General features: G+C 40.2%; 1 protein-coding gene across 4 annotated transcripts; it reads right to left on the reverse strand.

Moving 5' to 3' along the window:
- Positions 1–22,877: 22,877 nt before the first annotated feature.
- Positions 22,878–41,626, reverse strand: LOC140521597 (uncharacterized). Of its 4 annotated transcripts, none has more exons than XM_072636807.1 (6): positions 41,477–41,626; positions 38,435–38,593; positions 35,627–35,718; positions 29,145–29,271; positions 28,472–28,567; positions 22,878–24,691 (listed from the first exon to the last, which is right to left on the reverse strand). In XM_072636807.1, exons 2-6 carry the CDS (start codon positions 38,463–38,465, stop codon positions 23,019–23,021), a joined length of 2,019 nt encoding a protein of 672 aa, XP_072492908.1. In that variant the 5' UTR covers positions 38,466–38,593; positions 41,477–41,626; the 3' UTR covers positions 22,878–23,018. The 4 variants fall into 4 exon arrangements, with proteins under 4 accessions (XP_072492908.1, XP_072492909.1, XP_072492910.1 ...); XM_072636808.1 differs by having other exon boundaries at positions 35,627–36,076; positions 41,477–41,621; XM_072636809.1 differs by lacking the exon at positions 35,627–35,718 and having other exon boundaries at positions 41,477–41,619.
- Positions 41,627–52,371: the final 10,745 nt, after the last annotated feature.

Below are 52,371 nucleotides of genomic sequence, written 5' to 3' on the forward strand. Positions count from 1 at the left end.
CAACGTCCTTTCAAACTGGTAATAGACTGCATAGTTATCATTCAAGGACTGGTCTAGCTAACCTCAGAAATCAGATTGGCCACAGGGTAATCTTTTTGGTGAAAGGCTCTCTGAGACTTTATACCAAGTCACAGAGAGAGTGTGATCTGCATCTGTAGGGGGATTACCCCCAACCAATAAAATGATGGTTCTTTGAAGTTTGAAAAATGTATACCTATGTATGTGGATACATACATTTATCACTTATAAATGATCATAGACTTAATTTTTATATCTAGAAATCATTTGTTGTTGTTGTTGAATTATTTTTGTGAGCCTATTTGAAATTTTCTTGGCAAAGATACTGGAGTGATTTGTATTTCCTTCTTCAGCTCATTTTACAGATGAAGAAACTGAGGCGGACAGGGGTAAGTGACTTCCAGGGTCACATATCTAGTAACTGTTTAAGGCTGGATTTTGAAGTCAGATTTAACTGATGCGAGGCCCTGTGCTATATCTACTGCACCACCTAGCTGCCCTGGAAAAGGAGTTCTTCAAGTCCAGCCCTGTCATTTTATAGAAGAAACTAAGGCCAAGAAAATTAATGTGACTTGCCCAGGGTCATACAGCTAGTGAATGACAGATCCTATGTGGGATTTGAACCCAGGTCTTCCAGACTTTTACTTTTTTATCTCTCTTTTTTTCTTTTTTCTATCTCTCTTTTTTAACTATTTTATTTCTCAAAGCATATATCTATGTATAGGTGTATATGTGTGAGTGTATATATATATATAATTAAAGATGTAAATATAACTAGCTTTTGTTTGCTGATCCCTGTCTTAGATAATCAGCTCTTTTAGGCAACAAAGGATTTGTAGTCACTATTTGCTATTGTTATATTGTATTTAATATCTGAACAAGTGAAGATATGTCCATCAAGGCCCTCAGATTGAAATGTGACGTTCTCAGAGTGATATTGCATCTCCCAGAACCCTGTGGTATAGTCTATGGCACTATCTGAAGCATTCGAATCGTTGCTCAGTTGATACTAGTAGCTGGTCAGCCCTGAGAGGTGACAATCCACTCTAAGGTAACGTTCCCTTCTGTCTAGGGAGACAAGAGTGGGGAAAAGTCAGAATATCAATGAAAACATTGAAGAGGGGATGACTTTAGATGGCCATGACCTTCAAAAGAAAGGTAAGAAGTACAGATGTGTCCAAGTGGGAAGAGGGAGGGAGGTGGCCTGACTTGTTTTACATCACCCTCGGCCTGCTGGACATCTCCACCTGGCTGTCCCAAATGAAACATGTCCAAGTGGAACTCATCTTCCCCCTAGACCTTTGGACTTCCTATTTTTTGGAGGGTGCCATCATATCTTACAGTTGCTATGTTCACAATTTTGGTGGACTCATTCCCTCCCTCAACCCCACTTCCATTTCCATAGTGTCCATTCACTGGCCAAGTCTTATTGGTGCTACCTCCAAGGTATTTCTTTTTTTTTTTTTTTTAACAATATTTTTTTTTTACCCAATTACATATAAAAACAATTTTTAACACTCATTGGGTTTTTTTTTTAAGTTTTGATTTCCAAATTCTATCCATCCATCCATCGCTGAGACAGTAAACAATCTGATTTTATATATATGTGTGTGTATATCTATCTCTATCTATATGTACAGAGGTTATATGTCTGCAGTCATGTAAAACATTATCAAATTAGTCATTTTATGAGAGAAAACTCAAAGAAAGGGACAGAGAGTGAGAGAGACAAAATAAGTAAAAAACAGTATGCTTCAGTCTGTATTCAGATGCCATCAGTTCTTTTTCTGGATGTGGATAGCATTTTTCATCATAATTCCTTTGGAATTCTCTTGGATCATTGTATTGTTGAGAATAGCTAAGTCATTCACAGTTGGTCATCATACAATATTGTTGTTACTGTGTACAAGGCTCACCTGATTTTGCTCACTTCACTTTGCATCAGTTCATGTAAGTCTTTCCAGATTTTTCTGAAATCATCTTGCTCATCATTTCTTATAGGACAGTAATATTCCATTACAATTATATACCTCAGTTCATTCAGTCATTCCCCAGTTGATGAGCACCCCTCAATTTCCAAATTGTTTTCCAGAATGGTTGGACCAATTTGCTACTCCATCAGCAGTATATTAGTGAGCCTGCCTTCCCATAGATCCGTTACCATTTGCTGTTTTCATTTTATAAATCATCTTTGCCAATTTGTTGGATATGAAGCAAAACTTAAGTGTTATTTTAGTTTGAATTTCTATTATTGGAAGTGTGGGACATCCTTTCATATGGCTGTTGATCATTGATGTTTCATCATATGAAAAATGCTCATATGGAAGTTCAATATGGAAGTATGTTTTGCATGACTGCACCTGTATAACCTATATCAAATTGCTTGCTTTTTCATCGAGGGGGGAGGGAGAGAATTTGGAACTCAATTTTTTTTAATGGATATTAAAAATTGTTTTTATATATAATTGGAAAAAATGTTCATCTTTTTTTGATCACATATATTGGGGAATGACTCTTGGTCTTATATGCTTCTTCCAATTCTGTTTATGTTGTAGATACTAAGCTTTCATTAGAAATATTTGGTGCAATGACTTCTGCCTATTCAATAGCTTCAATATAATTATCAAAGTAACAAAAAAATAAGATCACATTAATAAACACCTTTTATAATATACAGTACTTATCCATGTTTACAAAGTCTGAAAAGGATAGGGCTAAAAGAACCCTTCTTTAATGTAGCCAAAAGTACTTATCTAAAGATATGAGTTTATTTTATCTGTAATAGCAAAACATTAGAAGCTTTTCCTATAAATACAGTCATAAAGCAAGAATTTTTGTGTTCTTTTCAAATTCCTATTTGACATAGTTCTATAAACACTAACTATAGCAATAAGGCAAGAAACAGAAAGGTATGTACATTGACAAAGAAGAAAAAAAATTATTTCTATTTGTAGGCAATGTGCAAATTTATGTAGAGAACCCTAGAGAATCAGCACAGAAATTTAAGACTATTAATAACTTCAGTAAAGGAGCAGGATATAAAATAAGTTCACAAAAATCATCGGTACTTCTTTGTAGCTTGTAGAAAAACAGTAGCAGGATCCAGCTCTAAGAAGAGAAAGTTCATGATTCAACTGTCTAGAGCAATTTGGAATTATGCCCAAAGCTCTTTAAAATCATGCGTATTCTCTGACCTAGCAATACCGCTGTATCCCAAAAGAGATCTAGAAGAAGAAAAAAAAAAGGAAAAAGACCTATACATACAAAAAATATTTAGAGGAGCTCTTCTGGGGCAAAGAATTGGAAATTGAGGGGATGCCTATCAATTGAATGGCTGAACAAATTGTGGTATCTAATTATGATGGAATACTATTGTGCTGTCTGTAAGAAATGATGAGCAGGATGCTCTCAGAAAAACATGGAAAGACTTGTATAGGCTGATGGAAAATGAAATATACTATGTAAAAAAGTGACAGCAATATTTTAAAATAATCAGCTGTGAATGACTTAATTATTTTCAGCAATACAATGATCCAAAACAACTCTGATAGGCTTATGATGAAAAATACTATTCATCCCCAGAGAAAAAACTGATAGTATCTGAATATGGATTGAAGCATGCTTTTTTTCTTTTATTTTTCTTGAAGTTTGTGTGTTTTCTTTCACAACATGACTAATGTTTTGCATGACTACATATGTATAACCTATAGTGAATTGCTTGCCTTCTTAATGGGGGTGGGGAAGAGAGAGAATTTGGAACTCAAAGTTTAAAAATCAATGTTAAAAATTGTTTTTGCATGTAATTGGGGAAAAATAAAATGCTAAATAAACAAAAAAAGAAGAGAAAGTTCATTCAAAATAACTAGTAAATGCCTAAAACATTTGGGAATTAACCAATGAAGACACTGAAGACTCATGTAACTACAAGTGCAAAATATGCTTTACAGAAATAAAGACTTAAATAACTAAATGAGCTGTTTATGGGTTAATAAAACAAATATGACTTTATACTTTAATTTATAAAATTAGTGCTATAATTGATCAAACTGCTGTAGGGTTACTTTATAGAATTAAACCAAATAACAAAATTCACTGGATAAAACTAAAACTCAAGGCTCTCAAGAAAAATAATGGGGGAAAAAAGCAAGAATGAGAAAAGGGTAGTATTATTATATTTCAAACTATATTATAAATCAGAATCCTTAAAAGTGTTTGATAGTGATTTTTTTAAGTCTGAGGAATGAATTAAATAAGGAAGATCCAAGAAAAATCAAATATAGCAGTCTGATGCTCAGTAAACACAATAATACAAACTGGTAGAGAAAGAACTTTGGGTTTGCCAAGAATTGCTGAAAGACCTAGAAGCCAAATTGGCAAAACTCAGGCTTAGACCAGCACCCTATACCATATAGCACAAATAAGCTGTAAATGAATACGCAACCTAAGTATAAAAGATCATATTTAAAAAATTAGAATACAGAAGATATCTTTCAGATCTATCTTTGAAGGAAAATAACCCATCAAGAGATAAAAAGGATCATAAAATATAGTTTATTAAGATTTTATATAATAAAAACTTTGCTTGAATATGGTACAGCTAGGATAAGAAGAGAGCAGCTAGGCTATACAATGAGTAGAGAGAGTGCCAGCCATGGAGTCAGGAGGACCTGAGTTTAAATCTCACCTTAGATACTTGCTGTGTGACCCTGGACAAGTCACTTAACTCTATTTGCTCAGTTTCCTCATCTGTAAAATGAGCTGGAGAAGGAAATAACAAGCCACTCCAATATCTTTGCTAAGAAAACCCCAATGGGATCATGGAGAGTCAGACATGACTGAAATGATTTAAGAACCAAAGGATCAGAGATGTTATCAATTAGATTTTTTTTTACTTTCTACTTATTTAATTGTCCTATTAGTCATTTTTATTTTATCTCATCCAGGCAAAGAATACAATAAACTGATTCTTTATCCTGTGAGCCATGAGGAAATGTTTTTTCTCTTTAAATGAATAAGGCACTTGAGTTGTCCACTCAACGTAACACCATACATAACAGCAAGTGTTGTGAACTTAGTCCTTGTGTCCTAATTCTCCTCTGACAGCTCTGATGCTTGGAACTTACTATAAGCAAAGGAATGGAGTTGAGTTCTCCAGTGCTAATATCCATGAACCTTTTCTCCATTTCCAGGAAAAGGTGCATCTACTCTTGGGTGTCCTTTGACTACTCCCTCTATAAGGATCATGGGACTCACATCTAGATGGTCTGTTGGAAACTCTATCTTTATGAGTTTGGGAGATATAAGTAGGACCATTTTTCCTCATCACTTCTTTTTCCTGTCTCAGGGCTGCCATCTCAAGACTCTGACCTTTACCAGAAAAAGGAGAATTGAGGAGGAAATGACTTCTGGACAGGTGAGTTTAGATTTCCTTTCTTTCTCGAGTGCAGTCTGATTTCTCAATCCATATTTCTTTCCTTTTTCCTTCATTTTCTGCATTCAGCCAAGATCCTGAATATGTTTTCCCCCTTCCAAAGACTTTTTCTCTTTTCACAAATAATAGTAGGATTCTTAGAGTTTATAGATCATTAGAGCTTAACCTAGCTGTCTATCCTATGCTCACAAGTAACTGGACTTGGACTAGAATTGGACTAGAACTCAGGCCCCCAACACATAAACCATTCTTCTTTTTATTATATCTTGCTACCCTCTAGGAAATTTTTCTAGTGCCTACTCTCTGTTTTTCTTCCTGTTGAGTGTTTATTCATACATTTGATTCAACCTACTGTGTGTTCAGTATTGAGCTAAATGTGAAGTAAACAACTATAAAGCTTAACTCCTGTCCTAAATGCAATGTTATTGAGATAGTGATAGTTATAATTATTATTGTTGCACCTGAAAATGTTTAGATAACAGCATGAAGAAGTAGATTTATTAGGTGCCCAAAGGAGAAGACAAATATTATGTGATAGAGAAAGGAGTGAACAAGGTAGACTTCCTGAAAGTAGTAAGATTGGAATTGAGATTAAAGGATGGATAGGGATTTGAGTAATTGGGGAGGTATGTAACATGAGCAAGTCACTCAGTGTCTAGGAGCCTCAGTTTCTTCATCTTTAAAATGAGGGCGTTAGAGGTAGCTGGATGGTACAATGGACATAGCACTGGCCCTGGAGTAAGGAGTAAGGAGGACCTGAATTCAAATCCAGCCTCAGACACTTGACACTTAAATATCTGTGTGACCCTGGGCAAGTCATTTAACCCCAATTGCCTTACAAAAAAAAACCCAACAAAATGAGGGAGTTAAATTAGATGGTCTGTGAGTTATCTTCCAGCTCTAAACATGATACTATAGGCAGCAAAAGACAAAGTTGGAAGCAACATGAATGTGACATCAATAGGAACCTGTAAGAAGCCTGGCTAGAGTGGAAGGTTCTTGGGCTGAGTGGTGGGAATTTTTTTTTTAATGGACTAGATCTAATTTTATCCACATGGGATGAAACGACACAAAGGATTGGATGAAACTGTCTAACGATTGCTCTATGATTTCTTGGGCACTGAGATGTTAATTGATGTACCCAGGATACATAGTCATTATGTCTGGAATGGGACTTGAACTCAATTCTTCCTAACTCATACTGGTTCTCTACCCACTATTCAATGTCTGCCTTTATCTGGGAATAAACTTACATAAATGAGGTGGTATTAGATTTCAGAAATCCTTAAATGCCCCAAGAGGACTTTGGATATCACTCTTGAGACAGTTGAGTGATTGAGTCCTATTCCCTGGCAGTACTGCACTTTCTCTACTATATCATTTAATTCAATAGCCATTCTTAAAGCACCTACTATGTGCCAGGCACTGTGCTAAGCACTGGGGATACAAAAAGAGGCCAAAGACAGTCCTTGCCCTCAAGGAACTTACAATCTAATGGGAGAGCAATATGCCACCAAATCTAAAATTATCTACATACAGAAAAAGTAGGAAATAATTAACAGAGATAAGGCCCTGGAATTAAGAGGGGTTGAGGAAGGCTTCCAGTAAAACAAGAGATTTTAGAAGGGGGAGGAGCCAAGATGGCGGAGTAGAAAGACACACATATGCTAGCTCTGAACCCACAGCCCATAAAATATCTGTAAAGAAGAACTCCCAACAAATTCTGGAGCAGCAGAAGCCACAGAACAAGGGAGCGGATGAGATTTCTGCCCCAGAGAGCCCTGAAAACAGACACCAAAGGTCCTTCGCACCCCGGACCCAGAGTGGAACCTAACCCTGCTTCAGCCACATGGCACCGAGAAGAGCAGATCCCAGCGGGCTTCAGGGGTGGAATCTCCAGGGGCCAGGCAGGTCCCTCCACCACAGGTGACAAGGGTTGGTGAGAGAGTCTTCTTGGGTGGCCAAGAGGGGAGTGAGGTGTCCCCTTAACGCAGGCCCCCTTGGGAGGCTGCAGCGGGGGTGGCGGTGGACAGGGGCTCCCAGAATAGGCAGGAGCTCAGATCCATTGTTGAAAGCCTCTGCATAAACCCCCTGAGGGAACTGAGCCCCATGAGGTGGCCCTGCCCCCACCTGAGCAGCTGAACTTGATCTCATACTGAATAGCAGCCCTGCCCATGCCCAAAGCCCTGAGGCTAGGAAGCAGCATTTGAATCTTAGACCCAAGCGCTGGCTGGGTGGATCTGGAGGCGTGGAGGGTGTGGAAAGAAATCTCAGAAGTCAAGTCACTGGCTGGGAAAATGCCCAGAAAAGGGGGAAAAAATAAGACTATAGAAGGTTACTTCCTTGGTGAACAGATAATTCCTCCCTTCCTTTCTGATGAGGAAGAACAATGTTTACCATCAGGGAAAGACACAGAAGTCAAGGCTTTTGTATCCCACACATCCAAAATAAATATACCATGGGCTCAGGCCATGGAAGAGCTCAAAAAGGATTTTGAAAATCAAGTAAGAGAGGTAGAGGAAAAACTGGGAAGAGAAATGAGAGAGATGAAAGAAAAGCATGAGAAGCAGGTCAAAACCTTACTAAAGGAGACCCAAAAAAATGCTGAAGAAAATAACACCTTGAAAAATAGGCTAACTCAATTGGCAAAAGAGGTTCAAAAAGCCAATGAGGAGAAGAATGCTTTCAAAAGCAGAATTAACCAAATGGAAAAGGAGGTTCAAAAGCTGACTGAAGAAAATAGTTCTTTCAAAATTAGAATGGAACAGATGGAGGCTAATAACTTTATGAGAAACCAAGAAATCACAAAACAAAACCAAAAGAATGAAAAAATGGAAGTTAATGTGAAATATATCATTGGAAAAACAACTGACCTGGAAAATAGATCCAGGAGAGACAATTTAAAAATTATGGGCCTACCTGAAAGCCATGATCAAAAAAAGAGCCTAGACATCATCTTTCATGAAATTATCAAGGAAAACTGCCCTGAGATTCTAGAACCAGAGGGCAAAATAAGTATTCAAGGAATCCACAGATCACTGCCTGAAAGAGATCCAAAAAGAGAAACTCCTAGGAACATTGTGGCCAAATTCCAGAGTTCCCTGGTCAAGGAGAAAATATTGCAAGCAGCTAGAAAGAGACGATTCAAGTACTGAGGAAATACAATAAGGATAACACAAGATCTAGCAGCTTCTACATTAAGGGATCGAAGGGCATGGAATAGGATATTCCAGAAGTCAAAGGAACTAGGACTAAAACCAAGAATCACCTACCCAGCAAAACTGAGTATAATACTTCAGGGGAAAAAATGGTCTTTCAATGAAATTGGGGACTTTCAAGCATTCTTGATGAAAAGACCAGAGCTGAAAAGAAAATTTGACTTTCAAACACAAGAATGAAGAGAAGTATGAAAAGGTAAACAGCAAAGAGAAGTCATAAGGGACTTACTAAAGTTGAACTGTTTACATTCCTACATGGAAAGACAATATTTGTAACTCTTGAAACTTTTCAGTATCTGGGTAGTGGGTGGGATTACACACACACACACACACACACACACACACACACACAGAGAGACAGAGAGCATAGAGTGAATTGAATAGGATGGGATCATATCTTTAAAAAATGAAATTAAGGGGTGAGAGAGAAATACATCAGAAGGAGAAAGGGAGAAATGGAATGGGGCAAATTATCTCTCATAAAAGAGGCAAGCAAAAGACTTTTTAGTGGAGGGAAAAAGAAGGGAGGTGAGAGAAAAACATGAAGTTTACTCTCATCACATTCCACTAAACGAAGGAATAAAATGCACACTCATTTTGGTATGAAAACCTATCTTACAATACAGGAAAGTGGGGGATAAGGGGATAAGCAGGGTCGGGGGGAGGATGGAAGGGAGGGCAATGGGAGGAGGGAGCAATTTGAAGTCAACACTCTTGGGGAGGGACAGGATCAAAAGAGAGAATAGAAGCAATGAGGGGCAGGATAGGATGGAGGGAAATATAGTTAGTCTTACACAACATGACTATTATGGAAGTCATTTGCAAAACTACACAGATATGGCCTATATTGAATTGCTTGCCTTCCAAAGGGAATGGGTGGGGAGGAAGGAATGAAGAGAAGTTGGAACTCAAAGTTTTAGGAACAACTGTTGAGTACTGTTCTTGCTACTAGGAAATAAGAAATACAGGTAAAGGGGTATAGAAAGTTATCTGGCCCTACGGGACAAAAGAGAAGATGGGGACAATAGGAAGGGAGGGATGATAGAAGAGAGGGCAGATTGGTGATAGGGGCAACTAGAATGTTCAGTGTTTTGGGGTGGGGGGAGGGGACAAATGGGGAGAAAATGTGGAACCCAAAATTTTGTGAAAATGAATGTTAAAAGTTAAATAAATTAATTTTAAAAAAAAAGAAGAGATTTTAGTTAGAACTTAAAGGAAGCCAGGGATCTTGGTAGAATGAAGGAGGGAGAGCATTTCAGGCATGGAGGACAGCACGAATTTCCCTTTCAAAAGTCTAATAAAATGGATGTCAACTATTTACCCTAGGGGCCCTGCAGATGATCCAGCCATGGACCCTAGGCCCATTTGAGGTGAGTCAGTTCCCTAGAGTAGCTTTGCCTCCACTCGGGACTAATCCATAAAACTTTTAATTTTGGACATTGGGCTTTCATCTTTCCCTCTTTCCTAAGCTATCCCTGAACCTTCAAATCAAGGTGCAAAGCCTTCTGACCTTTCATCCATGAATTCAGAGCTCAGAATCCTTCCTTTATTAGCTTTCTCTCTGAAACTGTCAAACTTGTTAATCTGTTCTCCTAAGGGACAATTCTTTAGGTCTTGCTGAGCCCATCTCAATAATTCTCTTTACTCTTAGAATCCTAGAACCATTGTTCTTTCTTGTGTTTGTTTTTGGTTTATCTTTCTCGTGTTTATTGTTGGTTTATTTTTTTTCTTGTATGTAAACCCTAGGAGAAAAAAAAAATCTCCTCTTCTGTTGTAGAAATGGGTGAAAAGAGAATGTGAGAAAGTCGCTGCTAGAACTAGATGTGTTATTGTGTCAGTTACATCAGCACAATGCTTAGATATGGGTTGAGTGCTACTTATATCTGAACTCCTGGGCCAAAAAAAGTCAGGAGATACGCTGTCAGATTTCTCTCAAAAACTTATATACCACCAGAAATATATGTGTGTATGTACCTATTTCCCCACAACCCCATCAACATTGTATTCCATCATTTTTATTCCTTTTTGGTACTTTAAGTAGTATGTGAAGATTCCTCTTACATTTTTCTTTTTTTTCATAATTAATAGCGCTAAACATTTTTGAAGTGTTTGCCTACTATTTGTATTTCCTCCCGTGTGAACTATGTCTATACCCTCTGACCATCTGGCCTTTGGCTATCTGTTTTTGACCTTATAGCCTTATATCAATTCCCTGTGAATCCTGCAACTAAAGCTTTTAGACATCCTGTTTCTCCCAAATCATTTTCTCAGTTCTTTGGCACTTGTCTATATCTAATTATTCCTTTTCATGTGATGCAATGAACATCTGATTTACTTACCAGAAAAAGATAATTTGCCAGAGGCAACACCAGATTATAATATAAACTCATTTATAAAATCTTACAAAGAAGGATGATAGATAGTTATGAGCAGTATCATTTCATAAATCAAAAAGTGTGGAGAGCAAAACCAGTTTAAAAAAAGCTTGGCAAGATATAAAACTAAGCAAAGTCATAATAGGAGCATTTTGGGGATGAAAATGGAAAAAGGACAACAAACAAGAAAAATGGAAAAGATTTGTAAAAATTTATATAAAAATTTCTTTTTCACCATCAGGGAGTTGCAACTGTCACACTTGAACCTTAAAATAGGGCACTAGAAATGGCACTAAAGATGATAAAGATGAGGAAAACAGATGTCTTGGAGGCAGCTTGCTCAGGAACATATCTATAAGAGTTTTGAAGGACTGATATATAGAGTATCAGAAATAAGTGGTGTTACCACAGGCATGGAAAAATTCTCATTCATTAATACAAAAAAAAAAGGTTTCTGAGAGAACATCAATGACTACTGACCAATATGCTTCCTCTTCTGTCTTTCCAAAATCTTTATTAGAATTATCTGTATATAAACTGAAGGAATCTTAAATATATGGGGCATTAAGGAACAAGTAGACTTTCATAATCAATATTCATCAAAAGGCCACATCTTTCCCATTTCACAGTTAACTGAAAGATAAACATAAGACCTCACTGTGCTTATCATTTATTGATTGCTCCATCTCCCAACTCCCCCCCAAAAAATTTGATTCAGTGAATCAAAATGGTATCTTACAGTCCCTTTTACAACAAGTTGTCCATATGTAATGTTAATTATGAGAGTTAAAGATCTTCCCCATCCATTAATGGGCCTACCCATTAAGGGAAGTTTGATTAGGAGAGATTTGTTTTGTAGGAAGACTCACACCTTTTGTTAATTTCTAATGAGGCACTGGTTCTCAAGAGTTGTGATGCCCTCTGGCTCTGAAAAGTGTATAAATACTCTGAGGTGAGGTTTTGTTTTGGGGGCTTAGTTTTTGGAAGAAGGTTTGTGTGCCAGATGAGACTCTGGGCAGCCACGAAAGGACCCTTGACTTTGAAAACCCAGATGATGGTGCTTCTCTTTCTGGTAACTATGTATGTACAGTCAGACAGTTGAGTCTGTCTGTTGATCTATGACATATATATTGCTTGTAGTCAGACAGTTGGAAGCCCTGTCTGTTGATCTTTATTTCTCTGTTGTATTTTCCCTGAAGTTCAGGTGCTGACTTTTCCCCCTGAACTCAGTGAATGATGTATGTGCTTGATTAAAGTAGATTGTTGACCCCTCAAAAGTTGCTCTCCTTTTAGAAAAGCAGATCTAAGAATCTCTATAGCAGGCCCTCCTGTGTATGTTGGGGTCCTTGCTGTTAACACCACACATCAAAATCATTCAAGATTCCTTAAAAGATATAACAATGGAAATAACCCTGTTCAGTGATGCTCTGATTATAAATAACCTATGGATACTTGCCAGAGGTGTTTGCCACTATGATGAAGGAGACTCAGAGGCCAAGTTAGTGGTTACCAAGGGTCTCCAAATTCTCCTGTTTGCATAGAAAATTGTGCTGATTTCCTTAAACCCCAGAAAATCTCTTAAAAGAGAACTATAATCACCCAAAGGAGTCTGACCTGAATGCTGACAGGAAATACCACAAGAGTAGTATTTCATCCACATAGGAAATACCAAGAGGATGAAGAATGTCTATTACCCAAATTAATACCTGTATTTGGAAAATCAGTCTACAGAGTTTGCCCATCAGTATGTATATCTGGGACACACAGATGGATAAGTTGTACAGGAGAAAGAGCATAAGCTGAATTACCATCAGTAAATTACAAAGCTCCTTTAATGACTCCCCCCCACAAGCTACCTGTGAAAGCACATTTTAGTACCATCATTCTACCAGTGTTGTTGTATGTCAGAGAAGTGTGGAATGCAACAATCTCCAAAGAATTAAAAATTAATTTCACACGGTGGACAATAGAGAGGCCCATGGTAGATGCAAGCAGGCTTCAATGTATACCCATTGATGAACATTTAAAACATGTCATCAGTAATTATGTGATGAGAAAGGGAAACAGAAAGATCATGTGGCAAACATCAGACATAATGAGTGGACAGTCAGAATGTTCTACCAGCATCCTGGACATAAAGGGAAAATGAGAGAGACCTCTATTACATTGGGTGGACATGGTCAGGAGGTGCACAGGATGCATGGGTATAACTGGATTGTGATAGGCATTGTTGATGGGAATTGAGTCAATGACATTACAAATCCATTGCAGATGCTTAGTTTTGTTTTTCCTTATGCAGGTATTCATATAATTAAATCCATCAACCTGGTCCTGATAATGGCTTAATTAATGAAGCAATAAAAGAAAATATGAGCTTTCTACATTTAGAATAACTATGGGTTTTTTTCAAGTTTTTTGTTTTTGCACACATATCTACATATATTCATTGATATGTATATGGATGTATGACTTCCTTGATGGGGATTCCCTGCCAATTGATGGAGATTATAATCTTTCTATACCTTTTCATTCTGTGCAATTCCTATACTTATCCACCCTAAGACAGTTCAAATGGAAGTAGTTCAGTTTCCTGGTGTGGGGCTGGGAGACTGTCCGGGCTTCACAACCATATAACAATGAGGTCAGCACAATGGCTCTGTAGACCTTCAGTCTGGTAGTCAGCCTAATACCTTCTCTCCCACACTTTACTTCAGAGCCTCTCAAACACTAAGCTAGCTCTGGCAATGCCTGTGTCAACCTCATTATCAATGTGTACATTCCTGGAAAGTATACTGCCAAGGTAAGTGAACTTATTCATAGTATCCAAACTCTCTCCATTTGGAGATATCTTAGTCAACATAAGAGAATTCATGCTGGAAAGAAGCCTTGTAAATGTACGAAGTGTGAGAGAGCTTTCATCAGTAATTGATGGTTAATTCGACATCAAACAATTCACACTGGAGAAAAACCCTTTGAATGTAAGGAATATAGGAAAACTTTTAACCAGACAAGTTATCTTAATAAGCATAGTAAAATTCATTCTGGAGAGAAACCCTATAAAAGTCAAGATTGTGTTAAGTATTTCAAAAGAAAGGAAACCATTAATGTACATAAGAGAACTCATACTGGAGAGAAACCTTCTCAGTGTAATGAATGTGGGAAAACCTTTCATCAGAAGGGAAATCTTAATATGCATATGAGAATTCATACTGGAGAGAAACCTTTTCAATGTAATGAATGTGGGAAAGGTTTCAGGCAGAAGGGAGGCCTCGATTCACATAAGAGAAGACATATTGGACAGAAATCCTATAAATGTAATGAATGTGGAAAAGCTTTTAAATGACAAATGAACTTTATAAGACATAAATATATTCATACCAGAGAGAAATCCTTTGAATGTAAAGAATGTGGGAAAACCTTCAGCCAGAAGGGAGACCTTACTTCACATAAGAGTATTCATACTTTAGAGAAAACTTTTCAATGTAATGAATGTGGGAAGGTCTTCAACCAGCAGAGAAACTTTAATTTAAGAAAATTCATACTGGAGAGAAACCCTATAAATGTAATAAATATGGAGAAGCTTTTAAATGGTATAGAAACTTTAAAGAGCATAAACATTCACACTGGAGAGAAAACCTCTGAATGATATTGGTACAACCTATAGTCAGAGTTCAATCTTCACATAATAATAAAAGAGAAACCTTTTGAATGTAATGAATGTGAAAAAAAAACCTTATTGTGATGGGATTGTTGGTTGTTGTTGTGTTCGTCCTTCATTTTCAAAGAAGACCATGACATCAGAGAAATGAAGACATGACTTGCACTTGACTTTGTTTTGAGTGAGGGAGGGCTGTGCAAGGTTACCAACCTCACTTTTTCCTCCTGGGCCATCTGGGTCCAGTGACCAGATATTCATCAGGATGACTGGAGATGGTCCAGGATGCAATGGGAGACCTTGGCCTTTTTAGGCTGGCCTTTTCAGTCAGGTGCTCACTCAGAGGAAGGTAATGCCCTTCGAGTGATTAGGCCTCTTGAAGAAGTAGTCAGGGAATGGCCCTTTTAATGAACAAAAGGAAAAAGTAGCTAAATCAAGCTGGGAGGGAAACAAAAACTGTTACTATTGATAATCACTCTGAGCCAGCCATTAAGTGGAGCTTGGGCAGGGACCTATTGTTTATTCTATTGGCTTTGGGAATGAGAAGGAAGAAAGGAAGGAGGGAGAGAGAGAGGGAGGAAAGGAGGGAAGGAGGGAAGGAGGGAAGGAAGGAAGGAAGGAAGGAAAGAAGGAAGGAAGGAAGGAAGGAAGGAAGGAAGGAAGGAAGGAAGGAAGGAAGGAAGGAAGGAAGGAAGGAAGGAAAGAAGGAAGGAAGAAAGGGTAGGGTAGGTATCTAGGCAGGAAACCCCAAAGGAAGTGGAGAGGGAGACAGAAGGAAAAGAATGAACTGCGTCGCCACTCAGGCAGCTCAGTCTACTCAGAGGATGTGTTCGTCCTTAGTTTTCAAAGAAGACCATGACATCAGAGAAATGATGACATGATTTGCACTTGTCTTTGTTAAGAGTGAGGAAGGGTTGTGCAAGGTCACCAATTTCACTTTTTCCTCCTCTTGTGATGGGGTATAGGCTCTATGAACCCCCTTGAACTCTCCTTCCCACTTGATCTGGCATTCCCCTGAGTCCATAAGCCCTTCATTACCCTTAATTGAGCCTAGCCCTCCATTGTCTGATTGCCTCTGGATGCTTCCTTGATCCCATCAAAATTCAACTCTCTTGCAAGATCCTCTTTAGACTCCTCCTCAAGACCCTCCCTAGATCCCTCCTCCCAGACTACTAGACCACCCCTAGATTCCTCCCATGGTTTTTGTCCTTGATTCTCAAAGAGGACCAAAATGAAATCACCATGATAAGGTCAGGTTTCAATGTGTATGGCTGGCTGATTAGACAAATACAAGCTCAGAATGCTCTACCACAGATAGTCCATGTGAATATTTGGGGTGGGTACTCCAAATTCACACATCCTACATTTACTTTGTGTTATCTCAATTCTGCTTCGCTAATAGAGCACAGCACCCTTTCTGGTGTGGGCATGCTATGCTGAGCAGTCTTATCTCCCATGTTGCACAATCAACTCCAACGTTCTTGAGAGAGACTTTGAGAGGGTCCTTGTATCACTTCTTCTTACCACCATGTGATCGTTTGCCCCATGTGAGTTTTCCATAAAATAGTCTTTTTGGCAAGCATACATTTTGCATTCAAACAACATGGTCAGCCCATTGGAGTTGCACTCTCTGAAGCATAGTTTGAATGCTTGGTAGTTCAGCTAGAGCAAGGACTTCAGTGTCTAGTACCTTATTTTGCCATGTGATCTTCAGAATCTTCCTAAGACAGTTCAGATGGAAGCAGTTAGTTTCCTGGCATGGCACTGGTAGATCCTTCCCACAGTCTTTCTGTATATAAGATCCTTCTTGTCTCCATGAAAGTGCACAGATTCAGTCTAGCTCAGATTCTTTCTGGTCTGCTTGTCAACACAAGGATCACAAATGGTGACCTCTTCTGAAGAGTCCCAGTATGGTAGATCTTTAATAAACTTTGTTTTCTCTTTGGCTAAAGGAAGGCTTGATTGACTTCATTTGGGCAGGACCTGAAGTGTTGGCATTTTGGGGTCCCAAGCACCCCTAACCTCAACAATTGCACAGCTCAAACCTTAAGACACATCAGATTATTCATACTAGAGAGAGATTCTTCATCTGGAAGTCTACAAACTTAAATGAGAAACATCTTTTCTTCCACTAACTTTTAACGGAAATGTAAGCATTTCCTTTATGAACATAGACAACAAACCACAGTATTAGGCTTTACCAAATTGCCAAAAGTGTCCAAGACACAAAAACAAGGTTAAAGACTCCTTAATTAGATGAAGCCTATGATCTTTCTCATCACTGTTTATGATAAAATTATCCTAAAAGTGAAATAAAGCCAAAAAGGCAGTGTAATGCCAGATTAGGGAGGACCCTAGAGTCTTAACTAAAGAGAAATCTGTGCCTTAGGAAGATTAATCCAACAGTCTTTGAAAAGAAGAATTGAAGCAATTGTGTAGAACAAGGACAAGTTAGCGAATTACTGTTGCTGTTCAGATTGGTGATGTTGAGGGCCATGTTAGGTTGTTTACAGTAGAAATAGACAGGAATCCTAGAACCAAACCACACATACTTCATTCAGTCTTCTGCTACCTCATTCCACTGTACTCTTTGGAATCTCCCATCCAGTAAATAACCTTTTATTTTGAACCTTTGTGTTGTCTCAACAAAGGAACAACTTTAGATTATACCAAACTCCCTGGTTTCCTCTACTTTGGGAGCCTTACCTCTCACTACTGTGAAATGGGTAATCAACATCAGTTCTGGACCACTAATCTACCATCTTTTTCCAGCTTCTTTGCTATAAAAACATGTCATCTGCCAAGCAGGTACCAGCCACATTCTCTACTCCTTTCTCCGACTCTTAGCCATCATCTTTTAGAAACAACTTCTCCTTTTCTAGGTGATGTAAGCATTTGTTTCATATTTTGCTTCTCTATTTTGGAAATACTATTTTCCTTGTTGACTTCAGCATCTGATCTGACACACTAAACTTTACAGTTAGTTCCTTGACTTCCCTGAGTGGACCCACATGACACCACTTCCCTCCAAAGTCTCACAACTGATAGTTCCAATTTCCAACCACAAACTATCATCTCAAAAACCTCTCAGTGCTAGGCATAGATGGCCCTAGAAGTGGTCAGGGGTGTTCTGTTAAGTTCCAGGAATGCTCTTTCGGCTAGACTTGAGACCCTTTGTTACTGCAATTACATCTAAAATATGTCTCAATAATTTTTTTTAAGAAAGACATGATGCCATGTCTTCCACTCAGAAATACTATTCTGTTCCACACATCAACCTACCTTTTTGGTTTTATTAGTATAAACTATTTGTTATAAGTGTGAGGTTGTAAGAAGCAATTTTAGGGCAGAGAACTAATGTGGAAAATATACTAAATGAGATTAACAGCTGCCTTGTTTAGCCTTTATAAGTGAAAACAATATCAGGATGGGCAAATTTGTAGTAATATAATTCTGTTTGGCTCAATTCAATGAACATTAAGTGCCTATGGGAAAGGGACTGTTCTACATCAGTTTCCCACTTTTGTGCTGATGAGAAGATGTGAATAAAGGGGACTATGAAGGGTAGTCCCAAGAGGCCCATTAGTGTAATAGTCACAGTGAATGGGCCAGAGCTATGGTGAATTAACACCAAAGGAATCATTTACCATAGAATTTGGACAGAGCGGGTCAAGTGTGGCTATCGTGGGATTTAAAGTTAGGATAAAACGGGAGAGGTTGAAGGGTAATCCCAGCCCTCAGGAAGGAATAAATGAAGGATTATAGGATTTGAAACCATAAGGGACTTTAAAACATCTAATCCATCCCCAGATGGAGGAAGTGAAGCAGGAGACTTGTCCTTCAAGAGCCATACATATAGTAAGCAGAATTGGGATTCAAATGCATGGCCTTATTCCCATTTCAATTCTTTTCCTACTGTGCCTCATCACCTTCCCTAAAAGTGCCTGGGATCACCACATTATACCAAGAGAAGAAAAAAGCTAGGAAGACACTGAGCCTCACATGCCAGATACTAAGTGGAGTCCTTTGAAGGCACTGGGTAAAAACAGCTAGAGACCTCTCCCCTGCAACAGTGGTTCCTAAGGAACTCCAGTTCTGAGGGATTTGGAAAGAGCTTGAGGTTGTACATCCTCTTAGGTATTTAGCTTCTGAATGGAATGAAGTTAGTGAAGACTTCTCAGTACTTAACAAAAGGCTTTTAATAGATGGTTAGGCCTAAGTTTCAGTGTCCCCGAAATCATGTGACTTTGGGGAATGCAAAACTTAAACCCCTCCTTGGGCTGCCATATCAGCATAACACAATCCCCTTTTCCCCCTTGGGTTGCCACATCAACATAATGCCTGTTGGTTATTCCACTGCTACTTTGTCCCCTATTCACAGGGTAGACAGTCGAGTTTAGATTGTGAGCCTGCCTCCCAGCCAATGGGAGTAAAAGGCCAGCGGGGGGGGGGAGGGGGGGGAATCTTCGTTAGGGCTACATAATCTCTATTTTTGCCTTCTATGATTGCCTCACTCTCCTGATTACTTATCAGAGAGGAGAGGCCCTTTCTCACAAGATCGTAATAAAATCTTGCTGCTTTGCTTTTACCTTGAGAAGTCTCTGATTTTTATTTGAGTCAATGGTCTCTGACCCACACACCTCTATATTCTCTCTCTTTTGTGTAAATATGTATTTTAAAAAGCAAAATGGCAAAATGGATAGAATGCCAGACATGGGGTCAGGAAAACCTGCTTTTGAATCCCACCCCTGATACTAGCTGAGTGACTGAGGAAAGGGAGAGGATTAGAACACCAAGGAGTTAACTGTGGGAATTGAGTGAACCACATTGACTCCATCTTCTGATAATTCTAGAGCTAGCTCAGGTCCCTTTCTATTCAATTATACTTCTAGCCCAATTTCTGTCTTGTGAGAAAATCTTATTCAGTTCTGTGAATTGGGAGGAAACCTTATTGCATTGTTTTTACCTATCCCTGCATATCTGGGAAGCTAGACCACCTCTATCTGCTGTTTAGAGATCTTTAACCAAACCTCAGTTATGCTGACCAGAAATCTGGTCAAATACAAAGACTGATATGTTTTCTCACAACTATAATCTCACACAACCTATATGTCTGACATGAAAACTGGCCACATTTGGATCAATCAGTTATTGTTTCCATGTTCCTTTGATTGTTTGCAGACACAGTGGGAAATAGGACATCTCCTTTTCTGATGTCAGGGAATTTCTCCTCTTCCCAACTTGGAAAGTCATTCATACCAGTTTCATCCAATTAGAAATCAGATTACCTAATGTTGCGTTGTTTCCTTTTAATTAATTGATCTTATTTGGGGGGGGGGGGGAGCTTGTTAATTGTTTTTAATGTATAAAAGTGTCTCCTTCTATATTCAGGGTCCAACCCTAAGCTGAGTAAGGGGCCCAGTCCGAATTTGTTAAACAGTGGGCATGCATTGCTTAATAAATCAGAAGCTTGAAGCTTTGTTTCCTTAGTCATTTCATCTTTCGCCCACCACAGTGACCCTGCGTATATCATGTAACTTCTCTCAGCCTCAGTTTCTTTACCAGAAAAAATGAGATAATTGTAGCATTTGCTTCAAAGGAGTATTATGAGTATGAAAGTGATGTAGAAATATAATTTCACTCTGTACAACCTATCAATTTATGTAGGTATCCTGTGAAGAAGATGATGATGATGATGATGATGATCCCATCCTCCAGGGATTGTTGCCCGTGCCAGACATAGCCTAATAAGGATGGAGTTAGACAAACCTGCTGCTTATGCCATTCTTGAGGCTCAGGTGTTTATGTCACTGATGCTTGTCTCCAAATTTCAGGATGTGGACATTTCTTATTCTGGGTTTCTAGCAAGGACAAGGTAATTTTGAAAGTATACTCCTCTTCCAGGAAGATGTCTGCTGTGGTTGACCTAAGGGTTAAAATCATTCAGTTCTCTCTCTCTCTCTCTCTCCTCTCTCTCTCTCTCGTCTCTCGTCTCTCTCTCTCTCTCTCTCTCACACACACACACACACACACACACCGACACACACACACACACACACACACACACACATACACACACACATCCCTCTATGGTAGATTCTCTCTTATATAAAATCAGCATTTATTAAATATTCAGGTACTGTGCTACATACTAGAGATACTGACAAAAATTAAATTCCTTGACCTCAAAAAATTTACATTTTACTAGGAGTGGATAACATGCTCACACATGTACATATACACATAAACACGTGTATATACATGTGCGCATGTTTGCATAATCCGTTCTGCCTGGTATGAAACCACTTGGATACTTGGGGAAACTGCTTATGGAAGTACATTACAAGATGGCATGCAGATGTTCGTTCCTAATTGAGAGCATGCCCAAGTATTTTGTGACTGTTTCATGCCTATCTACTAGGTGCTAAAAAAAAAAAAAAAAAAAAAACCTTTTGATGGTTTACAGAATTCTGTAAATCCTCAGATGGGGAGAGATTGGCCTCAGGCCTCTTCCCATCTTCCCACATGGGTTGATATGAATTCACAGAAGTGTGGTGCTACAGCTTTTCTGTCTCATTTCATTTTTTCTTGTTCTTAGATAAATGAGTGTAGGAGATAGAATGAGCTAGGCTACAACCTTGTTAGCTCTGAAAGGTTGGAGGAGCCACCAGAGGTCCAGTGACTGAGGCCAGGAAGAAGCCAGCCATGAAAAGTAACCTGCTTGAGCCTGCCCAACACTGAATCTACCTGGAAGCTGAGATGCCTTGCCCTGAAAGCAAGGGAACTGGTCTCCCATGGCTATAGTGCACCTAGAAATTAATTTGGTGGTGGAAATATTTTTTTAATCACCACTTTAAGTTTGAATCTTCTCTCTACAGGGACTGAGAATATGCAAAGGGGAGAGAGCATCTCTCACTGTATTTTGGTTCTTGCTATATCTTTCCAGTAAATATCCCTTTGTAAGAGCTAACTGATATTAATTGATCATCAGTGTTGTACTGGTTAGATAATAGTGAGGCAGCTGGATCCTTCAACACCCCTAGAATTCTGAGGAGTTGAAGTTGCCCTTTAAAAATCCAATTTGACAGTGAGAGTGGAGTTGAGATAAGATAGACACTCATTTACTTAGGAGCAGGAAAGAATAAAAAAGAAAAAAAAACAGCAGCATCATACATATATAGCTTTAAGGTGAGAAAAAAAGGGCATGTGACCTCTTAGGTCATTTCTTTTCAAAATGTTGCAGAGTACAATCCAACTGTCATGTCATAGTAGCTTCAACAAACACAGGATTTCAGAGTTGGCAGGGGCCTCAATGGCTATCTAGTCCAAATCATACCTGAAAAAGCCCAACCACAACCTACTTATCTATTGGTCTTTCAGTCTTTGCTTGAAGACCTCCAATGAAAGGGAACTTGCTCCCTGTGACATTCATTCTATTTCTGCTTCATTCTGTTAAGAAGTTTTTCATTCCCGAAGTCTAAATTTGCCTACTGTTCCCAGTTCTGCCTTTTGGTGATAAGAAACAAATGTTTAATTTCTCTTCTACATGACATTCTTATGAATAACTGAAAACAACTATTATGTTCCCTGTCTTCTGTTCTCCAAGATAACCCTTCCTGGTTCCTTCAGCTAACTCTGACAAGGATACTCTGGCTAAACCAATGTCCTTCACAATCTGCAGTACCCAGAAGTGAACACAAAACTCCAGTACTATGTTCTAGTATACTGTGGTATTCTAGAGCACAGTACAGAGGAGATAATCACCTCCTTACTTCTGGAATCTATGCCTCTCAATGTAACCTAACATCCCAACAACTCTTGGCTGCCATGTCATAATGTCACCTCATTTTTAGTGGACTACAATTCAGAGATGTTTAAAAGCCAAACGGTTAACTATATATACCATGCCTTACACTTATTCATTTTTTAAAGTTAAACTACACTAACTCCTATTTGATTTAATCTTCTTATAGTCTGCTCAATATTCTAAACTAATTCTAATTAAAATATTTCTCAGTTCCATGTATCAGCTTGCATGTTAGCTAACCTTCATAGCTTTGAATGCCATTACTGTATATTACAAAAATGAGGGTCATATAAAACAGCTATTTCTCTCTAAAAGAAATAAGCAGTATTGTAGCTGAAGAAAAATCTAATAACTCAATTCTTATACATTTAATAAATGATAAAATTTTATTAAGTTCTCCCCCTCTGCACATATAATCTCCAGCATGAAGTTGCTGGTGAGTGATAAGCCATTTATTACATTTATGGAAATTCTCACCAGTGTGAATAATCTTAAGTCTTTTTAGGTATTCCCTCTAGCTAAATACTTTCCCAAACACATTATATTCAGAAAGTTTCTCAATAGTGTGAATTTTCTTATGAGCAGCAAAGGTCTGCCTCAGCCTGAAAGTTTTCCCACATTCATTACATTCAAAGGGCTTCTCTCCAGTATGAGTTTTCTTATGTGTATTAAGGTTTCCCTTTTGACTGAATGCTTTCCCACATTCATTACATTCAAAAGGTTTCTCTCCAGTATGAATTCTTTTATGTGCGTTAAGGCTTCCCTTACGGCTGAAGGCCTTCCCACATTGATTACATTCATAGGGTTTCTCTCCAGTATGCATTCTCTGATGTTGCAAGAGGTATGAACTATGCCTGAAGCTTTTCCCACATTCATTACATTCAAAGTGCTTCTCTCTAGTATGAATTTTCTTATGTATATTAAAGTAAGTACTGTTGATGAAGGTTTTTCCACATTCACTGCATGACCAAGGCTTTTCTCCAGTATGAAGTATCATGTGCACCTTAAGACTTCTATTTTGGCTAAAGGCTTTTCCACATTCATTACATTTATAGGGCTTCTCTCCAGTATGAATTCTCTTATGTACATTAAAGCTTCCCTTCTGGCTGAAAGCTTTCCCACAATCACTACATTTATAGGGTTTCTCTCTCGTATGAACTCTTTGATGTTGGCTTAAATATTGATTACTACTAAAGGATTTCCCACATTCATTACACTCAAATGGTTTCTCTCCAGTATGAACTATCTTGTGTATGCTAAGGTGAAAATTGTTGCTGAAGGTTTTTCCACATTCATTACATGAGCAGAGCTTTTCTCCACTATGAATTATCTTATGTGCATCAAGACTTCTCTTCTGGCTAAAGGCTTTCCCACAGTCATTGCATTTATATGGTTTCTCTCCAGTATGAATCCTTCTATGCACATTAAGGCTTCCCTTCTGGCTGAACGTTTTCTCACATTCATTACATTTATAGGGCTTCTCTCCAGTATGGATTCTTTGATGTTGAGTTAAGTATTCGTTACAGCTGAAAGCTTTCCCACATTCATTACATGCAAATGGTTTCTTTCCAGCATGAATTAGCTTATGTCTTTTAAGGTTTCCCTTCTGGCTGAATGCTTTCCCACATTCATTGCATGTATAAGGTCTCTCTCCAGTATGAATTCTTTGATGGACTGTAAGGCATGAGCTAATGCTGAAGGTTTTGCCACATTCATTACATTTATAGGGTTTGCTTCTAGTATTTCTTCTATAGTAATGAATAAGGTTTGAATGGTAACTAAAGGACTTTCTGCATTTCGTATACTTACAAAGTTTCTTCCCTAAGGTTATATTGCGTTTAATTGGATCTGAAAATGATTTAAAGCTCTTTCCAAGTGGATCATATCTGTGAAGACATTTTCCTAAAGGAACTCTCTGTGGAAGAATGAGGATTGCCCCAAATGTATTATATTCTTGGGTATTCCGCTCATTAAAAGTTTTTCCATTTGGGATTGTTACTTGCCTATTCTCCTTCTCTTGGTAACTTTTCTTTCTCTCTAACCCGATCTCATAAGCCCAAGGTTTTCCCAACTTAGAATTCCTTGCACCATCCTTGGTGAGTTTCTCCTTAGATAACTTTTCTATAGAAATAAGCTGTTCTGAAATTGACTCCTTGGTTTCATACCTTGTCTGCAAAACAAGGGAATCTGAAAAAAAAAGTATAAATATCCATTATTTTCTGTGCTAGGAAAAAGAAAACTTGTATACTAAGTTCTAGATTCTGTCTTCTCAATCAAAAAGAATGAAGAACTGTCTTACTACTAAAGTCAAGTGATTGCTATTATCTCCTATAGGAAGAAAGTAGAAAGTTGTTTGAGGAATATCTAGCCATTCTACAAGGTAGCAGGGAAAATGAAATGAACACTTTTTAAAAAAAAAAAAAAAAGAGAGAGACTCTTGGAGGTAAAAACAATAAAGAAAACAAGATCTGAAGAGACCCTGACCTATGTCCGGAAGTTAGAGGAGGGAAGAATGTGAGCATGGAGAACACAGGAAAGGTTCACTGAACAACTAAAGCAAAATTGTAGTTTCAAAAAAGAAACAATTAGAGTCAGCATGGCTTCATTGAGAATATGAAACTATACTCATTTCTTTTTTTGACAGTATTTGATAAAGTCTCTAATATTATACTTGTAGACAAGACAGAGATAAAGGCTAAGAAGTGAATTCAAAACCAGTTAATTACCAGACCCAAAGAGAAGTAATTAACATTTATGTCAGTTTAGAGCAGAGACTTTAAGAGGAATAATAACCTATTTTAAATTGTTATCATTGGCTTGGAGGCAAACACAGAAAGCATTTCTTACCATATTTGCATGTAAGATAAATCTGAAAGGCATGATTTTATATGGGATGATCATATGAGATGTCAGTGATTTTATCTAAAAATATCTCAACAGGCCAGAACACTGAACTTAATCTAATAAGATATTTATTAAGGGTCAAGTATAAAGTTCCTTGGGTTTCAAAAACATTTTTTTACAAGAATAAGAGAGTGGAAGCTGCAACTCCCTGAAATAAGTTCACTGAAAAAAAAATGAAGGGTATAGGGAGGAGAGATAGTGAACAATAAGTTCAAGTCAACTAGAGAATGTCAATTTTATGCTGCATTGAGAGAAGGGAAGTAAGAGTTCCATTATCCCATTACAATGGCCTGGTAAGACCATCTTTGGAAGGCTGTATTCAGCTTTGGACACAACATCTTAGGAAGGACTTTGATGTGCTGGACAGTGTAAAGAGCAGGCCTCCAGGATGGTGAAGGGACTCAAGAGCATGTGGTAAGAGGTTAAAGTGAAGTATAACTGGGGATGTTTAATCTAATGAAGAGAAGACATAAGCTGTCTCCAATATTTTAAGGGCTATCAGGTGGAAAAGGCATTAGCACTAGACTGCTTATTCTCTTCTGCCCTCTGCAAGGTTGTAGTACAATACACCTTTTGTCACATGTTAAAAGCTGGAAAGAGAATGAGCTAACCAGTGAGTAAAGGGAAGAAGAGTTAGTGTGTTGCTTCTTTGAGAGCAAAGTCAGAAGGAAACTTGAGAGCCATGAAACCAGGCAATACCTGAGAAGGCATTGAAGAGGAGCAGAATTCATCCAGAGTATAGTTGGGAGGAAGAAAAGGATACAAGAGTAATAGACTGCAAACAATAGGGATAAGGGAAAATGTCAGCAGGTAAAAAGGGATTGGCAAGATATTAAGCCTTCATTATTTTACACGGGAAGTGTAAATGGTGGTGGCCTGAACTAGGGTGGCAGTCATGCGAATAAATGAAAAGGGACAGATTCAAGAGACAGTATGGAAGTAGAATAAACTTGCTCAATGGTCATGAGAAAAGTAAGAAAGAGGAAAGAGCAAAGGATGGTACTGAGGTATGGGTGAATGAAAGGATATTAGTATCCTTCACATAAATAGAAATGTTTAGAGGAAGGGGAAAGCAGTAAGTTTCAATTTGGACAAGTTTAAATTTGAGAAACTAATGAAACATACAAGTGAGATATCAAGCAGGCAGTTTGTGATAGTGAATTAAGAGCTCTGGAGAAATATGAGGGCTAGATATATAGATTAGGAGTAATCTATAAATATAGGGAAATTGAACCAAAGAGAAATAACCAAGGAAGAGAGTATAGAGTAAGAGAAGAGAGGGAAGAGATAAAACCTCTAGAATGGATGAATATCTGAAGCTGAAGAAGAGCAGAGAGATGGAGAGCCCTGAAGTGAGGCCCAGAATTGATGAGAGTGAATTTGAGAGGTGAAAGAGAAAAGTAATCAGGGATAACACCATTAGAGAGAAAAGATAACCAAGACAATGAAATATCAAGTGGGACAATGGAATATCATAAAATCTCCCTTGGAAGACTCAAAAGCAAGATGGCCTTTGAATTTGAAGGGGCCTCAGAGGGCATCTAGCCCAACCAAACAACTTGAACAAGAATGCCCTCCATCAGCTGTGAGCTGATCCAACCATTCTGGAGAGCAATTTGGAACTAAGGGCTATCAAAGGGCTACAAAAATGTGCATACCCTTTGACCAACAATACTGCTTCTAGGACTGTATCCTTAAGAGATCACAAAAATGGGAAAGGGTCCCACATGTACAAAAATATTTATAGCAACTCTCTTTGTAGTGGTCAAAAACTGGAAATCAAGGGGATGCCCATCAATTGCAGAATGGCTGAATAAATTGTGGTATATTAATGTAATGAGTACTATTGTGCTATAAGAAATGATGAACAGGAAAACTTCAGAGAGGCTTGAAAAGACTTATATGAACTGATGCTGAGCAAAAGGAGCAGAACCAGGAAAACTCTGTACACAGCAACAATCACAGTGTGGGAGGAATTTTTCTGGTAGACTTAGTACTTCATTGCAATTCAATGACTTAAAAAATTCCCAGTGGACTTTTGGGGCTAAATGCCTTCCACATCCAGAAAAAGAATTATGGAATTCGATCACAGATTATAGCAGATCATTTTCTTTTGTATTATGTTTTGTTTTGTTTTATGATTTCTCCCATTTATTTTAATTCTTCTATGCAACATGACTAAGGTGAAAATGTATTTAATAGGAATGTAGTGTAGAACCTATATAAAATTGTATGCCATCTCATGGAGGGAATGGGGAGGGAGGAGGGAAGAAGGAGGAGGGAGAGGAAAAAAAATCTAAGATATATGGAAGTTACTGTAGAACACTGAAAACAAATAAAATAATTTAAAAAGAATACCCTCCACCACAAATATGAAAAGCAGTCAGTGGTCCTCTGCTTGGAGACCTCCACTGAACCTTAGAACACACTGCCCCATAAGAAAGCTCATTATACTCTAATTGCTTCAAAGTTTTTCTTATATCAAGCCTAAATTTGCCTCTTTATAGCATCCTCTTACTGCATCTAATTCTGCTTTAAACCAAGAAGAATAAGCCTCTTCCAAGTGGCAGTCCTTCAAACACAGAATTATAAAACCCCCTCTAAATATCCCTGTTTGGCATTCAAAGCCATTCATCACCTGCCCTACCTCCTCCCAGTTCCTTGCATCTTACTCATCCCTCCCACTCTGTGATGCAGTGACACTGGCCTCCTGGCTGTTCCCTACACATGACACACCATCACCAGTCTTGGAGCATTTTTGAAGACCATCCCTAAGCTCTGAAATTCTCTTCCTCCTCATCTCCACCTCCTGGTTTCTCTGGCTTCCTTCAAGTCCCACCTAAAATCTCAACTCCTCCAGGAGGGTTTTGCTGATTCCCTTTAATGCCAATGCCTGCTTTCTGTGTCATCTCCAATTTGTCCTGTATGTATCTTGTTTGTACAGAGTTGTTTGAATTAGGACTGTGAGATCCTTCAGACTGTCTTTTGCCTCTCTGTAGTCCTTGCACAGAGAAGACCTTAATAAATGTGTGGTGGCTGAATGACTGTTTTTTACTCACTCACCTAACTGAGGGTTTTGGGGGACTTTTCTCCCCAGCAGCCATGGAGCTTGTTTTTTCTCCAAATGAGAGATGACATCTGGCTTAGAAACTGGAAGACCTGCTCATGGGGAAATGGAAAAGGACAGAGGACAGAAAGACATCTCAGAATTTGAGCTTAATCTCTTTCTCTAAAAAAAAGAGCACATACCAAGAAGCCGCAGAGGGTAGTAATGAATGAACCATGAAAAAGTGTTTCATACTCTATTCACATCATGCACAGGTGATGGCCTATGGGGTTTGGTCTGAGCTCAAGAAAATTAGCTCCTTTTAATATCCACCCTGCTGAGAGGATGAAAATCTCTCACATCTTCAAGTAGCTACTTTGAGATTTTATTAAAGATTCTTTGATGAAAACGACCAGACAGTAGCCTCAGGAGCAGCACACTAAATTTGCTAACTTATATTCATCCAAAGCAAAAACCTTCTATCTGGAAAAAGGCAAAACAAATGCTGGGCTTCTTGGCGCTGAACAATTTAGGAATCTCTTCACATTACAGGCATTCATGAGAATGTGCCTGCACACCAAGCCAGAACTCAACCAAGTCCTGTTGTTATCTCACTGTCTTTAAGAAGATCAAATACAAAAATATCCCAATGGACAGGTGACAATTCCTGGGGGAAAAAGCTGCCCTTACCAAGGGAGATAAAGTTCTCATAATTCTCCAGCATCACATCTCTGTACATGTTCTTCTGAGCAGGATCCAGCTGGCCCCATTCCTCTCGAGTGAAGTCCACAGCCACATCTTGAAAAGTCAAGGATTTCTGAAATGTTTTTAAAAAATTCCTGTTCACCCAAGGAAATATAAGGATAAGGGGATGATCTGATCTGAATCTTTAATCACAGATTCAGAAAAGAATCTTAGATTATATCTTATCTAACACCTTCATTTTATACATTAGGAAACTTAGGTCCAGTGGGGTTAAGTGACTTGCCTAGGACATTTGTCCTGCCCCTTAAAAGATAACAGGATGCTAATGGGCAAAAAATAAAAAACAGAACATTTTAAGCAAAGGCAAGTAGGCAAAGTAATAAGCATTTACAAGGACTGGTGGGTTTGGTCTGGAAGGAGACAGAAATAAAAGCCTAAAACGGAAGGGTGATGCTCCCTATACCACAATAAATATCATGAGTAGACATGATCTAAATAAAAAAGATCACATCATTAAAAAATTAGAGGAGAATGGAAAGACATAATTGGACTACTATGGCTAAAGGAAAAATGTTTAACTAAAACAAAGGATAGAGATCATAAAAGATAAAGTGGATGATTAAGATTATGTAACATTGAAAAATTTTTACATTAACAAAAATCAATGCACTTAGCATTAGAAAAGAAGCAATCACGAGAGAAAATACTTGCTAGATGAGTGGTCAAGGGATATACAATGGAGAGAGCACTGGCTCTGGAATCAGGGACATGGATTCAAAATTCCTCTGATGTTTTCTACTTCTCTGACCTTGAGCAACGTATCTTTGTTCATAAACATCAGGAAAGGTATAAAACAAGGAGATACACACTCACCAAAGGTGTCTGCCACTATGACAGGGGAAACTAATAATAAAAGAAATTCAAAATTTAAATTCTTAAGTTTTCATTTAACATTCATCAAGTTGGCAAAGATGAGAGATAAAAAAGTCAAGATTGGAGGGACTCTGTGAAGTCAGTCACACTAAAATTAAACTGTGTACTGGCACAAAACGAAATGTTTATGAAACACATCTTCACATTTAATGAGGTCATCTGTGATGAAGGCAGAAGGAAATAGGCAGTTTTTCACAAGAAATATTCTCCAATAGACTACATATGTCTGCAGCTAAACAAATGACTAAAAAGTGTAGAGAGCACAAGATTTCACTGTTTGTTGACATATATATGTATGTATGTATGTATGTGTGTACAGATGTGTACATACACACATATTAGAACTGGTAAATCAAAATGCTGCCTTCAGGGCTCTTGTCCACATTAGGTGTACTCCCTATGGTGACCTTATTATAGCAGTACAATGACAAGAGTTACAAAGGACAGGCAGGCGCAAATGAGTTACAAGGTGTATTATTAGAAGGCACATCCAAATGGCTAGGACCACAGTTCCATTTGAAAATTCAAAGCTTCCTCTTCAAGGAAGTGCCTCCCATGCATGTGTTGAAATCACAAAAGACTCCTTGAAAGAGGTGACAATAGCTTCTTCGATGATCTCCTAATGAATGATATTAACAAAAGTAAGGCATAAAACAAACGTGCTCCTCCCAGGTGTTTGCCACAAAGAGGGATTCTCTATAGACAGTCCTCCAGATGCTCTTGGTTTGTGGATGACAACGAGCTAACTGCACTCAGCCTCAGAACATAGAAGAAATTCCTAAATGTAATCTGCAATCACTCAAAAGAATTCAGCCTAAATATTCAGAATCAGAAAACCAAGTGGATACAGACTATCTAGCCAGACTATGCTATTTAGTTCCATTTATACGCACATCTTGGGTAGGCACCACAGAGTAACAATAAAGTGGTTCCAGAATTGCAAGTCAGTAGAATAAACTGGATGTCATTTAGGAAACCTCATAGAATGTAAATAACAACCCCCATTTTTCTTTAACATCAATCCTCTTCCAGTGATAGTATGTAGCTGCACATTCTGGAATAATGCAATCTCTAAAGAATGCAAGTTGTGGGAGAGCCAAAGGACAATAGAAAATGATGTGGTAACGAGTATACTGAAGCACACCAATGAAGAACTACACAGGAGAAGTGTGGCCTAAAGGAGACCAGAAAACAAGGTGAGACAATCATGTGCCAAAATGCAAGGGCTCATGCATGGAGCGGCCAGGCATCACACCAGAACTGGGAGCCAACCCCCAGCAGAAGACTGGCAGGAGAAAGCAGACAAGAGTTACAAAGGATGAGGAAGAGTTAATAGGTCCTGATATGCACAGACGAGTGTAGCACCAAAACTGCTAGGACTGCAAATCGATCACTCCTGGACAATGAAACACAGGAGAAATCATCTCCCACTTTTAGCACAAGAATGTCGCTTCACTTTTTTCTGGCATTTGTTTTTGTTTTAGCGTATCTAGATATACAAACACATTTCTATAAATACCTTCTAACACTAGAAGTTGCAGAGAAGGTGCCAACATGCACTGGCAGAGGTAGTTCCCTATGCCAATGAAATCACAAGTCCAGTAATTCTATCCTACTTAAAAACAAATCAAAATGGCTTTCAACTGAAAAAAAGGGAAGGGAACTAAATGCCCATACAACTCCACTATGATATTAGAAGGCTGGTGGGTGGTTGAAGGCATCATGGCTTGTAGTCTGAGGTGTTCTCACCTAAGGAGGCTCCCTCTGAGTGGGGAGGGGATGGTAGGAGTGAGTGCAGCAGGTCCCCTGAGCAAAGACAGTGAGGAGCCCCGCTGCATCTTCCATCTGTGCAGTCCAAGACACCTTCTACCTCCTGCCAGCAGCCCCATCTCCCCACTAGGGAACATCTTATGCAAAGAGGAGAAACCCTCCCTGAGACTTCAGGCCTCCCCTCTCCTGCTGCACTTGTCCCTTGAGGGAAGAAAAAGAGTAAAGTTGGTGGGGAAAGGGACTTCTTTCTTCTGCTGTGCAGGCTCCATCTCCAGCAGAGTACTTTTCCTGTCTAATCTCCAGCCTTTGGAGGGAAGAAGAGTGGGTTCTCCAATCTGACCATCCAACCATGTGCCTCCCATCTCATACTGCACTTGCCTCAAGCCCAATATCCAGTCTCTTATACATGTGGTACCCTCATCTCAATGATTAGCATTTTGACTCCTGGTCACAATCTTCACATCCCAGTAACTCTAAAGTCATCATCCAAACCCCATTCCCCACCCCAAACCCAATTTTTCATTCCTGTCTACCTTCCCACCCAAAGCTTCACCCTAACTCAACCTAGTCCTGGAATACCTGGTCCATAGGCAACAAACTTACTTTCATCTTAATTTTATTCTTCTTCCATGCCTCCCATCTACTAGCTCCTACTGAAAACCTGGTTTTCCCCTGATGACACAGCTTTCCTGGATACCCTTTCTAGCTCTGGCTGCACTTTCACTCATTCTCCTCAGCTCTTTGGTCAAGGCTGAGAATTGGAATACTCCTTGTTCCCCACTGCGACTTCTAGGTTCTCGCCTTACCTCCAAGACTCAGTAACTGCTCCTCCTTTGGGGTTCATACACTTCATATCTACCACACAATCAAATTCCTGGTAGCTATTGTCTACAGGACCCTAGGTCATGTCCCTTCCTTCCTCAGTGAGTCAGGAACACGGCTCACAATTTCTCTCTCCTCCCCAACAACTGCCTTCATACTAGAAGACTTCAACATACATATTTGACCTCCTTCAAACACCCTAAACTTTTAGTTACTCAACCTATTTAATCCCATGAGTTACTCCTCCACTCCACCTAAGTCACACACAAAGATGGTCATACCTTTGCTCTTATTATCACCCACAAATATACCACCTCTAAGTTCAAGAATTCTGAAATCCCTCTATCTGACCATAATCTTTCACCTTTTCCTTTGCCTTGTCATTAAAAAATGCAACTTTTCATCTGCACCATGACCTCCAATCCCTTGACCCCTCTATTCTCTCCCAAGTCATCTGCTCTGCACTAAATAACTCTCCTTTTTTCCACATCTTGACCCTTTTTCCTCCAGTAGCAATATACAACTGTGGGAGTTGGACTATAAGGAAAGCCAAGCACCAAAGAATTAAGGTTTTCAAAGTGTGATGTTGGAGAAGACTTCCGAGAGTACCCTGGACAGCAGGGAAGTCAAATAAGTCAATATTCAAACAAATTAATTCAGGTTATTCATTGGAAGGTCAAATGCTGAAGCTGACGCTTAAATACTTCGGTCACATAATGAGAAGTTGGGACTCATTGGAAAAGACCCTGATGTTGGGAAAGATTGATGGCAAAAGGAAAAGGAGACAACAGAAGATGAGATGGATAGGTAATATCATGGAAACATAGAACATGAGCCTTGATAGACTTTGAGAGATAGTGGAGGATAGAAGGTTCTGGCATGCTATGGTCCCTGGAATCACGAAAACTTGGGCACGATTAAACAATAATGAACCAATTCAACTCTATACTGTCCTCCTCTCTTGAGTCCTCGGCCTCCTCATCAAATCACCAATTACACTCAGCCAAGTCACAACAGTCACTTTCTGTTCCTTGGTACTCTCTTCTCTCCAGGTTTTCAGGACAACCCTCTCTCCTGATCCTCTTCCCATCTCTCTGACCACTCCTTCCCAGTCCTCTTTGTTGGATACTCTTTCAGATCCCACCCTCTAGCTATAGTTGTCCTTCTGGGTTTTGTTCTGGGCCCCCTTCTATTCTCCTTCTATACACATTCTCCCTTTATAATCACTCCTCTTGGTGATCTCATCAGCCAAGTGGTGGAGTGAATAGTGCTGAACTGGGTTCAAATTCTACCTCAGACAATTACTAGTTGTGTGACCCTAAACAAATCATTTAAGCTTTCTCAGCCTCAGTTCCCTCAGCTATAATGTGAGAATAATAACAACAATACCTATCTTCAGGGTGGTTTCAGGATCAGACAGGAAAACATTTGTCATGCACTTTGCACACCTTCAGGCACTGTATAAAACATTAGGCATGGAGGGAGTCTGGAGGAGGGTTAGGGCACTGGACTTAGTGTCAGCAAGACCCAAGTCAAATCCTGTCTCAGATCTACAGTCTATGTGACCCTGGGCCAGTCGCCGAGTTCTTGGTGCCTCACTTTCCTCAGCTTAAATGAGGGAGTTGGACTTGACAGACTCCAAGTTCCTTCCAACTACAAATCTATGATCCATGATTTAGTGAGAGATTTCAAAAGGCTAAAAGAAAAGCTAAGTAGGATCCCATGAACTAAAATTCTACAGACAGGGTCAGATTGGAAAGATGGGAAGCTCTCAAGAATGATATTCTAAAGACACAGAGAAATAATTTCCAAGGAAAAAAGGAAAGAGTGACGAAGATGCAGGGAGAAGTTAGAAACCAAGTTAGGATGCATGTTCAGCGAGATACTCATCAGTGATGGCTTAGGAAAAAACACAAGAAATGAAGGCCTAAGATTTTCAGAGTAGAGGATGAGATGCTGCTAGACTGAATCATTCACAAGGTCTCCCAAACACAAATAGCCTAGACCAACTTTATTGTACTTTTGAAGACACCCTGCACTAACAGTCAACCACATCCAATGACTTAACTTTGCCCAGGGTAACAGTCAAGATTCTCAAAATGGCATTCAAGGACTTCCCAAATCTGACCCCACCCTGATTATCTTTACCACTCTTACAACTGGGCCTGCCTCCTCATATCTCCAGAGATGCCTGCTACTGGTTCTAAGCCTGGACTCCATCTGTTCCTCCTCCTCATAATGTCCTCTTTCATCCTCCAATTACTTTACTCATACCACAATTCCAGTCCAAATTCTATGTTTCAGGAAGTCTACCCCAATCTGAATTCTTTCTCTGAATTCATAACATTTCTTTCCTGTACCATTCTGTTTGGCACCTCCTATGAGGCACCTAAAAATCTGTCTATCATTATCTAACTTTTTCATCAATAGCAATATAAATTATATCTATTTCTGGTGTGTCTGTCCCACCAGGAATTGGGTTTTAATACTTGTTCTCTTCGTAGCATTTTGTTATATAATAGTTGAGTGGATGAAAGTTTGACACAGAGGTCAGATGGAAGATATCTGGCATGTGGGGAACATTCCCTACAGTCCATAGTATAATGGAAAGAGGATTGGACCATGTATCAGGAGATTCAGGTTTTATTAAATTGCTGAGGTATATCATGCCATATATGGCCTCTGAGTTCTCCCACACCTCTCTGGACCTTACTGTATCAAATCAGAGGACTGGACAGCATAAGTCTAGCAGTAATGATCTACAGACTCCAGGAATATCATCTATAAGAAGAAACAATCTTCTTAGACAAAATAGTTGATATTTAGGTCCCTATATGTGACTTAATTGAGCTCAGAAAATGGGAGGGGGAAAGGGAAAGAAATGCATCTACACCTTGAAAAATGAGATGGCATTTCAAGAGTGAGAGGAAAGCCTAACTCACCTCAGACCTGGCTGTCAGGAACCCAGAAGTCATTCCCTCCTCCTTCTTGTTTCTCCTTTCTTGGGGAAGGGCAGAGTCTTGAGATGCCAGAACTGAGGGAGGAGAAAAGTCATGAGGGAGACCAATTCTGCCTTGCAGCTCCGAAACTCACCTGATGGAATACCTTCCCACAAGCAGTTTGTGAGTCTCACAGTCCTTACAGAGAGCGGCCACAGTTAACCCTGAAGCAGGCCCATCTTTTTCTGAACTCAGAGGGAAAAGTCCTTCCTAAGATCGTGACTTTATTCCTCTGCAGAGCAGGCTCCAAGGGACTGACTTCCGGTAGGAGCATAATAACACATAGTGAATTCATGGTACTTCTTTTTATGTCATTTGATGAGAATGAAACTCAAGCTCTCTGTGTCTCAGTCACCCCTTAATTTAATGGGGAAAAAGTTTCCATTCTTCTCCCTAGTTTTGAAGACAGATGAAGAATCAGTGTGCTGATTTTTTTTAAGACAACCCTTTGACTTGACAAGACAAAAATGGCCAATAGAGATCTGAAGCCCAAGATAAGAAGGAAGACAAAATGAAACCTCATAACTAACTTAATGATTTCAAGTCACAAAGCCCAGAGGAACTCTCGGCCAAGTTACCAAAATAACATTCAAACGGGTTCACTAAGTCACTTCGTTATCTCTGAGAAATCTTAGATAATGGGAAAAATATCGCAGAACTGGAGAAAAGATAATGTTCTGATTTGTTTTTTTAAACAGAGAGAGAACAGCATTTGAAAACTCTAGCTTGGACTCCTGGCACAATTCTGGAATACATTCTTAGAGATGGTTGGTGAACATTAGAAAAGTGATCAGAAAGAGCCAACATGGCCTCATCACAAATAGGTAATACCACACTCAATCAATACACCTCAGGATGAAGAAAGCAGGCCAAATGACAGTAATTAAACAGAAAGTGCTTGAATGATTATACCCGAAAATTCATCACTGGGTCTTAATGTCAACCCAGGGTGTCTCAGGAGACCTTGAGGATTGGTCCATTGCCCAACACTACTGAATATCTTACTAATGACTTCAGGTACATATCGCATATATATTAAAGTTTCATATAACAAAAAGCTGAGGATAGGTGAAACAAAGCTGGGGGGATATCTAATAAGTGGACAACAGGGTTAAGATTCAAATAAATCCCTGACAAGCTAGAATACTGAACTGAATCTAATAAGATGAATACAGTTCAAAAAAATTAACTCCACAAGTCGAAGTAGGGAAGGTGTGTCAGGAAATCAACTTGACTGAAAAACATTTGGAGGTTCTAATGGATTACAAGCTCAAGGGGAGTCAACACTGTAACATGGAGGTCAGAAAAGCTAATTCCATATTAAACTACATTAGAAGCACACTACACGGAATAATGGATGATGATGAGTCCTGGTGTATTGTCTTGGTCAGATCATTTCTAGAGCATTGTCTTCAGTTCTGGGTGGCAGTTATGACAATGGATAGATAGTCTTGAGAGAAGGGCAGTCTGTGTTCTTGCTGAGGCATATGGTGGCATATACGGCCTGTGAGTTCAAATCCTGAAATTCTCCAAGGGTGACAGACCCACGATCATGCCATACATTCAAGGAAATGTAGTTTTTCAGCTTAAAGAAGAAAAGACTTAGGGGTGATATGAAGGAGGGAAATAAGACATGTTCTGCTTGGCCCCAAGGGCAAAACCAGGGACAGTGAAAAGCTGCAGAGAAGCTGAGTTGCAGAGACATACAGAAAAATGAACAATGAACAAATGAGGTACTGGTAATCTTCAATTGGAGATTGAATCACCAGCCACCAGAGGGGCCCCAGATGTACATAGGTTTGACTAGATGATGCCTAGGGCTTCTTCCCACTCTGAGAAGCTAAACTCAACCTCATGGATGGGAGATTATGTCAGAATAACATCATTGCAATTCAGACTTAGTAGATTGCTAATCAGGAGGATACTATAAAAAATGGATACTTGTATTAGAGCAAGGCTTCTGATAAAGTCTCATTATATTCCTAAAGACAATCTGAAGACTTCCATGAGGTTAGGTGTCAGTAGATTCAGAACTAGCTGAAGCACTAGACCCAAAACATGTTTGATTAATGGATCACTGTCAAACCTAGTGTGAGAGATAGCTACTGGAGTTTCCCAGGCAGTTATTTTTCCCCATTCCATTCAACAACATTTTCAATGCACTAGATAAGTGCATAAATAGCATGCTTATTAAAATTTGTAAATGACATGAAGCTGGGAAAAAAACAGTGGATGGGCAAATCACCATTCCCAAAAGACTTTGGCAACTTTAGAATATTCAGACACTCTAAAGTACATAAATTAAAGAAGAACAACAATTCACAAGCAAACAACATGGTGGTTTTAATAGACTGTTAAAGATACATTATGCTACAACAGACAAAAAAGTTGTTATACTCACTTCTGTAATATGGAAGACGGAGGTCTTGGTTTCTTAGTAAAAGTTACTTCAAAAATAGAACTTTTTCTACAGCAAAGAAAAAGCAATATATCCTCCTATAGGGCAGTGCTGCCTATTCAACCTAGTCTACCCCGCCTATGGTTGTGGGTCAGAAAACATCAGTAGAACTGGGCCAGATACGTCCATGTGTGTGTTTGCAAGAGGGAAATAAAAGAATCAGAATGAGCAGCATGTTGATCTTTCACCTAGACCACTCCCTCACATACCTCCCTGAAGGTATCTGTCCCCTTCTCCCACAGTGGGCAGATAGCCCTCCCTTTCCCCACCCCCCAAATTCCTGCACTTCTCACCTCTCTCAAGCATGAGATCCAAGTCCTCCATAGTTAGCCCCTCCTCTTTGCTGCTTTCTTGGTCTTTTTGACTTTTCCCAAGTCTTGGCTCCCCAGCCACTATGGAAGAATTAATCTAGCTCCAACAGCAGTAGCTTCTCCTTAGAATCTGGAATGAAGCTAAGGGGAAAAGTCACAGGGCAAGTATGTTTTCTCCTAGGATGGTTTCTCGTTCCCCAACATTGTCTTCTAACACCTTCACCTCTCCAAAGAGATGGCACCCAAATTAGACTCCCATAGATGTTACCAGGGGCCAGGGAAGCCACAGATTAAGACCGAGGCACCAGGAAGGACCCCAGCACCTTCAGTCACCCATTCCAGCCTATGGCCCTGCAAAGATGACTAGACAACCTGGGACTGACAAATGGTCATATAAATTTGATTCAACAAATTTTATTCAATAAATATGTAATATATAGGATTCAGGCCCTGGGGTGGGCACAAGACTTTGTGACCTAGCACCAGGGTTAGCAAACAATTGCCTCAGTCAGTCATCAATACAACCACACACACACACACACACACACTTTTCAAAATGTCAAAGATTTTATTATTTGTTGATATTCCATTCCCTGATGCAGATTCCCACCTTTGTAAACTGACAGAAGGGCAGAGAAGTGCAATCCCAATTTAGGCATCAAGTGATCCAGGTTTAAAATAAATGCTTGTTGACTGACGCAGACCACAAACACACAGTGCAGGGGTCTGGATTAGTGTGAATGATAGAATGACCACCCTGAAGTGATCACATTATTCACATCTGCATTGAACATTTCCGTATCTGATACTCCTTAGTCACACTACCCAGGACTTGGCTGTCTACACACAGCCACCAGATGTCTGCAAAGCCCTTCCCAAGAGAGACAACCTCTCCCATTTCAATGGTGCTTTGTGATTTGCCAAATGCTCACAACCTTGCATGGCGTGTATTGTATCATTCTCTCTCTTTTAGCTGAGAAGTTATTTGGAGATCAGGAAGCTTTTGACTCAGAAATGAAAGGGTAATAATCTTAGGAAAAACTGGAATCAGTGGGGAATGGCTGATGAGCTGAAGTATGAATGAAATGGGATGTTACTTCACTGTATGTAATAAATGAAAAACACAAAGAATTCAGGAAAACCTGAGAAGACTCATGAACTGATGCAGAATAAGAACAGTGTACACACTGACTGAAAGAACAAAGAGAAACAACACTGAAAGGTGTTAGAACTCTGGTCAATGAATCAAAGCTATGTTGAATCATGACTGCAAAGAGGCTAAGGACTGAAATGCAGAATGAGACACGTGGTGGTAGACATGGATAATAAGAGAATTTATTTTGCTTGACTGTGCTTATTGGTTACAAGGGGTTTTCTTTCCCCAAAGAGGTGGATTATAAGAGGGAGAAGAAATAAATGTTCCTTCCAGCTCTATATTGAAGATCTTAGGATCTAAATCCTCCCTATGATATTTTACCTCCTAAAGTACTGATTCATGCACATGACATACTCTCCCATCCCTCTGCCCACTAGACAGGCAGCACCTTGAAGGAACTGATATTTTTCTTCTTTGCAAACAAGGCTATCTAGCATGCGCCCTGCACATACCTTAAAAAAAAGATGTGTTGTCTCCCCTGCGTGTAAGCTCCCTGGGGTGAGGGCTATTTTGTTTTTCTCTTTGTATTTTTTGTCTTTGAATTCTTTGTATTTGTATTCTCAGCACTTACTATATTCCCTGGCACACAGTAAGGATTTAATGAACGCTTGCTGAAGGACTGCTCCAGTATCTTGTACACAGATTCCCAAACCTCACACTCCACCAGGTGATATCCCAGATCCAGGCTCACCCATCAGCTGGAACCTAACCTACCACTAACCCTGCTAATTTCTCTGTCAAATACCTGGACTTCTCTCAGAGCTAGCTATGTGGGTAGAACGCTAGACCTGGAGTCAAGAAGACCTGAGCTTGAATCCTACTTAGGATGCTTCTACTTCAATGACCCTGGACAAGTCAATTAATTTCTCTAAGGAAGGTCTGAATTTCCTAACTTGTAAAATGAGAGCTTGGCCTAAAGGGGGTCTAAGGTCCCTTTTAGCTCTCCATCTACTATCCCACGACCCTCCCCTCCATCTACTATCTCAGGAGTCCCCCTCTCTCCATCTATGATCCCAGGAGCCCCCCCTCTCTCCATCTATGGTCCCAGGAGCCCCCTCTAGCTCTCCATCTACTATCCCAGGACCATCTCTCTCCATCTACTATCCCAGAACCCCCTCTCTCCATCTACGATCCCAGGAGCCCCCCCTCTCTCCATCTATGGTCCCAGAAGCCCCCTCTCGCTCTCCATCTACAATCCCAGGAGCCCCCCTCTCTCCATCTATGGTCCCAGAAGCCCCCTCTCACTCTCCATCTACGATCCCAGGACCCCTCTCTCTCCATCTATGATCCCAGAAGCCCCCCTCTTTCCATCTACAGTCCCAGGAGCCCCCCCCCCTCCATCTACGATCCCAGGGCCCCTCTCTCTCCATCTATGATCCCAGAAGCCCCCCTCTCTCCATCTACAGTCCCAGAAGCCCCCCTCTCTCCATCTACAGTCCCAGGAGCCCCCCCTCTCTCCATCTACGATCCCAGGAGACCCTCCACAGCAACAGACTGGATTGAAGTGAACCCAACAGCTGCTTCCCTTTCCCTTCCGTTTACAAGGGTGACAGCTTTCCATAGGACAAAAAAAGGCCGTTCTCCCTCACCAGGCCGCGGCCCCTGCTCCAGCGGGAGCTCCAGAACAAGGGCGCTAGCACCCCGGGCAGTCTACTCTGGGCTCGCCTCGGGACGGGAGATCATCCTCCGACAGACGAAGCCACCCACGTCACGCGCGCCCTCCAGGGCCCGCTCCTGCCTCCACACCCTGGCCTTGGCTCCGCCGGGAATGGGGTACCCCAACCCAATCCGACACCCCTCCACACTACAAGAGTTCCCAAGAGCCCAGCCACCCCACCCCACCCCCGTTCACCCACGCCTCCACTCACCAGCCGCCCAACGGGAAGTGCGCCTGCGCAGGCGGACTCCGGCGCTTCGACCTCTGGAAGGCGAGGGCCAGGCTAAAGTGAAAGCAAAGCGCACCCACCACAGAAGCGGGTCCAGCGCGTTTCTGGGAATGTAGTCCGGGGCTGCGTCTGCGCCTGCGCACTGAGCGACGCCGCCCGGGCCCCGACGCCTCTGAGATCCTGCTGAAGCCCCAGCAGTCTTCCTCGCAAAACCCCCAGGATTGTCCACCAACTGGGGCAGCCCAGACCTCCCGGAAAACTAGCTTCCTACCCCACGTGGGCGGTCACTGAGCGCTCAATGAAGTGCTCCCGGGCCGCGCCGGGCGCCCAGCAAAGCGTGGCTTCGCAGACAGAAGCAAGGCTCCGTGGGGTCCCGCCGGGGCTTATTGGGCCTTCACGCGTGTCCGAAGTGGCGGCGTGGGCAAGAAGGGCAGGGCGGCACAGCTAGGATCTCCTCCGAGTGCACCGCGTGGCCGGGGCCTCTCCCGGACCCAGAAGGATGGACCGTCAAGAGGCCAGAGCCCAGCCCGCATGTCCGAGACCTGGGCACATCGTTTCCTGTGCCCTCTGGGCTTAAGCTTACCCCACCGTAAAATGAGGGGGGTTGGGCTGCATCCCTTCCTTCCAAATCTATGATCCCACAGACAAACATCTATAAGGCACCTACGGAACGCAGAGCACTCTTCTAGACACTGAGAAATGATCCCTGTCCTGCTGAACTTGGGGTCAAAAAAGGAGTGTGATACATACACCACGATATAGTGTAAGTGCATTTGAGGGCAGAAAAAAATAATGAAAGGTCCGAGGGGGGAGTGTCTGATCACTGAAGCCACGGAAGAAGGTTAAGGGCCCTCCTCAATCTCACTGGTGCCTGTGCTTGGACCCCAATCCTAAAATCACATTTCACCCTAGCCTCAAAACGCTATCCCAGGCAGTTTCTCCCCAGCCCAAGGACAGCCAGCCCTTCCTCTCTCTTCCTGATACAGTAGCCAGCTGCGCCTGTAGAATCTATTAGTTCTTCTGATACAGTAGCCAGCTGCGCCTGTAGAATCTATTAGTTCTTCTGATACAGTAACCAGCTGCGCCTGTAGAATCTATTAGTTCTTCTGATACAGTAGCCAGCTGCGCCTGTAGAATCTATTAGTTCTTCTGATACAGTAGCCAGCTGCACCTGTAGAATCTATTAGTTCTTCTGATACAGTAACCAGCTGCACCTGTAGAATCTATTAGTTCTTCTGATACAGTAACCAGCTGCGCCTGTAGAATCTATTAGTTCTTCTGATACAGTAGCCAGCTGCACCTGTAGAAACTATTAGTTCTTCTGATACAGTAGCCAGCTGCACCTGTAGAATCTATTAGTTCTTCTGATACAGTAGCCAGCTGCGCCTGTAGAATCTATTAGTTCTTCTGATACAGTAGCCAGCTGCGCCTGTAGAATCTATTAGTTCTTCCTGATACAGTAACCAGCTGCACCTGTAGAATCTATTAGTTCTTCTGATACAGTAGCCAGCTGCACCTGTAGAAACTATTAGTTCTTCTGATACAGTAGCCAGCTGCACCTGTAGAAACTATTAGTTCTTCTGATACAGTAGCCAGCTGCGCCTGTAGAATCTATTAGTTCTTCTGATACAGTAGCCAGCTGCACCTGTAGAATCTATTAGTTCTTCTGATACAGTAGCCAGCTGCGCCTGTAGAATCTATTAGTTCTTCTGATACAGTAGCCAGCTGCGCCTGTAGAATCTATTAGTTCTTCCTGATACAGTAACCAGCTGCGCCTGTAGAATCTATTAGTTCTTCTGATACAGTAGCCAGCTGCACCTGTAGAATCTATTAGTTCTTCTGATACAGTAACCAGCTGCACCTGTAGAATCTATTAGTTCTTCTGATACAGTAGCCAGCTGCACCTGTAGAATCTATTAGTTCTTCTGATACAGTAGCCAGCTGCGCCTGTAGAATCTATTAGTTCTTCCTGATACAGTAACCAGCTGCACCTGTAGAATCTATTAGTTCTTCTGATACAGTAGCCAGCTGCACCTGTAGAAACTATTAGTTCTTCTGATACAGTAGCCAGCTGCGCCTGTAGAAACTATTAGTTCTTCTGATACAGTAGCCAGCTGCACCTGTAGAATCTATTAGTTCTTCTGATACAGTAGCCAGCTGCACCTGTAGAATCTATTAGTTCTTCTGATACAGTAACCAGCTGCACCTGTAGAATCTATTAGTTCTTCCTGATACAGTAGCCAGCTGCGCCTGTAGAATCTATTAGTTCTTCTGATACAGTAGCCAGCTGCGCCTGTAGAATCTATTAGTTCTTCTGATACAGTAGCCAGCTGCACCTGTAGAATCTATTAGTTCTTCTGATACAGTAACCAGCTGCACCTGTAGAATCTATTAGTTCTTCTGATACAGTAGCCAGCTGCACCTGTAGAATCTATTAGTTCTTCCTGATACAGTAACCAGCTGCGCCTGTAGAATCTATTAGTTCTTCTGATACAGTAGCCAGCTGCACCTGTAGAATCTATTAGTTCTTCTGATACAGTAACCAGCTGCACCTGTAGAATCTATTAGTTCTTCTGATACAGTAGCCAGCTGCACCTGTAGAATCTATTAGTTCTTCTGATACAGTAGCCAGCTGCGCCTGTAGAATCTATTAGTTCTTCCTGATACAGTAACCAGCTGCACCTGTAGAATCTATTAGTTCTTCTGATACAGTAGCCAGCTGCACCTGTAGAAACTATTAGTTCTTCTGATACAGTAGCCAGCTGCGCCTGTAGAAACTATTAGTTCTTCTGATACAGTAGCCAGCTGCACCTGTAGAATCTATTAGTTCTTCTGATACAGTAGCCAGCTGCACCTGTAGAATCTATTAGTTCTTCTGATACAGTAACCAGCTGCACCTGTAGAATCTATTAGTTCTTCCTGATACAGTAGCCAGCTGCGCCTGTAGAATCTATTAGTTCTTCTGATACAGTAGCCAGCTGCGCCTGTAGAATCTATTAGTTCTTCTGATACAGTAGCCAGCTGCACCTGTAGAATCTATTAGTTCTTCTGATACAGTAACCAGCTGCGCCTGTAGAATCTATTAGTTCTTCCTGATACAGTAGCCAGCTGCGCCTGTAGAATCTATTAGTTCTTCTGATACAGTAACCAGCTGCGCCTGTAGAATCTATTAGTTCTTCTGATACAGTAACCAGCTGCACCTGTAGAATCTATTAGTTCTTCTGATACAGTAACCAGCTGCGCCTGTAGAATCTATTAGTTCTTCTGATACAGTAACCAGCTGCACCTGTAGAATCTATTAGTTCTTCTGATACAGTAGCCAGCTGCGCCTGTAGAATCTATTAGTTCTTCTGATACAGTAACCAGCTGCGCCTGTAGAATCTATTAGTTCTTCCTGATACAGTAGCCAGCTGCACCTGTAGAATCTATTAGTTCTTCTGATACAGTAGCCAGCTGCGCCTGTAGAATCTATTAGTTCTTCCTGATACAGTAGCCAGCTGCGCCTGTAGAATCTATTAGTTCTTCTGATACAGTAGCCAGCTGCACCTGTAGAATCTATTAGTTCTTCTGATACAGTAACCAGCTGCACCTGTAGAATCTATTAGTTCTTCTGATACAGTAGCCAGCTGCACCTGTAGAATCTATTAGTTCTTCTGATACAGTAGCCAGCTGCGCCTGTAGAATCTATTAGTTCTTCTGATACAGTAGCCAGCTGCACCTGTAGAATCTATTAGTTCTTCCTGATACAGTAGCCAGCTGCGCCTGTAGAATCTATTAGTTCTTCTGATACAGTAGCCAGCTGCGCCTGTAGAATCTATTAGTTCTTCTGATACAGTAGCCAGCTGCGCCTGTAGAATCTATTAGTTCTTCTGATACAGTAACCAGCTGCGCCTGTAGAATCTATTAGTTCTTCTGATACAGTAGCCAGCTGCGCCTGTAGAATCTATTAGTTCTTCTGATACAGTAGCCAGCTGCGCCTGTAGAATCTATTAGTTCTTCTGATACAGTAACCAGCTGCGCCTGTAGAATCTATTAGTTCTTCTGATACAGTAGCCAGCTGCGCCTGTAGAATCTATTAGTTCTTCTGATACAGTAGCCAGCTGCACCTGTAGAAACTATTAGTTCTTCTGATACAGTAGCCAGCTGCACCTGTAGAAACTATTAGTTCTTCTGATACAGTAGCCAGCTGCGCCTGTAGAATCTATTAGTTCTTCCTGATACAGTAACCAGCTGCACCTGTAGAATCTATTAGTTCTTCTGATACAGTAGCCAGCTGCACCTGTAGAAACTATTAGTTCTTCTGATACAGTAGCCAGCTGCGCCTGTAGAATCTATTAGTTCTTCTGATACAGTAACCAGCTGCACCTGTAGAATCTATTAGTTCTTCTGATACAGTAGCCAGCTGCGCCTGTAGAATCTATTAGTTCTTCCTGATACAGTAACCAGCTGCACCTGTAGAATCTATTAGTTCTTCTGATACAGTAACCAGCTGCACCTGTAGAATCTATTAGTTCTTCTGATACAGTAACCAGCTGCACCTGTAGAATCTATTAGTTCTTCCTGATACAGTAGCCAGCTGCACCTGTAGAATCTATTAGTTCTTCTGATACAGTAGCCAGCTGCACCTGTAGAATCTATTAGTTCTTCTGATACAGTAACCAGCTGCACCTGTAGAATCTATTAGTTCTTCTGATACAGTAGCCAGCTGCACCTGTAGAATCTATTAGTTCTTCTGATACAGTAGCCAGCTGCGCCTGTAGAATCTATTAGTTCTTCTGATACAGTAGCCAGCTGCGCCTGTAGAATCTATTAGTTCTTCTGATACAGTAGCCAGCTGCGCCTGTAGAATCTATTAGTTCTTCTGATACAGTAGCCAGCTGCGCCTGTAGAATCTATTAGTTCTTCTGATACAGTAGCCAGCTGCGCCTGTAGAATCTATTAGTTCTTCTGATACAGTAGCCAGCTGCGCCTGTAGAATCTATTAGTTCTTCTGATACAGTAACCAGCTGCGCCTGTAGAATCTATTAGTTCTTCTGATACAGTAGCCAGCTGCACCTGTAGAATCTATTAGTTCTTCTGATACAGTAGCCAGCTGCGCCTGTAGAATCTATTAGTTCTTCTGATACAGTAGCCAGCTGCGCCTGTAGAATCTATTAGTTCTTCCTGATACAGTAACCAGCTGCACCTGTAGAATCTATTAGTTCTTCCTGATACAGTAACCAGCTGCACCTGTAGAATCTATTAGTTCTTCCTGATACAGTAACCAGCTGCACCTGTAGAATCTATTAGTTCTTCCTGATACAGTAACCAGCTGCACCTGTAGAATCTATTAGTTCTTCCTGATACAGTAACCAGCTGCACCTGTAGAATCTATTAGTTCTTCTGATACAGTAACCAGCTGCGCCTGTAGAATCTATTAGTTCTTCCTGATACAGTAGCCAGCTGCGCCTGTAGAATCTATTAGTTCTTCTGATACAGTAACCAGCTGCACCTGTAGAATCTATTAGTTCTTCTGATACAGTAACCAGCTGCGCCTGTAGAATCTATTAGTTCTTCTGATACAGTAGCCAGCTGCACCTGTAGAAACTATTAGTTCTTCTGATACAGTAGCCAGCTGCGCCTGTAGAATCTATTAGTTCTTCTGATACAGTAACCAGCTGCACCTGTAGAATCTATTAGTTCTTCCTGATACAGTAGCCAGCTGCACCTGTAGAATCTATTAGTTCTTCTGATACAGTAGCCAGCTGCGCCTGTAGAATCTATTAGTTCTTCCTGATACAGTAGCCAGCTGCGCCTGTAGAATCTATTAGTTCTTCTGATACAGTAGCCAGCTGCGCCTGTAGAATCTATTAGTTCTTCTGATACAGTAGCCAGCTGCACCTGTAGAATCTATTAGTTCTTCTGATACAGTAACCAGCTGCACCTGTAGAATCTATTAGTTCTTCTGATACAGTAACCAGCTGCGCCTGTAGAATCTATTAGTTCTTCCTGATACAGTAGCCAGCTGCACCTGTAGAACTTATTAGTTTGAACCCGCTGTGCCCTGGCTGAACTGGCTGTGGACTGGGTCCTAAACATATTTACTACTCACTGTCATATTACCCTAGACTTAGACATGTGTATATCCCCTAATGTTTATCTTGTCTAACAAGACAGAGGGGAGCATCCTGGGTATTTCTCAGGCCGCCCTGACCATTAGATAACTTAGTGACATTTGAGACCTAAAAGTTCACCTCCATCTAGCCTCCCTCCCCCACCTTGGGCTATTTCCTGGTGAACTCTGGGTGAAATACCTGCACAGTAGATACTAAAAGTGCATGTACCTTTAAGAACTGACCACTCCTTAACCACTCCCTAATTCCACCCTTAATCACCTAATTAATATATTTGGCACATGTTTTACTATAGAATATCCTATGTAAACTTGAACTATACCCCCTCTAAGGTTGCAGGTTCCCTAAGAACTCTTGCCCACTGAAAAGTGTAATAAATCTTTACCACCTTGACTTCAAGAATGCATGAGTCTGTGAATTCATTCTAGACAGCCCACTGTGCTCTGGTCTTTGAGGGGGTCCATGACTTTACCCCCTCCTTTTTCAATCCTTCTCATCACCACTCCAATCTGTCTTCCACATAGCTGCAAAAAATGATTGTCCTAAAACAAGACCTGATTACATCTGTCTCTTACTCAAATTCCAGTGGCTCCAGGCCCCACATTTCTACCCTTGTTATACATCACTCACCTCCATAGTTCAACCAGACTGGCCTTCTTGTTCTTCCTCACACTCTATGTTGCATTTCCCATCTCTTTTCATCTGCAATGGCTGTACTCTATACCTGTAACATACTGCCTTTTCCCCTCTACTTCTTAGAATCCCTTATTTTGTTCAAAATTCAATTCAAGCTCCACCTTCTACATGAAGTCATTTCTGATTCCTCCTTTACTTATCCTACACTCCCCTCCAAAATTACTTTGTAATTTATACTTATTTTGTTTTTGTTAATACAGAAGATATCCCCAAAGTCTTAGGATGAACAAGGTGTTCCAAAAAGTCATAATAATAGCTTAGAACCATAGTATGACTTTTGGAACACCCTGTACATATATATGCCTACTACTGATGCTCAGTAGGAGCTAAATAAATGATTGTTGATTTGATTTATCAATTCATCTTCAACCAGTAGATTAATGAAAGAAATAGCATTTAAGCTAGAGTGTTAAAGGATGGGTATGCATCCCACAGGCAAAGGAGGACATACTAGGCAAATCAGGAACAGAGCTGGGAAAGTTCAAGGCATGTTCTGGGTAACAATTCGGCTGGAACGTGAAGTAAATGGAAGAAGCAGTGTGAAATAAACCTGGAAACCAACAGCTAAGAGCCTGTATCAGCCTGTCAAAGGAGTCTGGAATATATTCGGTAGGCATGGAAGTCATGGAAGATTTTTCAGAAGAAAAAAAATCACATAGTCATAAGAAATATGGATATGGCAGTCTTAAAAAGACTGAACTGGAAAAGGAAGATACTGGCGGGGGAAGACCTGTCAAGGGCTGCCATTATAATAACTCAGCAGAGAAATAATGAGTGGCCTATACTACAGGGGATAGCAGTGGAAAGTGACAGTAAGGGACAGATATGAGAAGTGTTTACAGAGTTAGAATCAATGAGACTTGGATCAATTGGACATTTGAGGATAGTACAAAGGAAGAGTCAAATGTAACAGCAAATTTTGAAAATGGACATAGGATTTAATAGGAGTGGTTGTTATTTGTTGTTTGGTTGTGTCCAACTCTTACTAGCTCTATTTGGTGTTTTCTTGGCAAAATTACTGGAGTGGTTTGCCATTTCCTTCTCCAGCTCGTTTTACAGATGAGGAAAGTGAAGTAAACTGGGCTAAGTGATTTTTCCAGGGTCATACAACTAGGAAGTATCTGAGGCTAGATTTGAAGTCAGAAAAATATATCTTCCCTACTCCAGAACCAGCATTCTTTGCACCATGGCACCACCTAGCTGCCCCAATAGTAGTGATTCAATTGATGAAAAAATAGAAACAGTAGCTTTGGTTCTATTTGGGACTAGTTGACTTTGATGTGTCAGAGGGTCATCCAAGGAAAGGTGTCCTGTGGTCAGTAGGAAATATGGGTCTGGAGCTCAAAAGAGAATCCCAGACTCGTGAGAGAGATCTAGAAGTTATTGACATGGAGGTAAGAGTTGACCCAATGGGAGTGATTCAGCCTGTTAAAAGTTGAAAGAGAAGACCCAGGACAGATGTTTTGGAGAAACCTACCTTGAACATCCAGAAAAGGAAGAACCAGCAAGGTCAGAGGATATTAAGAGAGGTAGAAGGGGAATCAGCAAAGGGGAAAGGAATAAACATTTATTAAGCACTTACTATGTGCCAAGCACTCTGCCAAACACTTTACAAATGTCTCATTTGTAGAATTCAGTAGAAGTTTAGGAGGTGATGTTTAGTAGTACCAAATACTCTACTGAGTTTATTCATCTTGGCCTTTTGTTTTTGTCATTTCCTGATGTTAGCTGAGCCCCATTGAACCCTCCTTGATGACAGAAAAACAATTTAGGGAAAAGTAACTGACAAAGCAATTGGATGTGATGACTTAGGCAGCATTCTGTAGCAGGAGTCCCCCATCTCTCCACTGAGAAGAAAGAAGTGTTTCATCATCTGTCCGGGTGGAATTGGCCATTAATACTGTACAGTCTGGCTGTCTTTTAGTGTTGTTGTCTTTTGCATTATTATTTTCATTTGCAGCGCATGTTTTTCTTATGATTCTGTTTATTTTATTTTATACCAGTCCATATAGGTCTTCCCATGTTTTCCAGATTTATTTATATTCATCATCTCATATGGCACAGCAGTATTCTATTATATTGATGACCCAGCTTTTTTTCTATGAATAAAAGTGCTGTTAATAATGTTTTGCTACATATGGAGTCTTTTTGTCTTTGACATCCTGGAGGATAAAGCCCAATAGTGAGATTGCTGAGTTAGCAAATTAGCAGTTGAGTCATTTTTCTCACACAATTGTAAGTTATGTTGCAGAATGGTTGAACCATTCACAACCCCACTGTGTTAGAAGGCCTATCTTCCTAGTAATTAGCAATGGTATTTTTTTATATGAATGTTAGTAGTTTACCAGATTTACTAGCAAAAATCCATTAGAGTTCATAAGAGTCAGATCTGTCTTAAGCTGCTGCTTGGTCATCACCTGATTCATATCTCTATGATTACTAAGATCTCTTGAATCCACAAAGTTAACCTAGGCACTTCCATTTCAGAATACTCATTCAACTGAGAGAAGCAAATAAGAAAAATAGAAACACCCTGTGCTCATGAATATGGTAAGAAATATGGTGAGCAGCTACTCCTTGTAGCTCAAAGTAATCTTAGGAAGGAAAAAAGTATGAGAAATGGGTGGGTCATCTCTCTTGCATGTACACTCAGTCCTGTTACAGCAATTCCTAAGTCATCAATCCTTCTGGCTTTCTAGCCCAATTATATGATTTCTCATCATAACCCAGTACCAACTCCAGATTATCTTCATGGCCAGAGACAGGTACACCAATGTTTCCATGTGGTTGATTGGTCTAAATCTAGTTTGTAAAATATATATGTGTACTTCAAGGACTGAGTCTTTATTATCCAATCATACTCCTACCCCCAACCCCATTACCCTTAATAACTCAAATCGATCTATTATCTCATCAAATTGTGACTTCCCTCCAACACTGCAGCCTGGAACCCATCCACCTCTGTCCAAAAGTTTGACCCAAGAGGGGTTCACCGAAAGTACTGGAAGTGATTTGTTTCACTGAATCCAACACTTTTTCATAATTAACAAACAATAAGCACAATGAGATCTTACATTCTCTACTCTTTAATTGTGCAATGCTAAAAAATGAGGTCCATCATCAAATATCCTTTGCCACAGTCCCCTTATTCCCTAATTCCCTCATCAAATATGCCCTCTATTCACATATCGATTATTTTCATAAAAATTTTTTATAGATAGGAGTAAACATGATGAGGGATATCTCACCTTTTCAGTGGATTTTTTCAAAATCTTTGGAACTTTCTTCTCCTTCTGATGTTTTGTAAACTGATCCCTCAGCCTCACAAATATAAGGTCTATATATACTTGGTCCAATCTGGCTGATTTTCCCATCTTTGTTCTCATTATTTCTATCTCCTCAATAAGTATGTTTGGCATTGTGATGTTGGGCTCCAAGGATGGTAGTTTCATTACACTGGTAATATATAAATATAGTTTAGGCAAAACATCATTTTGCTTCTGCTGGGAGTCCTTCCATTTTCATCCTCAAATGCCCTTGGGATGATTTACCTAGTGAGTTATCTTGCCAAAATCTCTTTAAACTGGTTCCACTTTTCACTACCTCTCTTTGTTTTACATCATGCTACTCATAATCATCCATCATCTTTCTTCTTTGTAAGAATTTACAAATACATTGTCAGTTTTAAGTTAAATGTTTGTTGACCAAGTTTCTTCCTAGGCTCTTTTGATCTCCTTGTGGTAATTAATTTACAATGTGTAACTAATTTATTCAGATTCCTCAATTGTAAAATGGGGATAATACTAGTAACTACGCCACAGAATTGCTGTGAGAATCAAATGAGGTAATATTTGTAAAGCACTAAGCACAGTGCCGAGCACAAGAAGATGCTTAATAAAGGCTTCTCTTCTCCTCTTTCCTTCCCTCCCTTCTCACAATGGTGAAACTCCTAGATGCAATTATAATAGCCAATGTCATTTGTGATGTCAATTTCGCATTTTTTATTTGTAATTACTTGTTTAAATCAGGGTTTTCTCTTCAATTGTATACCATGCCTTTTTCTATTCT

Source organism: Notamacropus eugenii, chromosome 1 (assembly GCF_028372415.1).
Source record: "Notamacropus eugenii isolate mMacEug1 chromosome 1, mMacEug1.pri_v2, whole genome shotgun sequence".
NCBI classification, from domain to species: domain Eukaryota; kingdom Metazoa; phylum Chordata; class Mammalia; order Diprotodontia; family Macropodidae; genus Notamacropus; species Notamacropus eugenii.

Excerpts from the sequence above, each read along its gene's own strand:
- LOC140521597 (XM_072636807.1), bottom strand. The coding sequence starts at position 38,465 with ATGGAGGACTTGGATCTCATGCTTGAGAGAG. Across the intron at positions 29,272-35,626 it reads TCCTGACAGCCAGGTCTGAG|AAATCCTTGACTTTTCAAGA; the intron begins GTGAGTTAGGCT and ends AAAACATTTCAG. Across the intron at positions 28,568-29,144 it reads TGAGAACTTTATCTCCCTTG|GTCTTCCAGTTTCTAAGCCA; the intron begins GTAAGGGCAGCT and ends CCCCATGAGCAG.